Genomic DNA, 72089 nt, shown 5'->3' on the forward strand with positions numbered 1-72089 from the left:
AAACATCAGTTTCAGATAAACCACATTTTTTATACATTACAAAATAGCTGGTAAAAATGATTAAAAACAGTTGATGTAGTGTTGAACAGCTGCTCAAATTGAATAAAGCAAGTTAGTAATTAGTCATGTTATGACTAATTAACTAACTGTCTTTAATTATTCTAATTCTAATTATCATCTCTTTTTAATTATTTTTATCAGCTATTTTGTAATAAATAAAAAATGGGGTTTATCTGAATTGATTTTTTGTTTGAAAGCCGCCATTTTGTTCCTATAAATTCTAGAACGTTTTAATTTTCACAGAGTATTTTTAGAAGCATCGTTTAAAGGTCTGTAAAGTTTCAATAGAATCAGTGGGAAAATGGGCGAGTGATACTAAATCAAAAGCGAATACTTCTTCGTGGGACATTTTATATATATATTATATATGTTTAAAATACAACAATTTAATCACCAAACACAGTAACAGAAAAACTTTAAACAAAACTTACTTTGTTTTTTTAGGTTTTTTGGTTTCTGTTTAGTAATTAAGTTGTTTTTTGAATTAACACAGTGGTCAATATGTTGATGAATTATTTGAATTTTCAGCAAGTTATTGTATTTTATATATATATTGATATACACTTTAATATTTGCCTAATATGAACAAATTTTTCTGTTAACATCATGTTTTTAACATCAGTATTATAATATGCTTATTTTATGAAATAGAGCTATCTAGTACATTTTAAAGGTTAATATTTGAAAATATTTATTCGAATCCGTTTGTGTAGGTAGTATAAATATTTTACTCTCTGTTATAATGTTGAACAAATCTGTGCCTGAATGATAAATGTTACTAGCAGATTGTGTTGTACTTAATATAATATAAAACTGTTTTTTTAATGACGTTGCAAAACGTTTGTTAATTTTTTTTGTGGTAAATTATTAATACATTTTTTTTTTTTTCTGAATTTTTGTGGGCATTGACTGCTAAGGTCATTAGCCCACATCACATTCTTTAAAAGAAATTATTATCTCCATCAGGATCGTCATATGTAAGGGTGTAAAGGGCCCTTACATTTTATTTAAAAACACAAACTTCACAATAAACATTAAAACATAAAAGACAAGGACAATCACAAACACTTACGGGGTGTAAAGGGCCCCAATATTAAAATTTGAGATAAGGTTCTCAAAAGACCATGAAATTAAAATTTCAACTTATCAATATCATTTCTTTCTTTATATATATATATATATATATATACATATATATATATATATATATATATATATATATTTATATAACTACCGCTTAGAGATTCTTTTATCACAGCTTTAAACTTTCATTTTACAGACTTTTAAGAAGTTTACACTGGCGTGTAAAAATGCAACTACATTTTCTTCATTTCCATTATCCAGATCAGCACTAATATTATTTCTAAGACGGAACCTCTTTCTGAAGTCCGCATATATGATGCTTAATTATCAGTGTTTTATTACAAACACCGCACATTGGTCTTACTTCGCCGAAGTGTGACCGATTCTAAGTCTGGTCACCGCTACTTGTTCACGGCGAGTCAACTTAAAGTCGCTTTTTCATTTATAAGGAGAAGTTCTTACTGAGTTTAATTTTGTATTTAAACTCCTCCATTCAGCATTCCACTTTTTTTTTACTATGTTTGTTAGACGGTTTTTAACATCTGCCACTCTTACAGGAAATGCATCCAAATCATCGCAGACTGTTGCCTTTCTGGCAGCTTCGTCTGCGATTTCATTACCTGTAATACCAGCATGCCCCGGAGTCCATACAAATACACATCGCTGTCCTCATTGTTTTAGAATGTATAAAATGGACAGATGTTTGCAATTAGGACATCCTTAATGTTCTTGTTCCGAATTGCGACAAGTGCACTTAAAGAATCGGAACATATTAACACTCTCTCTTCGCAATAGTGTGTGTAGCAAAGAGCTTGCTGAATTCCAGTGAGTTCTGCCGTGTAGACACTGGCCACATCTGGCAGTTTCCAAAAGTGGGCTTCTCTATTTACATATATTGAGCATCCAACACCATGTTCGGTTTTAGAACCGTCAGTATAAATTCTGATATGTTCTTCGTAACTACTGACGGTTGCCAAAAATTCCTGTTGGATGATCACTGCTGGTTTCTTTTTTATTTCTCCTTGAGAGAGATCCAAACTTGTATTTACTGCTGGCAAGAGCCATGGCTGTATTTCTCTAGTAGAAATTGCTAGTGTCTCTGGTATAGCAATTTCGTATTTTCTTCTTAATTCGTGGTACCTAATTCCGGCTGGTCTGGAATAGGTAGCACGATGTTCATATACTGCAGCCATAGGGTGATTCGTAAACAATTTATTATTTATATGAGCAGGAAAAGCCCATACATTTGCTGCATATCTTAACAAAAGGATCTCTCTTCTATAATGTAGTGGCATTATTCCGGCTTCGGACATCAGACTAGCCGCCGGACTTGTGCGGAAAGCGCCTGTTGCATATCTTATTCCGCTATTATGAACTACGTCTAACTTTCTTAAGTGCGACTTTCTAGCGGATGAATATACGATGCATCCGTAGTCTAGTTTAGATTGATCCAATGCTTTATACAATCTCAATAATGTCTCTTTGTCTGAGCCCCAATTTAAGTTCGATAAACATTTTATAATGTTCAGGGCTCTTTTGCATCTATCACTCAAGTCCTGTATATGTAATCCCCATGTAAGGGATTTATCCAATACTAGTCCTAAATATCACGCTGTCTTTATATTGTATTGGATTATCATCAATTGTCAACGCAGGGCTTTGATGAGGAATTCTCTTCCTACAAAAGTGTACACAGCACGTTTTTTCTGGTGAGAATTGGAATCCGTTATTCCTTGCAACTTCATTTAGAGCATTGATCGCTCGTTGCAATTTGTACCTCACCATAGCAGTCTTGTTGCTGGCATACACAATTGCCAGATCATCAACGCTTTTGCAGATTTCTGCTGGAATGGCTAATATCAATTTATTAATGGCAATGGTAAACAAGGTACCGCTCAACGGCGAACGCTGCGGTATGCCATTTGCCAAGATTCTTTCACATGAATATTCATTGTTGACGCGTACTTGGAAGGTACGGTCATTCATATATTTGCTGAGCAGTATAGGCAGATTGCCACGAATGCTCCATGCTTCATGTATCTGGAGCATTATACCATGACGCCAGGTCATATCGAAAGCCTTCTGAAGATCAAAGAAGACTCCGACACAATGTTTCCTTGTAATGAAGCTGTTATATATAACGACCTCTAAGCTGATCATTTGATCAGTGGTAGAATGGTATTGCCGAAAACCTGCTTGATACGGTGATATCAGGTTTTCTTTTTCCAAAACCCAGACGAGTCGATTATCAATCATTTTTTCAAATATTTTTCCCATAGCGCACGTCAAGGAAATAGGACGATAGCTATTGGGGTCTGTTAAATTTTAATTTTTCTTTGGTATTGGAACAACATGAGCTTTTTTCCACTGCTGCGGGTACATTCCATCCCGCCATATTTTATTATAAAGTTCTAATAATCTACGCTTTGCAGTGGTATTCAGCTGCCTGATCATATTATAATGGATTTCATCCGGACCAGCAGCTGTGTTACCTGATTTTTCCAACGCTTTCGCGAATTCTTCCATTTTAAATGGTACATTATATGAGTAATTATACTCAGTTCTGAAGTTTAGTAGACCTTCAAGTTGTTCTTTTTTAGTACGAAAATCTTCTTCGTAGTTGGCCGTTCTGCTGGCCTTTTCGAAGTGATTGGATAACAGCTCTGCAATTTCATATGGAGGTCTTTTATTTCATCTTCATCTTGAAGGCTACTTATGGGAGCAAAATCATTACGCCCACAAATCGCCTTCACTTTCCTCCAAACATCTGCTGCAGTAGTAGTTTTGTCGATAGATGACACATATTGCTGCCAGGATCGTTTCTTTGAGTCTATCATAAGACGTTTTGCATATGCTCTGTATTTCTTAAAGGCAACAAGATTTTCTATGCTAGGACGCTTCTTAAAGCCGTTTTATACGCCCTTTTCTTTCTTTTTATAGCTTCACTTATTTCATCGTTCCACCATGGAACGGGTTTCTTCGTAAGTTTCCCAGATGTTTTGGGAATATATCTCGATGCCGACTCAAGTATTGCATTTGTTATGGTGTCGACATCGTCCCCGATTACTCCAGTTGTTTCTGGGAGCTCTAGCTGTGAAGCTCGTCCAGTCTGCCTTATCAAATAATCATCTTTTAGAGATGGGATATGTTTTTCTTGTAATATTAGTTACAATTTGCACCGGGAAATGATCGCTTCCATGCAAATCGTCTATGACATGGAAGCTGTACCTCGGTGCTATCGATCCGCTTATAAGTGCAAGATCTATACAGGACGTCGATCCATCTCTGGCATTGAAAAAGGTTCCTGATCTGTCTTTTAAAATAATAAGTTCTGAATTCATCAGGAACCCTTTCAGTTCTCTTCCACGGGGATCTACTCGATCTGATCCCCAAAAAGAATTATGAGCATTAAAGTCACCCACCAGTAAAACAGGTGGGGGAAGCTCGGAAATTAGTCTTCCTATGTCATCCTTATTCCAATCAAAATACGGCAAGTATATGCTGCAGACAGTGACCTGGAGCGGACGCTTCATTCTAATGGCGACCGCTTGTAGGTTTGTGTTTAGAACAACCGCTTCGGTGGTACCTCTAGTTGATGTTAATATGGCTACTCCACCTCTAACTCTTACATTTGGCGGTTGATCTCGCCGGAATATATTGAATCCTCTTAATTTAAATTTTTCATTTCGGCGGAAATGCGTTTCTTGCAGACATATACAAATCGGGTCTACATCATGTACCAAGCGTTGGAGCTCATGGATGTTTGAAAAACATCCATTGATGTTCCATTGTACTATCGACTCGCTGATTTTAAATTATATTATAGCCTAGGTTTTCCCTTCGGCCATCCTTTTTTTCTTTTCTTCTCAATCTTACGAACAGCATCGTGTTCGCGGAGAAGGTCGTCGCCCGTAAAGCTTCCGGTCTCCGAATCGGAGACCACCAAAGCCGCCGACGACGACAGGCATGGATCGGCACCGGTTACAGGCGCCGATTGTGGGGCGGCAACTTGGCCGACCCCAGACACGGGGGTCGCACCGGTCACCGCCTGTGGAAGGGGGGAAACTCGTCCCCCATGTGAAATGTTTTGTGGCCTCTGAGGCTTAGAGGCCACTTCAGTTACAGGAGGCTTGGGAGCCTCCATAACAGGCTCTGTAGCTGTCACTTTCTTCTCATCAACTAAAATCTCACTAAGACGGACTTGGATTTCAGGTTTAGTGTCCGTTTTCTTCTGTACTGGAGCGACTTTCTGTTTTGGAGATGTGTCTTCAGGAGGCTGTACAATTATTCTTGGCTTAACAGGTTCTTTAGTGCTGAGAGGCTTCATTTTATTTTCAATTATCCTCTCAATTAACCCAGCCAAGGTAGGTGCGAGTTTGTTGATGATTGCACTCTCATCAACAGAAACTGGAGCAGGAGCAGGAACAGCAGCCGCAGCCTGAGCATAGGTTGTTGTTGCTCTAGGTCTGCGGGCGTTTACGATCTTCTTATCTTCAAAGTAGCTGACCTTTTGCAGGGGTTTTACTTCCTGCACAGCCACTTTGTCTTTGTATGCAGGACAGTTCCTGGATCTACAGGAATGCTGTCCTCTGCAGTTTATACAGGTAGGAGGCTCCTTACACGGCTCTCCTTCATGAACTTCATCACCGCACACGCATATTTGCGCCCTCTCACACCTAACAGCGGTGTGCATTTAAAGCAAAGCGTTGGCATTTAAAGCATCGCATTGGTTGCGGGACAAATGCCCGCACATCCAACCGATGTATGCCCGCTCTTATCTTCTCCGGCAAAGTAGGCCGGTTAAATGTAAGAACATGGGATGCTGAAGGTAGGACTTCGCCATTCCTTCTCATGTTCAACCTCCGACATTCTAATACTCCCTGCGGCGCTAATTCTTCTACAATTTCCTGCTCCGTACAGTTAAGAAGATCCCAACAGACCACAACACCCCTTTAGGTGTTGAGCGTTCCGTGGGGATCAACACGTACAGCTAGTTCTCCAATTTTTTTAATACCTAGGATCTTCTGAGACTGTATATCATTTACAGTCTCTACATGAAGTCCCGTGAAAGTTTTCCTAATTTCCTTAACAGGGCCTCCAGCACATTTTGTTATTTCTCGAGCAATGAAGAATGGACTCACCTTCGAGAAATTACCGTCTTCTTTTGTAATAACTAAGTATTTTGGCTTTGGAACGTTGCTTTTGAAGAAAGCTTTTTGCAAGCTTTTCTTTCATTTATTACTGTTCACCACTAATATTTTAACTGCAAAATATTTTCATTAACATATATTCTCAATTATGTGCTAATACAATATACCTTTATGTTAATTTATAATCTTCTTATAATTTTTATTTTTATTATATCCTTTTTAATTGATATTTTATGCCAATTTTTACTTCCTTGTACGAAGTAAAGTGTTGTGATCGCAAAAAATTTCGGTTTTCAGATTTCAACAGAAATATCCATTTTGACCATCCCTGAATCCATTTTGACTAGGTCTGGCACGATGTCTGAACATAAATACGTACATAAGTATGTATCTTGCATAACTCAAAAACGATTAGCCATAGAATGTTGAAATTTTGGATTTAGTTGTGCACCTCTCCTTTTGAGTGCAATCGACTGGACCAAAAGTGTCTAAAAAAGCCCAAAATCCAAAAAATTTGGATTTTGGACATTTTCTTAACTGCTGTAATAAACCCTCATCGAGAGCTTTTCTATATGTTATCAGTGGTACTTATATTCACTGGTTCCAGAATTTTAGTCAAATAAAACTTTAATGAATGAAATAGTTGGATCTTACAAGGGGGAAGGCACTTCGGTTCGATTCCGACTTCATCTCTTTTGTTTTTTACTTTTAGTTTTAATTTAAATATATTGATTTATTAATAATTATTAACCTCTGATTATAAAAAAAGTTTTATGATAAATAATAATTCAATAATAAAAATACAAAAAATAATATGAAGAAATATTAAATTAATTTTTGTATATGTTTGTGTTAATATTGTGATGACCTCAGTGAAATTTCTGAAAAACATAATGAAACATTGTACTCCAAATACTACAAACAAAACATTTTAGTAATGAACAGCTTTCTTTACAAATAAATGAAAATCTGCAGATATTTATGAGCAATATTAGCTTTTACTCAATATGAAATTCATTCTTTTTTAAATATTTACCATTATAGAAGAAACTGATGATGGTAAATATTTTATTCTTGTCAAACAGGAATTACAATTCATAGCACCAAAACTTAATACTGAAGGTAGTAAACACAAATTAAATTACCGTAATGCTAGGGAGCTTTAAGTATGAGAATAATTGTTAGATACCGAAATCAAAATAAACAAAAACAATGAAATGGAAACATCAGTTTATACAAAGCTCACAATAAATAATATTACAATACGAGAGTACATTTCAAATTTAACCACCCATGGTATAAAAAAAAAAAATTTTTTTAATAAATCAAATAGCAGTACTTAATGATTCTGATGGTGAAATTATAGAAAAGATTTATAAAAAGCAGAATAAAACATACCACTAAAACTATACCAAAGTACAACAAAAAAATAATACAAAGATTAATAACTGCTTATACCTAAAATACAATTACACAAATAAAATAATCGAAAACACTTTTATATATGTGATAAAAATAAATATATAAGGGTCAATCAATAATTAAACAGACAAACATTTTAAATAAAGTAAACTCTTATTGCAGGCAATTGAAACTTTTGTAAATGTTAGTTGGCAACCATGCCAAGAGTATTAATCACCTGTTTGATTAATGTATGCGTAAACATAACCTCTAAAGTCATAGTTACGATGGTCTGTCCGCTTGAAGAATGTACTTTTGAAGAAGCGCTTTGTGGCCTGATTTTTTACCTTCAGAAAGTGTGCAACTGAAATGTTCTTTCGGATGAACAAACAATATGGCAGAAGTTGAATTGTGCAAGTTTTTATGCGTGAGTAAAAAAGTTTAAAATGGCAGAAAAAGCGTGACCGATTAAGATCAGATTGAGTTATTTTAATGAAATTTGCATGAACCCAACACTAACAACAAAATAAATAAGTTTAAAATCTTATCTTTGAAAATTACAAAATGGTAACCATTTAAATCATTAATACCTACATAAATATTAATTTTATCAAATTATGTTTTATTGGATATAATACTAAGCCTTTTATTGCAAATAAAATCAAACCATTTGTTCAAATTGGCTGATAAACAGCTAAGATATGACTAAAATAGGATCACAAAAATTACGCAGTTTGTCTATTTTCACTTCCTTCATTAACTGAAGTTAATAATAGTTTCTATTATTAATTAGTGAAAACACAGCAATAATAACAAAGAGCTTATATTGTAACAAGTGCTTTACATAGCATAAATTTACCACTACAGTATCTTAATAAAGGATAAGCCAATAAAAAGTATGATTTTAAAAAACTGATGTTTTATTTATACAAATTAATTATTAATTTAAATTATTTATAAAAAATAATTTTTAATATAAATTGGTAATTTATTTAATAACATTAACTGTTGAACCTTCTTAGTTCTGAATACTACACACTGAAGGTAACAGAGATAACATGATCTGGAAATATAATCAATTAATTGCATTCATTCATTACCTATATGTGTAGCAGATAGCCCAATCCTCTTAAAACCAAGTGTCTAGGTTTATCTCGGTTCTTCCACTATTTCAGGAGACAAAATCGTTCAGTCATTCAGATATATAGCTTTGATGTGAATAACAATATTTCCGCTTGAAAAGAAATACACCCTCAGAGAAATATGTATTACCAGCAGACCCGGCAATGATTTGCTATTGCTAGATTTGAGTATATATATATATATATATATATAGATTAAATGAACACAACTGAAAGTTTGATAAAACATTAAAAAACTGAACATTACAGAACTTTACAAAATTTAACCTTTCACTTTATAAAAAGTCACAATGTAAATAAATCCAGTTGGCAAAACACCAGCACTTGTAAAAATAAGTTACATTTAGTAACTTAATGACACCAATGACACCTACGTTGGTGAGAAATCAGATTATAATTTGTTGCTCAATGGTCCGTGGTACCTCCTGCACAGATATTCTTTCTCTTATCTGATGTGGGAACGTGACCACCAATGGGCGTGGCTGGCCAGTTGCTCCTCTCCACACATTTCCAACTAACTATCCACAGCATCTCACCACATTTATTGTTCTTTCACGTTGCAGGTCACAATATGGTCCTTTCTCTTACTTTTTTTCTGCTTTTTCTTTCCATGGTAAAATTCCAGTTTATAATTGAATAACCCTTATAAAAATTGCTGTTAAAATGATAACATAAGCTTTAAATTTGAGGCGTGAACAGTTTAAAGACAAAAATAATTAAGACAAAATTATTGATAATTTTTTTTTTTAGTTTTCGATCAGTTTTATGATAAAAACGCAAAATTTTTATCAGACATGAATAAATCTGCAGTATCTAAAACTCCCAAGATTCTAACCAACGTAACCCACACATTGTACTGTTAGGATCACTAGATGTTGGACCAGTCATTCCATATGCAAGAGGATTAAACAGATGAAAACTGAAAATAAAATAACAAATATAGTAATAAAAATCTCATAATATTCAATTGCATTACAAATACAAACAAATTTTACAATAAATAGTGATATAAAACTAACTCATTCACATACTGCTTTTTTTTCTTCTTAAATATTTACTCTTAAACCTATGCAATTTTACAGTTTTTTTTTTTTTTTTTAGAAATTTAAGACAGATTAACAATATTTTAAAAAAGAAACTTACAAATAGTTCCTAATGAATTTATTCAATTTTACTTTTCCATCTAGTGCTATAGCAGAGAAAGTAGAAGGGAAAGTATTGTAATCAGTCCAATTTGGGCATATGTAGTTTTCATCGGATCTTGACATTTTGACACCTAAGGAACCCAAAAAAAAACTGGATGGAAACTTTTCAGATGTTCGTATGTACGTGTGTGGGTTTGGTGTCGCACTCTACTGCAGATTTTGACTAAACTAAGCCAGATTACTTCACTATATAGGGGCATTGATGCAATTAAATTTTCAATTTACAATGTCAAGGAGGTGAGGTAATAGAGCAGTGTTACCCTCAGTATCTTGAGATTTTGCCTAATTAAGGTCTTATTTTTCTTAGGCACATTTGTTAACAACACTAGCATAGTACATAATGCAATAATGCAGTATAATGAATAGTTGTGTGTGTATGCGTGTGTAAGCTGCATGATGGGTAAGTCCTACACTGTGTTGTCAGCTCTTTTTTTATTTTATTGAAGTTGCATTAAATCTAAGAACATTAGCAACTATAGCGGGGGTTGGATTCTTATGCATTTTCTACCCAGAAATTAAACTGTTGGGCCTACGATGCAGCAGGCACATTTTTTTGTATTAGTTGCTTTAGAAGGCAATAAAATTTAAAAATTACCTAAAGTATAGAATTACAAAACTTTGTACAATATTTATATTTATTTCAATTTTATACACGTAGCCCTATATTTTCTGAACGATCGCTATCATTGTCAAACTCAGCATTATTATCTAACCTGATAATTCATTCAGTTCATTTGACATTCTTTCAGGTCTACCCATTTATAAATTATTTATTTTTAAATAAATATATACAATAAATATTCACAATAAAAATAAAGTATAATACAACACACTGTGTTGTCTTGGTCACTCTTTTGTCATTCAGCTGTGCTTGAATTTTATTTTTGACAATAAAAATATCAAACTATAAGTATCATAATGATAATTAATGAAAACAAAATAAAAAATGAGAAAAAACTTATATTTGTAAATAGGATTCAACACCACCTATTAAATAAAATACATGGATGCCAATCTCACATCTGTTCACAAAAATATTCGAACAATGCAGACATGTTTATGCAAATGGTCTCTTTAATAAACCTTCAAATAATATTAAGAAGCAGAAGTACTTGAAAAAGTATTAAAAATCTAACATTCTTTAAAACAATTTTATCTGTTTCAATTTTTATGCATATTGGTGTTTTAATTTTAAATACTTGCTGTTTCTTGTTTTTATATTATGCAATACAGTTGTCACATCTTTTTGTTTAACTATAACAGTTAATAGGTTGACATCCATGTAACTCCTCTAAGCTTATCATAATATTAACTTTTGAGAGGTTAATAAGTAATGTTTAAAATTGTAGAGTGAGCTACATGGCCATATAATAATGAGCAGGAGCTGAATTTTTTCACTTTTTTATGAAGTAAACTGACAGCAATGAGTATACAGTATACTCTTTGTGCAAGGTTTCTGCACAAACAAACTACCTCAATACATAAGGAGCTCTTGATACAGAAGTAGCTGTCAATTTTTATATGGAAGTTGTCATGTGAATTGTTTTAATTAATTTCATGTAACTGATATTTACTTCAGAAAATAATATAAGTTAATAATAATTAAGCAATTTAACAAATTATATTTTTCTAAACTAAATATTAATGGTTTTATTACAAATAAATAAAAATATTTATGTTTACATAAATAAAAAGTTATTGAAAACATTACGGTTCTAGAATAAAAGGTCATTTTTATGCATTATTACTTACTATACCAACATATTACTTTATTAAAATAAGCAAACATATTATTACTGTTCTTCACTGGCGGTATATATAAAAAATATTAGGTATGTTAATTATAAAATGTTAATACATGGAGTTCTGAATCAAAAGTATTTATTTTTATTAAATTATTACTGAATAAATAAAATTTGAATATCTGTACTAATTCCAAAGATTATTTACCTGTATAAATTAATTTCTAATTGTAATTTTAAAAGTATATTGGTAAATTTAATGTATTTGCAAAATGTTACTCTGTACTTTTAATTTTATACATTTTGTCGATAAAACCTTGATAAAATAGTTTTATTGAAATATCGGCAATTTGTAAATTGTGTTTACACAATCAAAATTGTACATAGTCTCCTGAGCAGTAAAAATACAAAAATGTTATATTTTTAATCTCATATAACTATACTAATGTTATCTAAAGTTTAGTTCTGGTCATTGAAGTATTGCTCTCTTTCTCTCACTCTTAATGAAATGATGGAAGGGTATTGGCTCTAGTCTTAGCAACAAATGTATATGTCATTCCATTGTCCAATAGAACTACCACACTCTCAGCAACCGTAATCATTGACTAGTTACTGTGCGTAGAGCGTTTGTGTTGTAAACTCTTGCATTTGTACAGAATTTTTTGTTAATAATATAAAACAGTACTTTTAAGTATTATTACTGCCAGAAATTACACTAGTCTGTACATACAACTGTACGTTTTCTACATGGAATTTTTATGTACTGTAGAATGTTTATATTTTTTCAAGAATCATTAGTTAATTATTGGTTTTAGTGATTTTTGTCATGCAATGACTTCAAAAAGAGGTAGGCCTAACACCCTGTTTGTGACAGGCAGTTTGTTTTTGGTTGGAACATAACGGTTCATAGCCAAGTGCGGGAAATGGTCTGCAGTGAGTTTTTTAAGAATGAATCAAAAAGTATTTTAGAAAAGAATGGATCTTCAATTCCTTTTCAAAAAGTCAGAGAACATACTCCTGCTGCTCTTAAAATTAATAAGAATACAATTTCCAATATTACAAAGAGAAGTTTTTAACTGTGAAGAAAGGTTCATCCAAATTATTAATAATGGGTAAACAATGATGAGTTACACAAGGTCTGTAAATAAAGTAATGAGACTGGTTCAGAAAAACTTTTTATTTACAATCCAATTATACATGGATTCTATCAACCTTCGAAATAGTTCCCTTGGGAAGCCACACAATGCTCAAACGGTTTTCCCACTCTTCATAGCAGTGATGAAACTCAGAAACCGGAATATCCTTCAGATGTTCGATTATATTTTTTTTTTAATGTTTTCCATTGTTCCAAAATGGAGTCCTTTGAGGTGTTTTTTTAAAAGTCAGGAACAGGAAAAGTCACAGGGACTGAAATCAGGTGAATAAGGTGGTTGAAGAACTACAGGAATGTTTTTCTTTGCCAAAAACTCAATAATTGAGAGTGCAGTGTAACAAAGTGCATTGCCATGATGCAGCATCCAGTTGTCTTTGATGGCTGGTTTCATGCAGGCAACTCTTTTCTTCAGTCTTTCAAGAATTTCTGAGTAAAATATTGATTTACAGTCTGACAGTCCGTCCTGTAAACCAAAAACTTAAAAGTCTGATTCGCTCAACACTGTCATCACTTTTTGGCATTAACAGTCTTCCAGAGTGTATTGTCCATAACTGATTCCCAGCTATCTGAAACTGCTTTAAACCACCTAAAAACTTGGGCTCATGACAGAACGTCATCTCTGCCCTTTTCAATTTTAAAAAAGTTTCAGTAGCATTCTCGCAGAGTTTAACAGAAAATTTGATTTGCAAAACTTTGTTCATAATTATTATCACTCATTTTTGTAACGCACAACAAAAACTCATGTCACGAAAAATTTGTTTACTTCTCATGTGGCAACAATAAACTAAAAATATTAATATCCAACATAAATCAGCTGTTCATATAAACATATGTTTACTAGTAACTTTACAGTGTTGCCACTTTGGCTGCTAAAAAGACTAGTCTCATTACTTTATTTACAGGCCTCATATATGAAGCCATGCAACGAAAAAATTCCCTTGAATGTAGACATACATAATTTAATTATAAATTTAAAAGAATCATCTGGTTTATCTTCCAGTTCAAACAGCAGCTCTGAAAATGATGAAATGGACAGAATTCAACCACTTTCTGATGAATAACGCCACAGTATTTATTTATAATAATTATTTTTACTGTATGGTAGTTGTTTTCTCCAATTTAAATAATATACTGTAATGATTATTATAATATACTGGACAATTCTTCTTCGCCAACGTAACATCTCCAGTTATCTAGATATTATGACACTTGATTTCTATCTTTAGGGGTTTGTTAAAGACAGGGTGTATGCAAAAAATGCTGTCAACTTTAATTAACTAAAAGGAAGAATCGATGGTGTAATTAATGAAATGAACTCCAATGTGGTATGAAATAGAATATTGTCTAGACATTTTATGCACCACAAAAGGTGCTCATGTGCAACCTGTTTGAAGTTAATAAGTGTTGTAAACAAAATTGTTTGAAATGCCCTGTTCAACAATAAAACATGCATGTAAGTAAGTACATTGCTTTGTAAGTACTTTGCTACACCTAAAATATGCTGAATAATGCTGGATGAAAGACTGAAACATTACTACTCTGCTACTAAAGTCACATGCTGATGAATGATAGGAACTCACTGACTACAATTTCAACAATAAAATTTTTATGTATATTGAGTTGGAAAAAATAAAACACAAAGGGAGATTATTGTTACAGATATTAGGTCCCTATAACTGCTGTAAAACAGAAGCAAATGAAGAATGCATATGTTTCATAATATCAATTATTATTACTCCTTACCTTAAATTTAATGGTGGTTGCAAATATCACTCCGTTAAACCAATGAGAAACAGTGCTTCCCCATTGTCCAGGCAGTATATAGGCAAGACTTTCCAAGAAATAAGTTAATATTGCACCTTCAAAAATATGACACAGAAGATATACATATATAAAATTCATCCAAAAAAAAAACTTAACCACAAGAGTTATACAAAATATTTAGGAGAAAGATTAGTAATAAAAGTTTTTTTAAACTTTAAATGTTGTTTAACAAATATTAATACATTACTGTTATTTACTGGAAGTGTATATAGGAGTTCTTAGTATACGTTAAGAATTTCTAAGAATTATGTAATAATATATTAAGAATGAAATAATTCTTTGAGTTTCAAATGATGCTTACTTAAATGGCACACTATGTTTGTAATAGGCTGCTAAAACAAACAGTACCGAAAAAAAACTGAAATCTACAAAAAAGAGTTTAAAAATTTACAATCTTAAAAACGGATTCTTTCAAAATATTAGACATTATTATTATTATCATCATCACCACCCATTCTTTACTTTGCTTTCTAATGTATTCTTGTAGTGTGCTAACAAAATTAAAAAAAAAATTCATTGTAGCTATGTAATACAATAAAATGAAATCTTGTTGTAAAATTTTCTTAAATCTTAAAAATCTTATTTTTATTTTACATGTTATCTTCTAAGTGGCAACTGAATCATACAATGTATCCAACCACTCAACACATTTAATCCAAGATTTTTTGGTCAAGCATTGAAGTAAGGTTAAGCCACCTTAGAGAACAATTTCATATTTACAAAAAAAAATTATATATTTATATTTAAATGCTCGGGTTAGTGGTATACTTTAGTTGCTAAAGTCCAACTATTAGCAGATTTTCTAAATGTAGCAGATGTTGTTGGCCTAAATCTTTATAACAAATTTTTTTAAGTTTCAACAGCTTTATAATGTTGTGAGACAACAACAAAATACAAATTTAATCTTGAGAATAATCAAATTGAATTAATACAATGAAATATTATTACTAAACGTACAGTACCTGTTATCATAGAACTGTATAATAATGCAGGAAAATAATGATGAAAATATAATACTCTTCCCATAGCCCAGAATGGCACATAATGAAGAGCCCAACCAACAAATAACCAAGCACAGCAGTTTGTCATTCTACTCTTCATATCTATTAAAGAAAAAAAAACAAATGAATTATAAAATAATGGATAAATACATAATTTTTTTAAATGGTAAACATACATTGGGTATAGTATTTAATCAAGTAAATGATGACATTTTCACATCGATTATAAATGTTTAGATATGTAGAGTGATAAAGAAAACAAAGGTTTTTATAAGATACAATTGCATTTAGTTCTAAAATTCTGAAACAACTATTGTAAATTAATAAGTTTAAACAATAAATCATCATTATCAACATTTTAATTGTCTATAAATAAACAGAATGTAATATGATATTTGGACACATATGAAATCATCTGGAGTTCTACTAACTCTGTAGGAGGTAATTCATCTATTAATTCTATAAGAGATAATAATCTTAAATCAATTTCTATAGAAACAAGTGCAAAACCATGAGCAACAAAATGTTAGGCATATCCAAAATATGCAATATGTTCAAGAGCAAATGCTAACTTAATTACACTATATATTAAAATTTATTTTTGATCATAAATATACATAGCAAATTTATAATACTATAATCAAAATAATTATAAGGGGAAAAATGTTAAATTAGATGTAAACATTAAATACCAATAAATTAAGATATGATAATTAATTATATTTAAAAAAATTAATGTTTACCTGAGGCATAAAAAATATAGATGAATGTTTATTTCTTATTTTATTCAAAACCAAAATGTAATGTTTTTATATTGAAAAAAAATTAATGCTACATACTGTTTTTAGGTTTCTTTATAATTTTGTCATCCATAACTGTAAATCATTAGGCCTTCATATTGCCTTAACTTACTTTTAGTGATGTGAACACTATACAGATACTGCATCGACTGTTCTTTGCTCATGCAAAATTCATAACTGATCCTTAAGTGGATCAAGTACAAATGTATGGGCTAACTTTTTTGTGAGCTACAGTTTTTGCAATATAACACATAAAATTCAGGAATATTGCCCGTATAACAAGAACAATTTTAATTATAATCCCATTCCTGAACTTTATTTTTAAGTGTACAGCTTACTGGATTTTTTTATAGTAAGGTTAATAATTTAAATCTAGTTACTGAGAAACTGCTAAGTAAATGTAACAATAATTTATAATTTTTTTATATTTCTTAAGACCCTTATTTTTATTTTAATGTTTAGTTTTTAAATGTTAATATAAACAAAAAACGTCCCACAGGACCTATTATGGAAAAAATTACAATTACATAATTTAATACATACAATATTTAATAATAAATGATTTAAAAAAATAAATAAATACAGTAATTAAAAATGATACAAGAAAAGACCCATGATAAGAAGAAAAATATATAAATTACCTCTCAAAGGTTCTGGATCAGTATAACCACGTTGATGTCGTACAGCATTAAATATGTAGGTGAAAAAAAATACAACAAGGAATACCAAATTACTCCACCAAATAACTGGATTACCAAGTAAATAAATACGATATGTATTGCCATCAAAAAATTGACCCTGAAAAATTTAAATTAAAAATAACATAAAAGAAAAATAGGTTCAAGAAAATTTGAATAAAACAATTTATTCATTTCTTAAGAGTAACTCAAGATATTATACGATTTTTTGTAGTAAATTTTATATATGTATTTATGTGATATGTTTACATTTTGAAGGTAAAGAAAGATTATTGTGGTCCTGATAATATATATATATACACACACGCACACACACTAAATTCTTCATAAATCTTTAAACCTACCAAACCATAAATTTATTCTGGAAAAAAACACTTTTATTTATTTAGTATTATCAGAAAGTAAAGTATTAACTTAATTATTTTTTTAAAACATTAACCTACATTTAACTTTTAAAACTATTTCAAGTTAAATTACCCTAAAATTTATAGGCCACTGCCACGGACGCGATGTAACTTCACCTTCTTTTGGTTTTAATCCAGCATTTCCTTGAAACATGACAGCATGTGACTCAATAAAGCGTTCTAAAAATCCAGGTGCATAGACTTCAAAACTGACATTAGGTACTGCAAAAAATTAAGTCAGTAAATTTAAATTCTTTGAGAAAAATTATCATAATAATAGTTATATATATTACTCTTAAATTTTATAGTGTAAAATTTAAAAGTATACAAATTTAAAAGACACCTTACCAAAATAAATATTTAGCTGTTACCACCTGAAATATAATAAAAGGTCAATTAGTTACAAGTAAGAATATAAGCCTTTAGAAGATAAAGACTTAGGCACTACACTGTTAGTTTTACAAATAATGAAGAAATAAAAAGAAAACTATTAAAAGTAAATAAAGAAAAAGGAAAAGCTTCTTACTCATAAAAACCTCCTCTTTTGATTCAAAAATATTAAAATTGAATAACTTTTTTTAAGTTTTGGTAGAAGATATAACTATCGATTTAATTTTTTTTTAAATCAATGAAATGCAAATATATAAAAATAATAATAATTATCATTTAAAAAAAATAATGATAAAGATGTACTGTTATTTAAAATTAAAAATAAATCACCAGAATACAATTTAAAATTTAATCCCTCTCAGAGTGTAAAGTTGAAAATTACTCTTACATCACATCTTTTTATTAAATTACATGTTACTTCTTTTTTTATGTAATGAGAAACAAAATTTGTAAACCCCGATTAAGATAATTTGTCTTAAGGTTCCATAAAATGTTCTCCAAAAGTCTCCCCTAATGAGAGAGCAAAAAACTCTTTCCACACTGATAATGCCTTATTTAGAAAAAATAATTTTAAATTAATAGTATTAAAAAAAACTTTAAAAATTAAGTCCCAATTTCAGGAGAGAGTTGTACTTCTTTAAAATTAATTTTTAATAATATTTTTGATATGCATTTTTTGGTAAGCTTTATAAGTAAAATTTTCATTAAATTCCAACCTTCTTCAAAATACAGCAGTATCTGTCTTCAATATTTCTCCTCTTTTCATCTATGTTTCCAATCTTTTAATAAGTTTAATTTCCTAACACACAAGCTACAATTACATAAAATTTTATAATTTAAGGTTAAATTAGCTGTACCTAAGATGAAATACAAAATAATAATAATAAAAAAAATATATAGCAGAAAAAATAAACAAACAGTTGCATATCCCTTGATGGATTTCAGACTATAGTTGGTATTTCTACAAGCTGGCAAAGGAATTTTTAATTATCTTCTACAACCAAATTTTTAAAAACTGTAAATGTTATTCTTTCTTGAAAATATACATTTCTATGACTGTATGATTTTGGAAATATTATATGGTTTCTATTCAACTTAATAGAAACTATTACATTATCCTAACACTGCTATATATATACTAAACAAAAAGCAATAACCTCCTTGCTGAGTTGTCAACAAGGTCCGATAGGTATGCAAGCTCCAACAGACAAACGAGTCCAAATATATGTCTGGAATATATATCAAGATATATCAGGGTATCTGTTCAATTCTTCCGACAGAGTGGCACACGAAATGATCTAACATTTGTTTTGGCAATAATTGTTTAGATTAATAAATTACTAATGTGTTTCATGCTGGCAGAAGTAACAACAGTTTATGAATACCAGTTTAACACGCTGTTTGTGTATCGTTCCAAGATGGCTGACAAAGCAAGAATGATTGTTGAACAGTGCATAATGACTGTGTTGTTTTTAATGAAACAAAATATGTGGTGCTTATACAAAGACTGTTTTTTGCACATTCTCAAACTCGGTGGTTGCCCTCATTTAAAACAATATGTAGACTTGATGAAAACTTTAACAGTGACAGTTCAATATTTGAGAATAAGAGTGAACAGCCTGCCAATGTTCATTTTCCACAGAATGTCGAAGCTGTCAGAGCAGCATTGCTGAGGAGCTCAAGCAAATCAACAAGAAAAGTAACAGCAAAACTTGGGATTTCTTAGCGATCTGTGCAGCGAATTTTAAAAACTAATTTGTATTTGTATCTGTATAAAATAGTGGTGTTCCTGAAATTTTTGAAAAATTGACAACAAACATCAAAGAATGGCATTCATTGAACAGGCTGTGAACTGAGATGTATTGTTGAACAATGTTTGGTTTTCAAATGAGGCACATTTTCAGCTAGACGGGGATTGTTAATAAACAAAATCTATGTTTTAGGACTTCTGAAAATCCACACATGCTTCATGAAAAGGTGCATCATACCCCAAGAATTACAGTACGGGCTACTATCTCAGGTCATGGGGTAATAGGGCCATTCTTTTATGAACAGACGGCGAACAGTGAACATTATCTAAACATACTGCATAAAAATTTTGTTCCTCAGCTTCTTGCAAAAGGGTTTTGATTAGAAAACAAGTGGTTCATGTAGGATGGAGCCAGACTACACATAGCTAATGTTGTTTTAGACTTTCTGCATGAAACTTTTAACACAAATGTCATTTCAAACCAATATCCTAATCATTTCGTGTGAGGACAGAACTCCCCCCCCCCCCCTGAACAGTCCTGATTTGAATCCGTGTGATTATTTTCCTTGAGGATTTCTAAAGGAATAGATTTGTCCTAAACATCCTTGTACAGTGATGGAACTGCGAGTGCTGATCATTGAGGCATGCTACAAAATAACTGAAGATATGTGTCGTTGAATTATTGACAATATAGCAGTTCATGTTGAAGAAGTTGCTAGACGTGACAGTACTCATATTGAACATGTGATAAGCAAAACATAATCTCCAGGTATACAGTAAACATGTTGTATTTTACTTTCCTGTATTGCGGTTCAAATAAATATTTCTTCACAAAACTAAATGTTGGATCATTTTGTGCACCACCCTATATCTGGAATTATAAATAATTTATTTTTTATTAGCTCAAAAATATATTTCCTTAAATATACTCATATATATTTAATTTTTATGAAAAATAAACCAGCAAAACACAGTAATTTTTCTTGCATCTTCAATTCATATTAAATTCTATAGCAACTACATTAAAAATATTCTTTTTATGATTTTTTCATTTTATTCAAAATTAAGTTTTCTATTGTCAAATTTTTAACAATATTATGAGAGTGTACATGTGATTTTGTTGTCTAGTACTAGAATAATTTAATCTTTAAAAAATAGTATTTTCCTTTGCACTATTGTCATTACTTTGCCAATTGTAAGATTGTATTTTTATTATGTTTTTACTTAAATCATCATCTTAGAATGTGATCTGGTGGTTCATCAGTTTATATTTATAAATGCAATATTCCTTGATTATATTCATTTTTTTTATAATTATTAAAAATCTCCAAAATATCTACACTATTTTTGCAATCTGTAATACTATGTTTGGTTTTGAAGTAGCTGCTGCTGAGCTACATCATTAGATACACCTCTTTTTTGTTTTTGAATGCTGTGTAATGTTCTGCAAATTTTTAAAAATGATCTACTGGTTTTACCAATATAAATATTATTAGATTCATTGCATTTAATTTTGTATAATTCTCTTAATTCCTCTACATTATTTTTATTATTATTATAATGTGATAATATTTTATAATGTGATTATTTGGTTAACATGCTTTTTTAAATTATTTTTATCATATATGTATGTTAATAATTTTTTTTAACATAAAGAGATTATTAATCTCTGTGTTATCTCTTAGCTGTTATATCTTGGTATTTTTTATTCTGCTTTTTATAAATTTTTCCTAAAATTTCATACTGAAACCATTAAATATTGCTATTTGTTTTATTTCATATATCTTTTTTGAGTTTAGTTTATTTTTTCATTGTTTAATAAATTGCTCTAAATATCATGCTTTTAAACGTATTAATTTTTTGACCGTGGGTGATTAAAATTTAAATGTATTGTAATATTATTTGTTGTGGGTTTTCTATAAACTGCTGTTTCTACATTATTGTTTTTGTTTATTTTGATTTCAATATCTAAAAAATGTATTTTTTTGTTATTATTTTATTTCACATGTAAGTTTTAAAACCTTATTGTAATTGTTAAGTTTATTTTAAATGAACAAATGTTCATTATTTATGCACCGGTGTTTTCTGGTCTTTCATTTGATCTATTTTTTATTATTAACTTTAACAGAATTTAAAATAATATTATAAACAATATATTATTTTAAACAAAAATAAAAAATGATGACCTACCAGATCACATTCGAAGATGATAATTTAATTAAAAACATAACAAAAATACAATCTAACAGTTGGCAATGATGACAACAGAACAAAGGAGAATGCTGTGTTTAAAGATTAAATTATTCCAGTACTGGGCAACATAATTACATGTACATTCATAATATCATTCAAAATTTCATAATAGAAAACATAATTTCCAATAAAATGAAATATCGTTAAAAGAACATAATAGATATAGAATTTTATACCAACTATAGAGATAAATATAAAATTTAATACAAAGTTATAGTGACTTTGGATCTGTGTAATGATTTTATCATGCAATGAAGGGCGATGGTTTTTATATAATATTAACAGAAATTTTGTTAACAAAATTTTATAAATGAAATCAGCTTCATCACTAATCAAAGCAAAAACACGTTGTGCTGCAGTCTTCTATATAGTTAAAAATGCACAGTGGGGAGTATATTTGTTTGTTTAATTCTATTTCATTATATTAATGTATTTCTATCTAAACAAGTGAGTGTAAAACCTTTTTAATATTTTTATTACTATTATTTTTAATATATGTATTTTATTTTAATAACATTGAAATTATTTTATATTTATAACAATGGATTTGATATAGTATTATCTTTAACATATTAAGATATTGGAACCAACATACTAAGGTGAATAAGAATAATAAAAAATAAGAGAAGCAATCATGGACTACTTGAAAAGGAATACAAATATAAAAATAAAAACATGTATCTTTTCAGTAACTAACTCGGTTAACAGTAAAAAAAATACAAGGATGCCAAGCCACCATTACTGTATGTACTAAGTACGACAATAAACTGCACTCATTAAAAGTGAATGTTTTAAAGGGTTAATTACATATATTACTTAGTTTTATTTATTTTCTACTGAATTATGGTATAGTAGTTTGCATTAATTATTCTTACAATCAAATGTGTTTTCTAAAAAAATAAAATTCATAATTACCATCAGATTATGAGCCAGGAAACTTTATAAACTAAGTTTTTAGCAACTTGGGCGGCTACCTCTACCACTATTTATGTATATAATTATGGAATGTATGTCAAAAATAAGTAATACTTTACTTATTAAGTAAATACTTTATGAAAATACACCGTTTTATTTGAGTATAAGATTACACAAAAAAATTTCTAGATAGCTGAAAAGTTATCTAATAAAAGGTTAACTGAAAAGATTCTATCAAACTCTGGAATTTAAAAAACTTCTATTTGATTTTTCGGTTGAAAATTGTAATTATTTTGTGTTTGACAGACTCTTCCTCTCAATCAACTTAGTTTGTCTTAGGAGATCGTTGAAGATGCTAATACCATTTAAAGGAATTTGTAAAGTTTATGATTAAGAAATAATTTATATGGCAACCAGAAAAGCCTTTGAAATATGTTGTTAAAGTAGTATGTTGAAAATTAAATGGGTTGATAAAATACAAAATGAAGAGGTCTTAATAAAAATAAAAGAGGAGAGAAATTTTTTCAGAATCTTGTGAAGAGCTGAATTAGGTTGATGGGCCATATATTAAGAAAATGTTCAAGTTTAATTTGTTTGCTAATAAAGAGATTGTGAAAAGAAAAAGTTGTAGAGAAACACAAAAATTGAACATATAAAACATTAAAATTAAACATATAATTTAGGACACAAGGGCAGAAAGGATGTAGTAGTTGTGTTGAAATTAAAAGATTAGCACAGAACGGAGGGAATGGAGATTAGCATCAACCTAGTCTACCTGGTTGATTAAAAAATGGTCGACTGATAAAATAAAAAAATAGAAGTATCTTTAACGTAATCTCATGGGAAAAATTTTCAAATGATATTTAAGGTGGTCTTAATGGCATTGCATTGTTACCATTACACTTATTAAAATAAAAATTGTTCCAGACACAATATTTTTTTTCCAGACACAATTGATGTGCTTCCCCACATAATGAATTGTGGTGAAATCTAGATAAAAATAAATAAAATGCAAAATATACATCAACATATATTTAAAAATGCTTATCCTAATATACACAAACTTTGTGCTTAAAATTTTTACTTTTTGAACTTTGAAATCGGTAAAATAATCGAGGGACCAAAAATCTGATGTAGGTCAATTTTTACCACAATACTTTCCCATATGAAAATACTGAACTAGGAAGGGAACAATAATAAAAGACAAAATTAGTTAAGGCTTACACTTTGGAAACATGTTGTCTTCAACATTCCATACAGCATTCTTATCTCTTAAATTAGGATTACAAGTCACTTCTTGCTGTTCATATGCCCTAAAGAAAAAAAAAACCTTTACAGTCTGAACAAAAAATTTCCAGATTTCCTGTAACTTATCAAGGAGATGATGCAATTTACATAAAAAGTAATTCATGATATTACTTATTATGAAGAGACAATCAAATAACTGATTAAAAATTACAAAACCACTCAATTTATGTAAATATTTGTCACCTCAAAGCCAATCTCATTTCTGAAATTCTACCATTATACAAAAAATAGGCAGTAATTAAGTAGGTATCAGCCACATTAAAAGATAGGGACTAGTTACTTTTGACCCGAACAGCATTATTATTTATTAAAATTTTATTTGAAGAACAACAAGAAAAGTCATTCTGAACTAACACTACTGCAATAACATCATATTTTAAATTGTTATTAACAGGCACATTGGCATGTTGGTAAAATAAAAATATACATTATAAAATATCCCTAAGATGTTTTTTCAGCAATTATTCAGACATATTTTAGAGGTATATGGCTCATGATAATAATATACTCATAGCTAATTCATTAAATTATTTTCAGAAACAGCTTAAACGTAAATCCAAAAAGCTGACCTACAATTCAAGCAATAAAAATTTAACCCAAAGTTTTGAAAAATAAATCTTGAAGTATATTTTCTTCTTCAATAATAAATACTTAATTTTTGAGATTAGAGATCACATTTTATTTTTTAATTTACTGCTTACTGTTACATATAAATAGGCTAATACAACAAGCAAACATAAACTGTTGGATCACAATTTAAATTTGAAAAAATATGAAGGTTGTTTGATAATTAAAAGGACAAATGACTTTAAATTATAAATTAACAAATAGTTTATTTAAAAAATATAAAAATACCAATTTCAAAAACCCAAGACATTAATAAAATAAAGTAAAACATTAAAAATAATAAAAAAATAAAATTTAAGATTTTAAAAGTTTATATGACATTTATGGCTCAAAACCTTTAGGGGAACATGACAAATATTACCTATGAAAGAACTAAGTTGACAGCTGCAATAGGTACTGAGAGAACTGTGAACATACATTGCAAAGGTGAAATACACCTTATTTTGTTTCACTACGATCAGGGGTTAATGATAAAAACTAAGGCTATTTTCAACATAATCCCTCGCTACATTTAGGCACTTGTCACATCTTTCTATGAGTTTTATCCCAGTAGTAAAGAGAATTTTACTCCTTGGTGTCTGAACCATGAAATCAGAATTGAAATTACTTCCGAACCCAACTTTTTAATAGTTTTTAATGTATTTTGGGCAGCGTAGAGGCAGGCTTTTAAATTTACACACAATACTTGAGTTATTAATACACTAAAACTATTTTTAAGCACTTTCATTTATTGAAATTTTAGATGATGTCTGGTTTGAACCAAAGTATATTCAGATTCATATATATGATCTGTAACAATTTATCCAAGTGGTTCAAAGCTTTCAAAAAATTGATCAACGCTCACTTAATTTAGCAATTTACATTTATTCATATTACTAATAATTACACTAGATATCATTGCAGGGAAGAATACTTTGTTTTCAAAGAAGAAAGTGAAACTCTCCTCATCAGACACATAGTATGAGGAAAGGATTGCCAATAACAGTTCTTGAGGGAATATTGGAGAAAGGAATTGTTGAAGGGAGCAGAAGTCACAGCTTGCAACTACGCAAAGAGAAATGTATCAAGAGAAGAAAATCTGAATTTGGAACACAAATAAATGGAAAGAATAGTGATGCCTAGGACCTACCACATGATATGAGAAGAGAAAAATTAGAATAAATCATTTTTTGAATTTTTATGTAAAAAATTACATTACAAAACATGAAGGAAAAGAATTTTAGTTTTAAAACAATAAAACCATTTAGCGCTGCAACAGTATATTATAATTTAGCTTATTCATCAAAGGAAAGCAATTGCATTTAAGTAATAGAAAAACAGATTACTTTCACAGTTATCCTTTAGTTTTTTGCGATATTCACAATACAAAAAATAAATTTTCATCAAATACCAAGATTATTCCAATACGTTCATTTATTTCACTCAGTCCTTCATGAATTTTTCTCCAGCTATTTTCAATTGTAATTTAGAAAGAGCATAGAGTTACTGATTAATCATCAGCCACTGAAAATGGTTCACATGTACTCAATTTAAATCTCAAACCGGAATTAGCCAATTCTGAAATCCACCAGTACATAAGGGTTTAATAATATATGAATTTATTTATAGCAACTTGAACTTTATACTCTCGCTATAATTTAATATAAATAAAAAATTAAAAAAAGACTTTTAAAAACATGTTTTTCTTCAAAAAATATAAAAAATAACAAAAACAAAGCATTTGTAAAAAATAATTAAAGATCTGTAAAACATTTTCTATTTATGTTTGACTGAAAAGAAAAGCATGTGGCATGCTCTCATATACAACCAATTTATAAATGAGCGTGTCTCACACTTTTCTTCTTAATCATACATAAATAAAAAATTTTTTTAAACGTAATCTTCATAAAAACAGATTACTTTTTAGTATGAATTTTCTGTTTTTGTTATTTACATACATATTTTTTTAAGGAAAGCTTGTTTGTAAAAATACTTTTTTTTATTTTCTGCTTTAGTCATAATTAATGGTTACTATTGGTTCTGTGATTCTAAACCAATGCTTAGTTGTTGAGTTGGACATTGTAACATCACAAAATAGTGGATTGTTTTTAATCATCCAACATAACACATAGAACACCCGTCTGCGAGATATTGAAAACTCCCACGTTATATTTAAGTTTTCATGAAATTCCATAACAACCACAATCACAATTTCTGCATCTACTGTTGACCCAGGTAGCATACATGATACTTTCTTGCTAATTTCAAAGATGTTCTCGGTGAAAAGAATTGCTTATATTTGAATCCATACTGCCAGTATAAACAATTAAATTTGATGACCTTGATGAATGGAATTATGTGTGACAGTAATTGTTCTGATTGTGAGGAAATTTGAATCACATTTGGTATTGGTCCTAGTTGAAAACGGTTCCTATTAGCCTCAGGTGGTGCTGTCGTTTTTCAATGTATATGAATATCTCAGTGATGAAAAAGTAACAATTCATTTTTTTTTTTTTTAATTCATTTGACAGATATGTTGAAACCTGGTTAGGTTATTGAACAAATCTTATAGATGCTATCACAAAATGTGCTCTCATATGCTGTAAGATCAGCACTCCATTCATGATGTCACTGAACCTCTGCCTATGATCTAAACTAATTTCATGTTCTTGTGGAGTCTCTAATCTACATTCTAAACAGCGCTGGCGTTGACTTTCCAAGCAAGCTTCATAGTCTTGAGATATCTCTGTTGCAAGATATTGCAATTTGCACTGGTATCGAAGTGCCAATAGAACTTCATACTGTTCTGATGTTTATTTACCTTCATTAGCTTTTTTCTAGGTATTTTTTATGCGTTTTCTCTAACTGTTTCTTTCATCATTGTTGTAGAATTTTGTTTGTTGCAGAGAATCGACATGCTTGCTGAGAATCAATGTCTTTTGACACTTCTTTTAGAATTATCTCCGAGGAAATATATTATTCCATTTTTTATTGCCTCCACAGAACTGACTTTGTTAAAATTATATTTGAACAAATTAAATTCCCATAACTTATACAATCTCTTTGTAAAGTGTTAATTTTACCAACATATATATATATATATATATATATATATATATATATATATTTAAATACATATTTAAATACATATTTAAATACATATACAGTAATATAATATATATATATATATATATATATATATATATATATATATTTTATATTACTGTATATGTATTTAAACTAACAAAATAAAGTAAAAACATTTATGTGCAGTTTTATTCTATATTATAATCTACTTAATTAGTTTCATTATTATAAATGATACCAGTTATTTATAATTAAATCAGATAATTAGTGTAATTAAATTTTAGTAGGTATTTAAACTAGTTATATTAAAATCTGCTTCAACATCACCTGATCTGCCCATACTGAATCGACAGTCAAATACAATCAGATCTATAGCTATATCTTATTAACTCAGCTCCCTTCCTAAAGATATAAATATATATATATAGAAATATATGAAATTAATAACGGAATATTATATTGTTACCTGACTTACATTACTATCATGAAATTTCACGATTGTATGATGTTGGGAAATTAAGTAAGATTAAATTAAGATTGCAAGATTTGAGAACATGGTTGAACAAAATAAGTTAAAGTAAAGCATGCAAAAATATGAAATTAATTGCACATTTTTACTAGGGTTCATTAAAATATTAATTACCACTGGAACAAGTATCATTAACCTCATTAGTGGCCTCACTAGTGGATATTGAAAAAAGTGTCAAATTAATTTATTTCCCATGTATAATAATTTTAAGATAAATGTTTTTTGTTCAATCTTACCAAAAATTACTAGTGAAAGGCCTACTAAAAATACATGAACAAATACAATGCTGAAGCCTGATGGCTGGGGTACTCCTCAAAATCTTAAACTACCAAATCCGTATTTTTTTAAACCAGGTCATATAGATATTCTCTTAGGTGCAGAATTATACTTTCATATTTAAAAAAATAATAAATTGACAAAGCCAGGAGAATATCCTGTGCTTTTTGATATAGACTTAGTACAATATTATCACAGAAAATCAAAAAAACAGAAACAACTAAGTTTCCTGCTGAATTATATTTTATTCGGGCAGAAGATGATCTTCAACAAAGACTAACCAAATTATTGGATAGAAGAGATTTCTACAGTTCCAGTAACAAAGGAGGAAAAAGATTGTAAAAAACATTTTCTGAAGACTGCAATTAGAGATGAGACTGGATGGTTTATGACCAGGCTTCCATTCAAAACTGAATATATAAAATTAGTAGATTCAAAATTGTGGTCACAGTTTCAGAGTTTTATAGTCCAAAATGTCCCAGAAGAACATCATTCAGTATTCGGCTCGGCTTAGTTAGTTTAATTAATCTAATGGTTGAAGATTTTATAAATTTATAAGAGTTTGTGCTTATTGTCATAGATTTATTTATAATAGTCAACATACTGCGTAAAGGGTAAGAGTATTAACTGTTAGATTACTGAAACACTTAATTTGTGTGTGTGTATATATATATATATACACCCACCCTACAGAATGGAAATTAATTTATAAAAATAATAAATAAAATTGGACCCAATATTGATCCCTACGAAACAACTTAGCACATACTACAGATTTCACCAGACACTTTAACTTGAAAAATTCTATCAGTCAAATAAAAATGGATCCATCTTGCATTTATTTTTACCATTTTCTTCTAGCTAATGTAACAGGATTCCATGATGGACAGTATCAAAAGCTTTCCTAAAATTGAAGTAGATGGCATCAACCTGTTTTTGATATCTGGTGCAAGAGATTTCATTTAGGTTTGTAGTCATAGGTCCCTTGATCGCAAAAACCATTCTGCCAGAATCACAGAGGTGGCCATGAACAATTCTTTCAAAAATTTTGTTGAATACGTTTACAAGAGAGATAGGTCTATAATTAAAAATTATATGAACATCACCTTTCTTGGGAATTGGTGTAACTAGTTTCCTTTTAGAACAATCAGGAAATTTACCAGAAACAAGAATTATGTTAAAACTCCATGCTGAAATAGTTGAGGTCAGCTCTTCAGCACCTTTAATGAATGAAAGAAAAGATGTTATCACTACCATCTACAGATCGCACTCATAACCTCACAATTCACTCTAAGACATTTCCCTCGGTAACATGAAGAATACTTTTGTAATAAATAGTGATCAAAATATTTAAATGTATGTCTATTATCTGCAGATTGATAGACTGACTGGAAATATTTTCCAAATTCACTAAGTTGTTTGATATCTGTAATAATTTTGAATTTTAATTAGATGTGTCCTCCTCTATGGATCATGAGACCTTGCCGTTGGTGAGGGGGCTTGAGTGCTCAGGGATACAGAGTAGCTGGACCGAAGGTGCAACCATATCGGAGAGGTATCTGTTGAGAGCCAGACTAAGGAATGATTCCTGAAAGAGGGCAGCAGCTCTTTCAGTAGTTGTTAGGGGCGTGAGTCAGGACGACTTAAACGGCCGTATCAACATCACTCAGTCCTCTGAATACTGCGCAGCTGAAAGCAATGGAAAACTACAGCTGTTTTTTTTTTTTTCCAAGAAAATGTGGCTCTGCATTTTCAAAAACAATAATGGAGGCGCCTTCCTTGGTAAAATATTCCGGAGGTAAAATAGTCCCCCGTTCGGATCTCCGGGTGGGGACTACTAAGGAAGGGGTCACCAGAAAAGTAAAAAATAACATTCTACGAGTTGGAGCGTGGAATGTTAGAAGCTTAAAAAAGGTTGGTAGGCTAGAGAATTTAAAAAGGGAAATGGATAGGGTAAACGTGGATATAGTAGGAATTAGTGAGGTTCGGTGGGAAGAGGAAGGCGACTTTTGGTCGGGTAACTTTAGAGTAATTAACTCAGCGTCAAATAACGGGCAGGCAGGAGTAGGTTTCGTGATGAACAAGAAAATAGGGAGGAGAGTGGAGTATTTCAAGACGCATAGCGATAGAGTCATTGTAATAAGGATAAATTCAAAACCTAAACCGACAACGATTGTTAACGTCTATATGCCTACAAGCGCCCATGATGATGATGAGGTAGAATGTGTATACGAAGAGATTGATGAAGCAATTAAACACGTAAAAGGAGATGAAAATTTAATAATAGTTGGAGATTGGAATGCAAGCATTGGAAAAGGCAAGGAAGGAAATATAGTGGGTGAATACGGGCTGGGCAAAAGGAATGAAAGAGGGGACCGACTTATAGAGTTTTGCACGAAGTATAATTTAGTAATTGCCAACACCCAATTTAAAAATCATAATAGAAGAATATACACTTGGAAAAAGCCAGGCGATACTGCAAGGTATCAGATAGATTATATCATGGTTAAGCAAAGATTTAGAAATCAACTCGTGGACTGCAAAACTTACCCTGGAGCAGACATTGATAGCGACCATAATTTGGTGATAATGAAATGTAGATTGGGGTTTAAAAACCTGAAGAAAAGGTGTCAGATGAATCGGTGGAATTTAGAGAGGCTTGAGGAAGAGGAGGTAAAGAAGATTTTTGAGGAGGACATCGCTAGAGGTCTGAGTAAAAAAGATAAGATAGAAAATGTAGAAGAAGAATGGGAGAATGTTAAAAAGGAAATTCTTAAATCAGCAGAAGCGAACTTAGGCGGAATAAAGAGAACTGGTAGAAAACCTTGGGTTTCAGACGATATATTGCAGCTGATGGATGAACGTAGAAAATATAAGAATGCTAGTGATGAAGAAAGTAAAAGGAACTATCGGCAATTAAGAAATGCTATAAACAGGAAGTGCAAACTGGCGAAAGAAGAGTGGATTAAAGAAAAGTGTTCAGAAGTGGAAAGAGAAATGAACATTGGTAAAATAGACGGAGCATACAGGAAAGTTAAGGAAAATTTTGGGGTACATAAATTAAAATCTAATAATGTGTTAAACAAAGATGGTACACCTATATATAATACGAAAGGTAAAGTCGATAGATGGGTGGAATATATTGAAGAGTTATACGGAGGAAATGAATTAGAAAATGGTGTTATAGAGGAAGAAGAGGAAGTTGAGGAGGATGAAATGGGAGAAACAATATTGAGATCTGAATTTAAGAGAGCATTAAAAGATTTAAATGGCAGAAAGGCTCCTGGAATAGACGGAATACCTGTAGAATTACTGCGCAGTGCAGGGGAGGAGGCGATTGATAGATTATACAAACTGGTGTGTAATATTTATGAAAAAGGGGAATTTCCGTCAGACTTCAAAAAAAGTGTTATAGTAATGATACCAAAGAAATCAGGGGCAGATAAGTGTGAAGAATACAGAACAATTAGTTTAACTAGTCATGCATCAAAAATCTTAACTAGAATTCTATACAGAAGAATTGAGAGGAGAGTGGAGGAAGTGTTAGGAGAAGACCAATTTGGTTTCAGGAAAAGTATAGGGACAAGGGAAGCAATTTTAGGCCTCAGATTAATAGTAGAAGGAAGATTAAAGAAAAACAAACCGACATACTTGGCGTTTATAGACCTAGAAAAGGCATTCGATAACGTAGACTGGAATAAAATGTTCAGCATTTTAAAAAAATTAGGGTTCAAATACAGAGATAGAAGAACAATTGCTAACATGTACAGGAACCAAACAGCAACAGTAGCAATTGAAGAACATAAGAAAGAAGCCATAATAAGAAAGGGAGTCCGACAAGGATGTTCTCTATCTCCGTTACTTTTTAATCTTTACATGGAACTAGCAGTTAATGATGTTAAAGAACAATTTAGATTCGGAGTAACAGTACAAGGTGAAAAGATAAAGATGCTACGATTTGCTGATGATATAGTAATTCTAGCCGAGAATAAAAAGGATTTAGAAGAAACAATGAACGGCATAGATGAAGTCCTACGCAAGAACTATCGCATGAAAATAAACAAGAACAAAACAAAAGTAATGAAATGTAGTAGAAATAACAAAGATGGACCACTGAATGTGAAAATAGGAGGAGAAAAGATTATGGAGGTAGAAGAATTTTGTTATTTGGGAAGTAGAATTACTAAAGATGGACGAAGCAGGAGCGATATAAAATGCCGAATAGCACAAGCTAAACGAGCCTTCAGTAAGAAATATAAGTTGTTTACATCAAAAATTAATTTAAATGTCAGGAAAAGATTTTTGAAAGTGTATGTTTGGAGTGTCGCTTTATATGGAAGTGAAACTTGGACAATCGGAGTATCTGAGAAGAAAAGGTTAGAAGCTTTTGAAATGTGGTGCTATAGGAGAATGTTAAAAATCAGATGGGTGGATAAAGTGACAAATGAGGAGGTATTGCGGCAAATAGATGAAGAAAGAAGCATTTGGAAAAATATAGTTAAAAGAAGAGACAGACTTATAGGCCACATACTAAGGCATCCTGGAATAGTCGCTTTAATTTTGGAAGGACAGGTAGAAGGGAAAAATTGTGTAGGCAGGCCACGTTTGGAATATGTAAAACAAATTGTTAGGGATGTAGGATGTAGAGGGTATACTGAAATGAAACGACTAGCACTAGATAGGGAATCTTGGAGAGCTGCATCAAACCAGTCAAATGACTGAAGACAAAAAAAAAAAAAAATTAGATGTACTCAACTAGCTTCATTTGTAAAGTATTTCACATATTTAAATGGGTTTGCAAGCTTTACTTCTAGCTCTTTCTCTATCTCTCTGCTTCTCGGAATTGTATTCCTCCTTAGCAAATCCTTACTCTTTTTTCTTAAGAGTTAATACACACCTAACCTGTTCTCTTAAAGTTTTGATGCCACTTTCTTATGCTTAAGATACTTAATGAGCATCCTGGAAAACCAGCCAAGAAAAGAATTTGACCTTGTTCGTCTCACAGAAATATAATCACAAATTTTGGTAAATAAAATATCATAAAAAAGAAAAGGCAGCATCACTAATGTTTGAGAATGAATAGACTACATTCCAGTCTGTCTTTTGTTCCAATTAACTCCTGGGACATTGAAGTCACCCGCCATCTCAGGTCTGAAATTACGGTTACCAACTAGTAGGTTATCATCACTTATTCATACCTCAGCCCAAAAACATTATGTATTAAGCTCTAATCATTCCTGAAAAAAAATCTTTTTATCAACCACAACAAGGGAATCTCCTCCATGAGTTTTATCCAGTTCTATGTAATTCCTATTGGCTCTGAAAGCTATCCAACTATCAAGAAATTAATTTACTTTTAAAGTGGGGTCAAGAAAAGATGTCTCTGTAACGGCTGTATTGTGTTGTACTGCAGCCATAGTTTGACATACAACATGGTAAGAGTTAGGACGTGTTTTTGACTGCTCCTTCCATACAAGTTTCTTGTATAGAATTATTATATTTCATTTGTGAGTTTTGTTAATATTTAGGGAGTTATTCTAGCGTAATTATTTTCATTTATTTATAGCTTGGATAGTCTAGGCTATTGAATTTCACCTTATTTGGTGGGTTTTCCTTAGTGACTGCTTTATTAAGTGTTCAATTTTTAGTTAGCGTTGTTTATTTGTTATTTATTGGTAATTAATACAATTACGAATACTTGTTTATCAATTAAGAGCATAATTTGTTTACAATAGCAACGGTTACCATCTTGCTTCATTGTGATTACTGTTTTTGTCACGGTCACATTGCCTTGTCTTGATTGGCTTGTTACTTTGTTTACGTGTGTACTGATTGGACATTTGTCTGTTGGTTATGGACAACTACTACTTTATTTACTTCATTATTTATTGTTTATATTTTCTTTATTAGGTGAGTTGAAAGTATTATGTCAGGAAAGGAGAAGCAGATTAGGCTTTGGCAGGGTAAACAACCCACTCATGTTGGTGAGGTATTGACTGAGGTATGAATTGATGATTTGTCTGCCTCTTCAAGAAAGGAGGATCCTAGTGCTGGTATGTCTACCCCAGCCAAAAGTATGAACTTACTTGGGAGTTTCATAAGGTTCTTGGATGTGAAGGAAGTTCAGCTTCGCATTTGCGAGAGTTCAACGAATGGTATGATAAGGTTATGCAATTTTTAGAGAGTTCTAAAAGTAGTTCAGAAGGTTCACAAAAGGTAGTTTCCTCTAGACTGAATGATCTTAAATCATTATTTGTAGCACTGATCTCTGGAAACGCTACATTGCAGAAGGCAGGTTGTTTGTTTTCTTTTCTTCTTGTAAGATCAAGAATTATTTAGATATCCAGTCTTGTTTTGAGAGGTACAAGCATGATGAGTCTCCCAAGAAGTCAGAGGGTCCTACTTGTGCAAATAAGGATTCCAATCGCTCTGTGAGTAGTAAGAATTGTGTGTTAAATTTGGTCAGTTAAACGCACAGAGTGCTTATGTTGTACAGATTGAGATAAGTGGGGTTGCTCTTCATAGAGGTTTGGATGTTGTTCTTCATCGACATCCACATGTTGCGTCTAGTGATCTGCCAGGTTTTTCTAATTGGAAACGATTCTATTGTGGTTTTGAGAGTATGTCTGCTGTTGTCTGCAGAAGGGAACTAGATTGTTTCTTCTTACGGCAGCTCTCATATATTCATCATGTTGTTGTTCATGTAGATGTTGAGAACTTGCATCTGTATACTGCAAGTTCATATTTTCAGTACAGAAATCCTGCTGATCATAATCTTAAGGTCTGGGACAAAATTCTTAGATTCTTTGGTCAAAGTCCAGTCCTTATTTGTGCGGATGTTAATGCTAAGTCACAGTTGGGCATAGTAGGTTCACCGATGATGGCAATGAATTAATTGAGGGCTTTTTAGCTTACAGGTATTTAATATGCCTGGTGTGTTGCCCATCTGCACGGGTAACATAGATGGCATCAGTTGTTTGGTGGAACAAACATCATAGGTAGGTTTATTCCTGCCGATGTTAATGGCTGGAAGGTGGTTGATGATTGCTTAAGTGATCTTCAATTGATTGTTTATGATATTGGTAGTGGCTTGAGTGAGCGCTACCAACATAACGTTCCAGTGTAGCAGGGTCATTTTCTGCACAGGCATTGAACTGGAGGAAGTTTGTTGATTTTCTGTCAGCCAGGCTTTGTGTTCTTGATTGGAGTTTGGAGACATTGGGTTTAGAGGACCTGGCAGATAGGTTATCAGTGACTTTCATTGATGCTGCTAAACATTAGATTCCTCATGGTTCTGATTTAGAGAGGCTCGTACCACGGTGGAATAGGGAATTAACAGGTCTGAAACAGACTGTCTATCATTTATGGAGAGTGACTAGGTGTAAGGGTGATCCAGAATGGCAGGTTAGCCCTAGTTGCAAAGTATAGAGATTGAAAATTTCATTATTTCCATAAGGTCCGCACAGCTAAGAGGGATTCTTTGCATTCCTTTGTTAGTGAACAGGGAAACAAGGATCCCTGGGGTATTTTGTATAGGATTTTAAGACACAAATGTAGAAAGAATGTTCTTCTGTCTGCTTTCTCGATCCGGCATGGCGTAATATCAGATGTATCTGAAATTTTACACCATTACTTAATGATTTACTCCCTACCATTACTTAATGATTTACTCCCTGATGACAATGAAGCTGGGGAGACCGCATGCCATCTGCAAGTGAGACATGAGGTCACTCTGTTTTGTGGAGATTGCTAAGGCCAAAGTGCATCAGGTTATTTGTAATTTAGGCAGGGATAAGGCCCTCAGCTTTGATAGAATAACGGCTGAGTTCCTTGTTTGCTTGATAAGGGTAAGTGTGAGAACTACCATACAAGTGTTCAATAAATTGTTGTTTGCTGGAAAAAAGGGATTGTTAAATTGCTGTTTGAAGGAGGCAACAAGGATTCCACTGTTAGTCTTACGGGCCTCTGATGCTGCTGTCGGTTATTGATAAAGTCTTTGAGAAGGTTCTATATCATCATATAAATGAAAGGCTGACCATGCGTAGGTTACTGATGGAAAACCAGTATGGGTTTCATCCTGGAAAAGGTACTGAGGATGCCATATTCCGTGTGATGAGTGTGGTATCGACGAGTGCAGCAGAATATGTCTTTGGAATTTTCCTGGACATTTCCGGTGCTTTTAATAACCTGTGGTGGCCTTTGCTATTTACCAATTGCAGAAAAGAGCATGTACTGATAGTGAATTGCAATTATTGCAAAGATATTTCAGTCATTGCAATGTGTTGCTCCATGAGAGTAACAATGAGGTTGGCAAGACACTGTCTAAGGGTTATCCCCAAGACAGTGTGTTTGGTCCTGTTGTGGATTGAGTTTGATTCTCTTCTAAAGCTGAGGTCACCCACTGGCTGTCGCATAGTGGCTTATGCCGACAATGGACTCCTGCTGGTCGAAGGATGCTCGTGGAATGAGGTTGAACTCAGGGCTACTTGTGCGTGCACAAGAGATTAAAACATTATATGCATAATCTTTTCCCTGATATTAGATGCTTGCAGCTTGCTTCCTGGACTTCCCCGAATAAGTATGTTACACAGTTTCTTCCAGGACACAGTGCTTTTAGGGATAAGCTGGTGTAATTCTGCCTGGTGGATGCGAATTTTTGCCTGCAGTGCACAGTTCTGGATGATCGCTTTTCATGTATTGTACGAGTGCACAAAATACGATGAGAAGTGTACAGAGGTGATTTATCATCTTGGCATTCTTGGGTTGGGAGTAGATATACAGAAGATTTGGAGTAACCAGACCGAATGGTCAATAATGAGGAATTTATGATTTATTTTGCAAAAAAAAGGATAGCAGAGGGGGGGTGTCGATTCCTGACTGGACTTTCCTTATTTCTGTTATTTTCTCATTTCTTTGTTATTTTGTATCTGTCGGTTTTTATGTTATTGTTATATTGTGGTCTTGTCTAATGTTTTACTTTCATGTTTTTCACTTGTTGATTGGTTTGAGTTGTGTGTCGAATTCACTTTTATTTCCTCAGGTAGGTGATTTCAGTTTCTTCATTCAATATTTAGGAATTCAGTCTTGTTTAAGACTACATTTCAGATGTGTTTTGTTACGAGTTCATTTTTTTGGTAGTATACTGATGGGAATGTCACTTGTGGCATTCATATCGGTGACAAACTAGCCAAGGCGAGACTGTAATATGTCAACCACCAAATTTTCTGAAGATGATCTACAGTAAAGCTCATCAGTGCTACATACGGAAGAGTTGTTGTGGTAACTAGAAACATCACGTGGCAAATGTCTTCCGCTATGGGGCCAGGATGTACTGCAGCCATCAATACAAAAAATTCAACAGCTTTTGTTCGAAGGCCTCTCTAACGTTTTGATATGAAATATGAAGTTAATTTCAATCTGTTACTGAATTTAGTTTACGCCCTCCTCCAAGATCATCTTCTGATTATTAGGTGCTTTATATATTTGATTGTCCTTCAGTAATCCATAAAATGGTAAGAACAAAATTCTCTTAGGCCAGAGCTCAGGGACAACAGCTTTCTCATAATCCTATGCAGACATCAATCTTATAGTAACATGAAAGAGCTTATCCTTTTCTATTTGTTTGAGTGCAGTGAAAACATTTCTATATCAGAAACTTGAGTAGTCTTCAAACTGTGTCACAAATAGTGCTTTCTTTCTAGATTTAACAAAATGATACACTACTGCTCACAATAGGTTTCCTCTTTTCACTAATTTCCTTAATTATCCCATATTTCTTCAACTCCTTACAGGGTTTCACCACTTTCTAGTCATTAAGTCCTATCCTTGAAATTCTTTTTATCAACAGCTGTAAACCAAAGTTATATTTATTGCCTAGGGGACAATCTGTTCTGTCCATTTTTAGATTTTTATGTTCATAAAAACCCCACCTAATAAATGAACAAACTACAATGATAGTAAATGAATAAAAACTATAATTTAATAAATCAACTGTAATGAGCAACATTAATGGCATTGAGGAACAAATAGCAATGTTTGAAATTATAAGAATTCTACAAAATATTACTTATGCTTGCTGATTGGTAAACAACTATTGATGAATTTCATCAATTTTTTGTATGTATGAGGCAACAGACATTCTTGAAATCATTAAATTAAAATTTATTTCCAACATACATCTTTCCTTCAACAACCTTTTTGTCAAATGTGAGAACTTACCTACAAAAACTGTGTATTCCTAAACTGAATTTGAAGTCTTCTAAAAATGTCAGAAGGATTAAACCATTCAATTAACAGAAGAGATTTTTTTATAATACTACTTAACACTTTTTTCTTAAGTATGGAAACAGTGGCTGAGAAGTAAAGTTTAAGGAGGTTTTGATTTGTAAGTTTAATCATGTCTGAACATGCACAACAAGCATGCCACTACAGATGTATTATAATAGTAAGCAAGGAAATAAAAGTTTCTTTTAAATACGAATTACCTTCTTCGTATTGACAACTTTGTATGAAATACTTGTCAATCAAAAAGGCAAACATCAGGACTTCAAAAAGTAGATTTTAACTTGGAAGTTTCTATATTGCAGTTATTATTGCTATATTACGCAAACTATTCCTCACACCTTTCAATTCAACAACCAGCTTGTTACATATTTTTAACCTAAAAGTCCTGATTTGTCTGAATTATTATTAGTACTCCTAAAAATATTTTCCTGGTATTTTTACTTATTTTTTTACAATCCTATTATATGTATAAATTAACTGCACTTGAACTGACGTAAATGTATTATTATTTTGTTATATGAATAATAACAAATGAATCTATTCCTTATCTGCAAGAAAAAGGTCACTAGAAATAAAACCATTACACATTCAGTAACAACATTTTATATGAATGAAGTTCTAACTACATATATTTTTCTATGAAAAATACTACTAAAGTAAATTTCAACCATTTGTAAATTCAACTACATTGTCTTGCAGGATGATCTTTACTTACTTTTTAAAGAAATTAAAACTGAAGGCTCATCAGCAGTACTGTTTGGAAGAAATATAGATTCAGAAAAAGAATGTAACAAATTCAGTGGATATGTAAACGCAACAGTTGAACCCCTGGTAAAAAATGTTACTGATGTTGAAAAAACACAGTGAAATGAAAAATTAGATATAAAGTACAGAATTATAGTTTTAATCATTAAATAGTAATATCAACTATTTAATACATGTAAACACTGAAGTCAATTTTTGTAGCACAGTGTTCTCAGAAAGAAGCTGGCAAAAAATATCATTACACATCCCTAGCGTTTACCCTGAACTAAAATTACAATCTTTCTCCTGTGATGAAACTGAAAATTATTGATATAACCCTTATTTACTTTTTTATTATTTTATTAAAAGAAAAGCATTTGTAGAATGAACTGTTAACTGATAAGAATGTTCAAAAATTTGTACAAATTCAATCCCACACCAAGATACTCTGTCTAACCGTATTGTAAAATACACCTAAAATACCTTTAACAATACTTTAAGCTGTTTAAACAAAAATGAGATTTATTAAAAATTCTATAATATACTTTAACCTTTATGGAAAATTTGTAAATTACTTCAATTACCCAATTTTCATGTGGTGGGAGTTATCCCTTTCCATCTACACTCATTGTACATATCACAGCATGGTTTTAGCATTTCTGCCTTTCCTGCATTTGACATCATATGAAAAAAAAGATGCAATCTTGAAGTCACTGGCGTGAAATAAATACCAAACTTCATGAATGATTTTAAACTGTTCTAAAAGCCAAATACTCTTGCATATGTCCATGTGCAAATACACACACAGAATTTTACATAACATAAAGTAATGTTTATTTTTTATTTCAATCACATTTTTACTCTGTTATGAGTTTTAAAACTCATTGTCTTACTCTACCTTCAGGCATCCAATAAGTTAGATTAAATACTATATAAAACATATATTAAATAATATATTAAACATTTAAATGTTTTATATATAAAGTTTTATCTTTTACCTTAAACTGCACATAAAAATGAGTTAACTTATACAAATATTGAAATGTGTACGTTACATAAACTGCAATCAAACCAATAAAATAATTTTAAAAACAAGGCTAAAGTATGATTTAGCTGACTGATGAGTTCACTAGGGTACTGTACTATACACTGAAAACCAAAATACTAATAAAATGTTTTGTAATGATTAATAATGGCTATCAGACCACAAGCACAAAAAGCTGATTCTATGCTCAAATACAAATTGTACTGGCATCTGTCCAAATCTAATAATAAATTTCATTACTTAAGTAATGAATTATTCTCCAATTCAGTTGAATGTATTGTTTTTTTACAATGATTTTAGTTGAGTACAGAATTTTTTAACAAAGAAAGATTTTATTATTTTTTGACCAGAAGTCTAGACAAAAAATCCAGAGGTGTCAGGTTTAACTGATACTCTGTTTTGTGATGTCTGAAAGAAATACGGTTTAGTAAAGATAAAAGTGAATAATAAATTTAATTTAACCAACATTTTCTTGGTTTTACTGATATGTAAACTAACACATTTCCTCATGACTAATAATATTTTTCATGAACTAAGAATAACTTAATTATATGTATACAACTATAAGTTAAATAATGTAGAGAGAAGTTCTTCCATTTCCCACATTATTTTGCAGTAGACAAAGTTTAACCTCTCTAACAATATTAAATAGCAACAACCCGATTGGTCATTGTGAATTAGAGATGAGAATATCCATAAGTTGTAACATTTGTTTTATTCCTAGCATTATCTGTCCAACAAAATTTGCAGCCTAACAACTCGACCTGGAATTTTAAAATATGGTATGCAAATAGAAATAAATGATAATTATTTTTAGAGAATACCTTTCACCAGTATCTACCAGTTATAGCCCAGACTCTGGTAAAAATTCTACTCACAAACAGAATGTTGAGCTAATTAATAATAACAATAGTAATAACAATAGTAATAGTAATAGTAACAATAGTAATAACAATAGTAATAGTAATAAGATATTGAATATGTTCTTTTAGAATTTAAACATACTGGATTCTGCTAATGATTTATATAATTTCATTAAGACTGGCTCTTATAAAATTATATGTTGCTGAATGTTGGAAATTATTTACTCTGCAACAATATTTCCATGAGAACAATGAGCACTGAAGTGTTATGATTTGTACAAGAAATTGTTTTTGTTTTATTGCAAATGTTTTAAAATTAATCTGATTTTTATTTCTGTCTTAGATCTTCTCTTTAAAAAACAAATAAGTTTTTTAATGAATATCACCTTAAGCAGGATGTCAGTGACCTATTTTTTATTTTATGTTATAACTTTTATTTACTAAGTGATGATTAATATAAGTATTGATTATAATATGCACCTCCATACTGCAAATGGTAGCGTCTCTGCCTTTCATCCGGAAGTCCTGGGTTTGAATCCTAATCAGTCACGACATTTTTCATACAGTAAGTACATTTCCATATCCCACACACAAGCTTTAAGATTGTGGCGATATCATCAAGCAAAAGAAAAAAAAACAATCTAAATCAAGTATGTAAAAATTGGCCTACTTATTTTTTTACAAGTCTAATCATTCAAAACATTTTTCCCAATATAAGACATCAGAATGAAGGAAAACCTTAACATGCACAACTACTATATAAAGACTTTAAGAGAACCTAAAGAAACATTGATAATTACATCCTTCCTTTGCAGATTTCAAACCTTTATTTGCTTTAGGGAATAATTTTGGGTAATTTCATCAAGTAGTTGCCGATTTTTAAACTTCACCAACATTGGTCCTAACTTCGTAGCCAATCTCATAACTGGCTTGCTCCCAAAACATGTACAAAATTTTACTGCTCAACAATTTTCTGTAAGCCTAAATACAGTATAGTATAATATAGTAATATATGTAACACTGTTCTGTAATTTTAAAGATGTGCACAATTAAAAACAGCAATCAATTTCATTGAACGTTATGATTTTAGAATAAAAAGATTTAATCAGACCTAATGTAAAAATTATCTGATGACATACCTCATAATTTGCTACCATGTCAAGACTACATTACATGTATTTGTTATTGAAGATAAGTAAAATGAGCTAACATTGTAGCTACATGTTCGCACAACAAACCCCATTATTCATTATTGCTTGAAAGTACATAAAGTATCTCTCAGTCAATAGCATGAGTTTAAAAAAAATACATTTTTTTTTAATTTCACATGTGATATCAAAACAAAAAAAAAATTGGTGTATATGTTACAAAATGTATCATCATTAAAAGCTAGTTTTCCAGTTTGGTATGCTCCAGCAGAAAGTAAACAAAAAATATTTTACTCCTGTCAGTTAGTGTTTTTTAAACACCTGTTATAATGTTATGTTTTTATTCATTATGTTGTGCTGAAGAACTCTTGTGAACCTATAAACCTTAACCAGCAAGAATATATCTCTGGAAAATTTAATTTAAGTTTTAGAATCTAACAGCAACATTTGTAAGTACAGATATCTAAATTCATCTTACTTGTTACTCGTTCAGATCTATTCATAAGATACAGAGTGTATCACAAAGTTCTCCTGGGACTTTCATAAAATATTCTACTCATGAAAATATTGGAAAAAGTTTGTACTATGTATATGTAAAACAAATTCAAACCTTTATTTGCTTTAGGGAATAATTTTGGGTAATTTCATCAAGTAGTTGCCGATTTTTAAACTTCACCAACATTGGTCCTAACTTCGTAGCCAATCTCATAACTGGCTTGCTCCCAAAACATGTACAAAATTTTACTGCTCAACAATTTTCTGTAAGCCTAAATACAGTATAGTATAATATAGTAATATATGTAACACTGTTCTGTAATTTTAAAGATGTGCACAATTAAAAACAGCAATCAATTTCATTGAACGTTATGATTTTAGAATAAAAAGATTTAATCAGACCTAATGTAAAAATTATCTGATGACATACCTCATAATTTGCTACCATGTCAAGACTACATTACATGTATTTGTTATTGAAGATAAGTAAAATGAGCTAACATTGTAGCTACATGGTCGCACAACAAACCCCATTATTCATTATTGCTTGAAAGTACATAAAGTATCTCTCAGTCAATAGCATGAGTTTAAAAAAAATACATTTTTTTTTAATTTCACATGTGATATCAAAACAAAAAAAAAATTGGTGTATATGTTACAAAATGTATCATCATTAAAAGCTAGTTTTCCAGTTTGGTATGCTCCAGCAGAAAGTAAACAAAAAATATTTTACTCCTGTCAGTTAGTGTTTTTTAAACACCTGTTATAATGTTATGTTTTTATTCATTATGTTGTGCTGAAGAACTCTTGTGAACCTATAAACCTTAACCAGCAAGAATATATCTCTGGAAAATTTAATTTAAGTTTTAGAATCTAACAGCAACATTTGTAAGTACAGATATCTAAATTCATCTTACTTGTTACTCGTTCAGATCTATTCATAAGATACAGAGTGTATCACAAAGTTCTCCTGGGACTTTCATAAAATATTCTACTCATGAAAATATTGGAAAAAGTTTGTACTATGTATATGTAAAACAAATTCAAACCTTTATTTGCTTTAGGGAATAATTTTGGGTAATTTCATCAAGTAGTTGCCGATTTTTAAACTTCACCAACATTGGTCCTAACTTCGTAGCCAATCTCATAACTGGCTTGCTCCCAAAACATGTACAAAATTTTACTGCTCAACAATTTTCTGTAAGCCTAAATACAGTATAGTATAATATAGTAATATATGTAACACTGTTCTGTAATTTTAAAGATGTGCACAATTAAAAACAGCAATCAATTTCATTGAACGTTATGATTTTAGAATAAAAAGATTTAATCAGACCTAATGTAAAAATTATCTGATGACATACCTCATAATTTGCTACCATGTCAAGACTACATTACATGTATTTGTTATTGAAGATAAGTAAAATGAGCTAACATTGTAGCTACATGGTCGCACAACAAACCCCATTATTCATTATTGCTTGAAAGTACATAAAGTATCTCTCAGTCAATAGCATGAGTTTAAAAAAAATACATTTTTTTTTAATTTCACATGTGATATCAAAACAAAAAAAAAATTGGTGTATATGTTACAAAATGTATCATCATTAAAAGCTAGTTTTCCAGTTTGGTATGCTCCAGCAGAAAGTAAACAAAAAATATTTTACTCCTGTCAGTTAGTGTTTTTTAAACACCTGTTATAATGTTATGTTTTTATTCATTATGTTGTGCTGAAGAACTCTTGTGAACCTATAAACCTTAACCAGCAAGAATATATCTCTGGAAAATTTAATTTAAGTTTTAGAATCTAACAGCAACATTTGTAAGTACAGATATCTAAATTCATCTTACTTGTTACTCGTTCAGATCTATTCATAAGATACAGAGTGTATCACAAAGTTCTCCTGGGACTTTCATAAAATATTCTACTCATGAAAATATTGGAAAAAGTTTGTACTATGTATATGTAAAACATATTTCCTAAAATGTTTTGTTTCTGTTACACTAGTGAAAGATTTCACTTGGATTTCAGCAATCCTGGTGAAATGAGGTTGTACTGAAGTGGTTTGTACAAACTGAGTGGTTTGACCTAGGAAGAGAAGATGATAAGTGTGCAGTCTCCTCCTACATCTTTTTGTATAAAATGTATATTGAAAGTAAAATTAAAAATGATCTAGAAGTATATGACACAATCTATAGAAGGCAAGGAAAATACAATGCATATAAGGTGGCATGACTTTTGAGAACATAATATTATTTGGTTTTTAGACAGAATATTCAATAGATCATTCCAAAATTTGGGATGTAAATGAACATGAATAAAAAATGTTGGGAAAATAACGATGAAAAAAGTAATATACTGCATACATAGAATAAATGAAAGATTAAACAAATTTAATTGATTTACTATAAAAAATTGACAAATCTGTCAAAGAAAAATATTAATCAGCTTCCTGATATGTAAATGTGAGCACTGAAAAATTTATATTATTTGAGTAAGACAATACTGGGTAGCACTACTGTATGTACATACGAGGGCTATTTTTTTTTCAAGGTTCGATCGGTCACAAAATTAAAACCACAGTGAAAATAAAAAATTTTTTATTTGTAACAAGTACTTACATATTTACGCTATTTCTCTACATAGTCGCCACTCTGATTTAGACATTTGTCGTAGCGTGGTACCAACTTTCCAATACCCTCGTCATAGAAAGGAGCCACCTGTGTTTTCAGCCATGTTTCTACGCCGGTCTGCAGCTCGATGTCTGTGCCAAAATGTTGTCCTCCTAGCCAGCGTTTCATGTGAGCAAAGAGGTGAAAATCGGATAGAGCCACGTCCGGGCTGTATGGTGGGTGATCAAACACTTCCCAACGAAAACTCTGCAGGAGCTTCTTTGTTACAGCTGCAGTGTGTGATCGAGCATTGTCATGGAGAAAGACAATGCCTGATGACAACATTCCTCTCCCCTTATTCTGAATTGCCCTTCGTAGACGTTGAAGAGTCACGCAGTATGAGGCTGCAGTGATGGTCGTGCCACATTCCATAAATTCCACCAAGAGAACTACATTCCGGTCCCAGAACACAGTAGCCATACACTTTCTGTTGGAGAAGGTTCGCTTGAACTTCTTTGGTTTACTGGGAGAATGAGAATGCATCTGCTGTTTGGATTGTTCTTTTGTTTCTTCAGTTTCGAAATGGACCCATGTCTCGTCCACTGTGACAATTTTGTTCAAAAAATCTTCTCCTTCATTGTAGTAGCGCTGGAGAAACGTTTGGGAGGCGTCCATTCTCATTGTTTTGTGATAGTCGGCCAGCATCTTGGGAACCCATCTCGCACACAGCTTGCGATACTGAAGTCTCTCACTCACAATGGTGTAGAGAGCTGACCTTGAAATTTTCTGGAAAAATCACTCAATACAGAAATTGTGAACCGACAATTTTCTCGAATCGCCTCATCCACTCGCTCAATGAGATCATCGGTTGACACTTGCTTCCTTCCCTGACCGCCTGCATCATGAACATCTGCACGTCCTGCATCATTGTCACACTTTGCTGTCACTCATTGAAGTTTCACCGTACACATTACTTATTCGTCAATGAATTTCAGATGCATTACACCCCTCAGTCTGAAGAAATCGAATTACTGCACGCACTTCACACTTGGCGGGAGATGCTATTGTTGTAGACATGTTTACGTGCTAGCTGCATGTTCAGAACTAAACAAAGTAACGCGGTGTGATTGCCACACTAGAGATGCTGTGCAACACATATATGTAAAGGTTCATCCGATTTTTGCTTGGGTTTTTATTTTGATCGGACCTTGAAAAAAAAATAACCCTCATAGTACATATATTGTATTTTTCCTACACAATGAAGTAAGATTCAATATAAATAACTGAGGAAGATGTACAAGAGTTCATGTCAATTGCAGGAATTGTGTTAGGGATGTAAACCCCTCACCATATTGAAAAACAAGTATTACTCGAACTACAATATGCACTTACCCTCTTATCTGGATTTTATTTTTTTTAACATACACAGTATATAAAAATTTATAGCTTAAAAATCGGATTGAATACATGCACATGTTGCTGTAAAAAAATCAATAACTCATGCAAGTTTTTATATTAATTTTTTTCAATAATTTAAACTTCCTTGTTTAGCATTATTTTGTTCATATAGAAGGCAACTTCATATAGAAGTTGCCTTCATATAGGCTCCAACTGTTGTAATTTTGTCATTTGTTTTTCATTTCTATTACTTTTATTTCCTACCTTTTATATTTTATTCTATGATTTACTCTATATAACTATCTTAAGGTACTCAGTGTTAACAGGTTCACCAGTTCCTCAAACTACTTGGTGCTTCTATTATGTGACAATGATTTTCAACCTTTATTTTCTTTTGCTTACCTTCAATTTGTATAATAGAAGGATAATATTGAATTATAGTTTTATTGATTCAAGCACTTAGTAGCCCACTGCGTACTTGTATTCTTCCATATATTACATTTTCATGAAATATACAAATTCAGGTAAATGGCATTCCTATTACTATTTTTTATTACATAATAATTCATTTTTTTATCTTATTCAGCATTATTTTTTGATAAAGTAAATTAATTTACTGTATGCACGACTATTCACAAGCATTTGGAAACATATATGTGGGGCAATGAAAAAGCACTTCATTCTCAAAATAATGAATGCTCAGACAGCTACTTCTTCCACCAGCAAAAGTTCCAAAAAATATGAATCAAGTTGAGAAATGCTGATGAATGATCGTCGAATAACCATTAGAGATCTTGAAGAATTATATTAGACTCGGTGAAACAGATTTTAACGAAAGATCTGGTATGCAGCATGTAGCAGCAAAATTTGTCCCACAACTTGTCATTCATGATCAAAAGGAAAACCACCTGAAAGTTATGCAAAACATGCATGAATGTGCTACTAGTGATCCCGATTTAATGAAAAACAAATAAAATAAAATAACCGGAGATGTAACATGGGTCTATGACAATGATCCTATGACAAAGACTGGTCACAGTCTTTTGTCATGATGAAATCCATCATTTCATTGGAAAACTCCAGGTTCTCTGTAGCAAAAGAAAGGCAGGAATCACAAAGCAATTTGAAGGTCATGTTGAAATTTTTTTTACATCAAGGCACAGCTCATCACAAGTGTGCTCCTCTAGAACAAACTGTCAATGAAGAGTACTATTACTATTACATAACTGTTCTTCGTAGGCTAAGAATTGCTGTTCGATGCAAGAAACTACAGCTTTGGGAAAATTCATCACGACAATATTCCAGCCCTTGCATCACAACTTACCCAGAGATTCTTGCCAAAACACAAGATCAAACTACTTCAGCAGACTCCTTAATCACCAGACATGGCTCCCTGTGATTTTTGGCTATGCACCTTCCTATGTTTAAAATTCTGCTTAGAGGAAAGAAGTCTTGAAGACAGAGAAGAGATCAAAAGAAATGCAGCAAAATGACTTATGGGTTCACTTAAAATGACTTTGGAAAAAGCTTCCAACAATAAAAACATTGCTGGGATAAAACTGTTACATCAAAAGGAGTCTAATTTGAAGGGAAAAAAGTCACTGAACTATGTTACTATTTTTGTTTTTGGAGCCAAGATTGGATATTTTTTGTTTACACCTTGTATTTTACTTCATCTGAATATAAATCTGAAGCAAGTCTAATTTTACGTTTGTTAGTATCTTTGGATATCATTCCTTTAGTCTAGTATCTTACCAGTCAGTGGTTATCAGATGATTATTTTACAACCTAAAGAATTACAAATTTACACAACACTAAATTAATGGCCACTAATTATGGCTAATGAAAAGTTTTTTACAAATAAAATAAGCAAGCAATGAATAATAAAATTGTTTTTATTTGTTGTTGATTAGGGCTTAATGAATACAAGTGCCCATGTGTTACTTATAGCATGTACAAGGGATAAAATAATTTCTCACACATAAGATATCACATGAGAACAGAACCGATTGAACTGATGATGATCTAAACTGATAAATAATTTTTTTATAAAATCAAAATTATTTTCATAATCCTGTTAAGAATTCAAATCATTAATAATTTTAATCGTATAAAAACAATCTTTAGAAGTTTGAAAACATTTGAACTTAGGTATAAAAAACTGCATAAATAATAAAACTTATTAGAAAAAGGTTTATTTGTTTATTTAAGTTGGTTCATTAAATTTACACAAACAAGGTTGTAAAATAAATAAAATGAATTTTAAATTTAGTCATCTGAAATTAACTTCCATGTATTTAGACTTTAAAAATTATGTTAAGAATATATTTAAAATTAACCGAAGTAAAATATTCCAACTGAGTAACTGGTTGGTGAAACTGGAATTTAATTAATGGCCATACCTGTAAAAGAAAAAAAAAATATATATATATATATATATAACTGATTAATAATTATATAAAAAACATATTTCAGTAAAAATGCTATTGAAAAACTAGCTTTTCTTCTTTTATACAGTCAATTCAGATGCTATACATGTAAAAAGATGATGCAAGGTTATATAAAGCATGGTAATAACAACAAAGAATTGAATGATCCAAAAGTGAATGATGATTTTTAACAAAACAACCACAAATTGTAAAACTTTTTAACAGTATTTTGCTGTAGTTGAAGAAAGTGGAAAAAATTGAAAGATATATATGAGGGCCTTGCAGGCATAAGTCTTATTATGTTGCCGCATACTTTGTTCATGTTGGCAAGTGCAGCAGTAGCCAGTTCAATGTCAATGTCAAAAACACATGGCTACCCCCGCATCCACCAATCTGGCCTTCCCCACCAAGCACTGGCAGCTATGTAAACAGCAATGCAGGAAGGTGAAAGCATTTACAAATTTAACCAATGTCACATCACCTGTTACAATGAGGTCAAGGATTTCATCCTTCTCGTTACAGCAACGGTGAAGGAAGATTAGTGGGTGACCTCATCCTCTTTTTTGTGCGTTAGTCAGAAAGAAGCTTAAGCACCTAGCAAAGCACAAAATTTGTAAAGCCTAACATATCAGTTACAATTTTACAGCACATTTGCAATATGCAAGGAAAAAATTCAGATAACTCTGTTATTGATGATTTTCTCAAATTTTCACATTGACAATAATAATTGCAGGTGCTTACAACAAGTGCAGAGTTAATCAGTTCTTTCATTGTCTTGAATGTTTCTTCAACCTTTTCAAAACATATAGCACCACTGTCTTACTTCACTGTCACTCATGATATTCTTCCATATACTGCAGAAAATTCACGATGAATTTCAACATCTGACAAGTTTTTTGCATGAAGGAAATGGATGAGGTCCACACACACTTCACAATCAATGAGATTTTCTAAACAGCAGCCATTTTGAATGATAGTTTTACAAGAACAAACAAGAGAGCGATATTTCCAGTAACACTACTATAAAAACTCACTGAATTGGGTTATTCAACTGTACAACGATAGAATCACTATCCCCATTCCTTCACTCAATACCAAGGACCAGAAGTTAATTTCTGAATAGCCCTCCCAGTTCAGCGAGATGAGATGAGGAATTATTTTTTTCTCTGTGAAATCTAATTTCTCATTGCACTTGGTGATATCAAGCAAAATCTCTTTCCAAGATTTTAGCATTGTGTTCAGTTTGACTTTGCCAGTCATACAATTACATCCTAAAGTTGGTGTATTAAATGGTAAAACTTTTTTTTAAATTTATCTAATGTAGGATTTTAGTAGAAGCTCACTTAGATGTAACACTGCATTATCTAACAAAAGAACTATGCATTTAAGCAAACCTCCAGATCTAAGATTATCACCAACTTGAGGCACAAGGTGCTTCATAAACATTTTATGAAAATAAGATAATTCATCCATGCATCTTTTTGTGAATAATAATACACTAGTAAATTTTTCACTGTGAAACCTTTTATTCTTCCTTTCTTTTAAGAACATCTGAGAAATATAATATGCAAATGAATACAAATTGTTGTAGTCTATAAGAACCTTTAATATAATTTGAACAGTTATAGAGCAAATAAACTAAACAGTTTTGAAAAATGTAATACTAAAAATAACAGAATTGAAGTAGAGCAAAAATGAAGCAAACGCACTAAATATTATACACTGCTTTTTAAGTGCTTGGTTTATGCGCAGTAGTTCATTTTGTTTCTCTTTGGGTATGTGAACAGATGCAGTAAGAGTGCATAGGATGGGGAGGGAAATGAAGTTTCAGACGCAAGACAATGTGTCTTCAGTCACTTTACAGAGTCTATTGCCTGACTTCCATTGCCTGCAGAAAGACATATACACTTAGTACAACAGTACACACTTAGGCAAGCACACACGTGTCTTGCTCTACTCGTGCTGCAAAAGTACAGGCCCTCAACCATGACTAAAATATTCCTTTCAACCTGTACAAAAAGTACAATTGCAGACTTATTGCATACTGTGTTCTAGAGAAGGTGACTTAAAAATTACTGTTTGATTACACAAAAAGTTTGGTTTCTGAAAAATCCATTAATAAGACTGCATTTTTACTTACTCCTGTTTCTTCAAGACATCCAATATACCTCTTCACCATGCTGTGTCACAGCATGGCTTTTAGTAAGTTACAGAACATTGAAGACATTTGTGCATAACAAAAGTATTTTAAGTGGCAAAATGCCTTGTCTGAATCTGTACTATTCTGATCTAATGGAGATTTCAAGAAACCACACTTTGAATATGGTGAATCACAGACACACACTGTGTCTGTGATTCACCATACTTTACATCAGTTTGCACAAAACATTCATAAGATATACAGCAACATAAAGCTCTGCTGCAAGCTGGTCACTGTACTGAAGCCTTAACGACAATTGTTACACAAAAGTTTAGTTACGAAAAATATGTTGCTGTATAAATTTAATAAATTCAAGATAGAATTTGGAACATGATGTGGCATAGATAAGCAAATGTTATTGTTACTAGGGGCAGTGTCACATTTTTAACAATTGAAATGGTTATTTAGCACTGGATTTTAAGTAAAGGTTTTTCCAAACATTTTTTCTAATAACCACTTAGTATAGCTCTTTTTTCATACTTCCTAATTAATAATAGATATTAATAAACTTACTTTTGGAATTCCCATTCTCTATTATCCAATGGGCATACTTGACAAGTCTTAAGCCAGCGAGAAATGCAGTGGAAATGAAAAGCATGCTAAAATTAAAATTAATAATTACATACAAACAATATTATTAAATAAATCATGCAACATTAGTAAAATTCTATTATAACATAAATCACAAAAAATATATATATATATATTAAAGTAAGTAAATTTTTTTACAATAAAATGTAAAAATTAAGCATCTGAATACTTAAAAAGCTGAAAATTTAATCTAATCTTTACTTTCCATATTTTCTGGTTTCTAAAAGACAGTATATTCTGTGATAAAGATTTATTTTGACTAAACTCTCAATTTTTATGACTGCTGTTAGTAGTTTTAAACAACTACTAATTATTAATCTTACAGATTAAACAAGAACTTAATAAAACAGGTTACCTCATAGTTAGATACTAAATATAGAGGCAACTGAAAAATAACTCTAATATTTAAGTGAACATTAAAAAGTGGAAAAACTAAATCATGGAACATCTGCTGAACTGCTGTTAGTCACTTAAGTAATATACACTCCTCATGTAAATTTTTTTTATATTTAATATTAAAACAGCAGCAGATGATATGAAATACAATTTCTTGGCTGATTTAATGCTCCGATACGTGATATATCACAGTAATATTTTTCATTGGCTTACCACAAAGAATTGCTCAAGTGCAACATAAATTTTTAATGTTTTAATTTTAAGGAAAAAAATTTATGAATTTATTTTTAAATTATAAAACAGATCAAATTCAATTAAAATACAATGAATAGTTCAAGCGATAAAACTGTGTAGTAAAAAAAGTGATATTTCAGTGGGTTACAGCATTTCTGGAGTAGAGAAAAATCTAAGAGAGTGCTATATGAATGAAACCAGAGTTGTATAGTAGGCAGTTACACAGTTAACCAATTACAAATAAACATCACTGAATTTCTAACCTAAATAAATCGTATCTGATCAGACATCTGAAAAATCAAATACACTTGCAACAATTAAAATAAAAGGTATACCTGGTCTAATTATCTATGAGGTATAATATCATACATTAGCTTTACAGTATTGAGCCTAATGATGAGTCTTCAGATATAAAATAAATCAGCAAAAGAAAAAAGAGCAATAATAATTCAGAAAATACATTGTTATAAAATAAAGGTTTATGGGTAAAATGAATTATATTTTAAGGTTTTAAAAAATGCAACTGTATCACAAGAATGTAATAAATGGCCAATTTTTGGCAAATCACTACTGTACCGGTCACGTCAATAAGAATTAATAAATAAAAACAATTAATATTTAATCGAATTAAACAAAAAGTGGAGGACATGAAAACGGGTACAGAATTACATCAATTTTCTGCCATAATTTGACTATTTGTTAACAGATTTAAAAAAGTAAAATGTCACTTTGTTCAAAATAAAAGGCTTAATATTTTAGCAAATAACATAAATTTTGATAAAACTAATTAATATTTACAGAGATATAACAGACTGAAAAATAAATATGGCCGCCACTTTCTAATTTATAAAGGTATTTAATTCCTGATTTTTTGCTAATTTTAAAACTTTATTGCCAAGACGCTTACCAAATATTAATGTGATTTGTCTATCTAAACTTGAGATATAAATGTTTATATAAAAATAACAAGATGGTGGTCAGTGGTGGTGGTTATGGTGGGGGGGGGGGGTTGAATGAAGGAGAAATCATCATTTTTAGGATATTTCTTGTTTAGTTTTACAAGTAGAATCTGAAAAAGTATAGCCAGCCCACCATTTTAGAAAAACTCTGTACAAATCTGTGTCATCCTATCTAATTTGATTTTATTCTGTACTTGGTGGCAAGTTATTTATTTATAAATATATATCCATATTTATATTTTATCTATATATATCCATTTTTCTCTCATCTTTTTTCTAGTATATATATATATTCTAGAAAAAAGATGAGAAAAATGGACAACTGAATTGAATAAAAAAATAACAGATAAAATGAGAAAAAAGATAATATATATAATTTCTTATATACATATTCAAAAATAAATGTTTATTTGTTTGTCCCACATGCATTCCTACACCATTCATCTGATTGTAATGAAACTTTGGCTCAAAAAAAAAGTGTTCATAATCACACCAACTCCAAAATTCTGTTTTAAATTAATATTTAATCTGCAAACATGACAATGACATAATTAAATGAGGTACAAAAAAACAATATTCATTAAAATAGTAAAATTGCAAAAATAATCTGTTTAAAACTTTATAATCATTAATTTCCTACTATCAAAATTGACTAATACTGGATGCTACAAAATATGAGTTGAGTTGTCTCAACAAACACTCTGGCCATTCCTGATACCACGTTAGTAAGCCAGGTGGTTTTTTATAGAAACCTCATGTGATGGCAATTTTATCTGTCAGACTGTCATTGTATTCTGTTCACATGACTGTCCAGAGGGTGCCTAAAAGCTAAATTAATGGTGGAGATGCCATTAATGAAACAAGTAAAAAAAAAAAATATTGTTGCAAATGCCCATAAAGCAAAGCTAAAAAAATAACTTATATTTATACGGGTTTGTTGATCAAGTACAAGTACGGCTTTTACAAGAGGTATGTGAGAATAACCTCTCCCCCCACAAAAAAAGTATGGATTATTAACCCAGCTGTGTACATAATAATAAAACAGTTAAAAGAAATTAGTAGTTTAACTTATTCCACCCACTTGGAAAAACCAAAACCTGCTACCAACATGAAAAAATTCATTAGACATTTGGTATTGCAGACATAAATTAATGACTATTTAACCCATATTTCAGAAAGCCACCCTTGAACATGACGTAAAGGTTTTCCAGTTTACAAAGTTCTTAAAAATAAAAAATTCCTATTAAGCTAATTCTTGTACAAGAACTTCTGGAAGATGATTTTGATCACCAGGTAATGGACAGTGAATTTCCTATAACTCAAATATTCAAGGGAAAATAATTCAACTTATGGAAATTTTGAGAATGTACAGCACTATTTAAGAAAATATTGCATTTTTTCCATATACAGTTTTATTACATGATTATGTACTACTGGTTAGTACATACATGATGATTTACATCAGGGATTACCCCAAACAGTGCTGGTTTTTTTTTGGTGCTACCAGGGTTGCAAAAATGCCCAGGGTTTGAGAATTTTATGACTGGCAAGGATTTTTTTCATTTTAGACCTATATGTTCAACATCATGTTTTTTTAAACAGGCCATGCATCTCTCAGCCGACCTTGGACCAAATGCTGACATCGATTTTGACGGAGGTGTGGCTACTGGTCTCGCCACAACTTTTTACTTAGTCATTTGACAACACAACAGGGACAATCATGTATGTAATAACTTGTCTACATGTTTTTGATCATTTTATCTCTATTCGTTTTTTGTCTTACCAATAAATAATGTTTAGTAAAATGTTCAATAATAAAATATGTTTAGCAATGGGCAAAAGAAAATGTGTGTTTAATGTTAATCTGCAACAGGAATACAAATTTTTGAAATTGTGTAATGACAGTAACAATGAACGTGTTTATTGCACACTATGTACTGGAGAATTTTCTGTTGCACATAAAGGAAAGGGTGATATTGAAGACCATGTGAAAACAGCTAACCATAGGAGTGCTATTAATGGTACTGCTTCAGCAAACATGAGATTTTTTTTAAACCCAAAAATGGGAATAACAATAAGAGTGATCTAGTGTGCTGTTAAAGAAGCTATAATTTCATACCACACTGCTAGACACAAACTCGGTTTCAAAACATCAAACTGCACATCTAAACCGGTTAAAAAGTTGACTCAAAATTTTCATCTGCTAGAACCAAAACCGAGGCAATTATTGTTTCGCCATTTATTTGATATGTTGAGTTCTTTGGAAATTCATTAATTATGTAACAGTAATGATGGATAGCTCAAACAGAAGTGAAATAAAATTTGTTCCAATTTTGTACGATATTTCAGTCTGGAGGAGGTAATCAAGTTAAACTTTTAAATTTTGATGAAGTGTCAGGTGAAACTGCTCAAATTTAGACTCTGTATCTTTTGCAGTGTGTGAAAAAATACAAACTTGGAGAAAGGTTGATTTGTTATACTGCTGATAACACTAATAGTAATTTTGGTGGTGTGAGGAGAAGGAATGTGAAGAAAATGTGTACAGAAAAGTTCAAAGTGATTTAGATAGACCTATTTTAGGAATTGGTTATTCAGCCCACATTGTACACAATTCAATACAAACACTCTTGGACGTAGAAGTTATTGTAATAAAAATTTATAAATATTTTCACATATATGCACTATAACTTATATTTTCACATATAACTTAAAGAATTCTGTGAATTTTTGGAAACAGATTACAAAAAGTACTATCTCATGGCAGTACGAGGTTCCTTAGTTTGATATCTGCAATAGAAAGAATTCTTTCCATTTTTGATGGCCTAAAATCATACTTATCTTGTCACAAATGCCCAAAATTATTTGATTTTTTTGGAAATCTAGACAGTGAACTGCTTTTGAAATTTTTATATGGTACTCTACAATCGTTTAATAATATATTTCTGAAATTAAAAGCTAATTCTATCACAGCAACAGAAGCATTTCACATATATTCTGAATTAATTTGTCAACTTCAGGAAAGAAAAACCCACAGATTTATACCATCTTCTGCCAAAGAATTGCTATGCACTCTAAAAGAAAATGATGTTCAGGAACAAAAACAAAAATTCTTCTCAACCTTAGACAATTTTTATAATTCTGATATCGAATGCCTAGAGTTGTGGAAAGCCAGTTTTGACAAAGTTAATAAGTTTCAGTGGATAAAGTTACGAACTGAAATTGCCTGGTCTGATTTAGAAGAGTACACAGGTTGTTAATGGAATTATAAAAGATTTTGTAACTATTGATGATCTATTTGATGAACTTACATTGTTGAACCAGGTAATTCAAAACCAAAGGGTAGGTTGTGGTTCAAGTTCTGAAAAAGTACCAGATACTACTGAAAAGAAGTGGAAAGCAATTTTTAAGGTGTTTCAAAAGACTGATATTTCATGTTACAACATTTCTAAAATGGTGAGTTTATGATGTCTTTGCCTGGGACATCTGCTCCAGTTGAGAGAGTTTTTTCAATTACGGGGAATGTTTGGTCTGCAGAAAGGGGTAGACTTTCAGTATCTACTGTTAAACATCTGCTAAATGTTAAAATTAATTTAGAATTTTCTTATTATGAATTTTATGATGTAATTAAAATAAACAAACCATTTTTGAAAAAAGTCATGTCTAATGAAAAATACAACTGAATAAAAATAGTTTAATGTTTCAGTAAACTGTTAAAACTTTTTATGTCCTGGGTTGGACCCAAAAAAATATAAGCCTATTTATACTTAATACTCTCATATACTATCATATGACAGTATATAAGATTATAAAGATTTCTCTTATTGCTATAGAAAGACACAGATTTTGTCCAGTATTACTGTACTGTACCTGTGAAAAACTCTGCAGTATTTTATAGCATAATCCTTTCAAAGTTCATAGATTGATAGCAATCGTACATATCACCTCCCTATGCTTCAAACTTCATCCTTTGGTAGTACCCCTTCTAATATATATTAATAATATGATTAATATATATTTTGAGAAAACCACAGATCCACTACACTTGCTATCCATTAAATTTTGTGATTAGATTCTTTATGGTCAGACATTCTGTTTTCATTCTTGGTTTTTCAACCAAGATGAAAACATTGTAACACCTTCAACTGTCTGAATTCATGGGGAAAAATAAAATATCATAGCATGTGAATTGTTCTTCAAGAAATGTTCTATTTTCAGAAAAAATTAAAAATCATAATAGGTCTAATATATTTGGGTCCCCTTGCTCCTCCATGGGACTCTTGCAAGAGTCCCTAATCCCTTTAATTAAAAAACTCTAGTGCCCTTAAATACCAAGAATTAAAATATTTGATGTTTGAATCATTCTCTTTGAAAATAATTTCTCTCAAAAAATATTTTAAAAAAAGCCGGGAAAAGTTTGCATATCCCAGGCTAACACTTTACAGGATATTTAAATATTTAGAGTACTACTGTGAAAAGGGTCAAAATGCTCATTAAAAAAATTTTGATTTACTTGATCAACTGATGTTTTTACATTAAAAATTATGCAGTGTTAAATGCATAAATTTTTAGTAAAAAATTTCCATCCCAGTAGATTCCCTTAACCAAATCATCAAAATTAATTTGATTTTATCATCAAAATTATTTTTATTTTAGAGTATAATTGCCAAAAAATATTTGGGTTCCATTTGACCCCCATCAGTCAACAGCTATTTCATAAAATATTTTGAATAATAGCCTGCAATTTGAAATCATCTCTGCTAAAAAGAATAGTCACAGATTCATAAATAATAACAATATTTACCTCTATCAAATCAGAAACAAAATGTTTTCATGTAATACAGTACAATACTTGGGCTTACAAGAAATAATGGTTGCATTGCCATTTTTAGTAAATTACTGGACCATTTAAAAACATTTCCCATCCATTTATTTAAAATATAATTAAAAAATGTTCTTTTACAGAAATAGTATTACTCTTGTTTGATGGATTTTTAAATAATAATTAATGAAAAATGAAAAAAAACCTGAATTTTCTGCATCTCTGTTCAACATATACATAAATGTAGGCTCATATAATTTTCATCACCTTTTGAATTGTGTTTATACGTAAATATTATTTCTAGTGTTTATAATTTTAAAAATACTGGCAAAGTATAATATGACTTTCCTGGCTATTAATAATAAAAATTAAAATAGTTAAGAGCCAAAAAAAAAACATTATATATCTTTTAGAGTTGGGAATAAAATTTAAGGAAAGGTTTTCTAAAATTATTCATATATAGGGTTAAGCTTAACAAAATTTACTTAAATAAAGTTTTCTCTAAATCTAACTAACACCTTTTAATAACTCCTATAATAAGAAAAAACATTTTTTCAAAAAGACTTTTCTGCATTTTAGATCCAGGGTCTAATTTATAAAAAAAAATTATAGACATTTCTTGATGATCCTGTGTATGATATATAAGTTTTAAAGATTTTTTGAAAACTGAAGGAAGTTGGAGCAAAAGAACAAAAACGTTCAATTTTAATTTACACAAAATCTCAATTTTAAGAGGTGGGGGTTGATTTTTAAAAAAGATCTTTTGGATTACTCATATATGCATTGTAGGTAATAAATTTACTTTAATACATTTTTCTCTAAAATGCCTTTGAAAAAAATCAAAATTGTTTTTATTGCAACCCCCTTAATGAAATTAAAATCAGTATATATAGAAGAAATATTTGACCTGATTTGAAGATCCATTTGATCAGTCCTGAGAAGTAAGGTCAAAAGCGCATAAGTAGATTTTTTTTTGGTTTAGATCAACTAGTTGGATCCTAAAAATGTAAAAATTCACAAAAAATCCTAAAAATGTAAAAATTTGCTTCATTTTCGACATGATCGCCATACTTTCTCTTTTAATAAAGTAATATAAACTTTATGATTTCTTTATTTTTATTTTTAACTTAATTAAATTAGTTTTAATTAAAAAGACTTGAATCGCATTTTTTATTTTATGATTAATTGTTAATTTTTGAATAATCCTCTGTTTAAGGCTTTATCATGGATTCCCTCGATCCATTCAGGCAAATGCTGGCGCTATTTATATTTTTTTCTCTGTAGAATAGCTTATCTACCCATTGACACTCCAATCTGTAACTAAAATTCAAATGAATTGCTTCCTGAAATCTGTGATAGTATTTTGGTCCCGTTGTTGCAGGTACATTTCGCAGATATAAAGTGAATAAGAATATTGTTGGGTATGATATTCTCCTACAGAGAATTGCAGTTAATTCAGTTTTTCATAACTAATGACAGATAACTATCTTTCATTTATATGGCTTATGTTAGGATATTGAATTAGTAAATTATTACAGTACTCTTTCGGAATCAAAATGAAAGTAATTTTACCATTACTTGGACTTGAATGCTGCCCATAATATTGTGTAACAGCTGATCAGCAACAACACTGACGAAAAATGAAAAAACCTGAATTTTCTGCATCTCTGTTCAACATATAAATAAATGTAGGCGCATATAATTTTCATCACCTTTTGAATTGTGTTTATACGTAAATATTATTTCATGTGTTTATAATTTTAAAAATACTGGCAAAGTATAACATTACTTTCCTTGCTGTTAATAATAAAAATTAAAACAGTTATAGCCAAAAAAAAAAAAAACATTATATATCTTGTATCCGCATTAGTTAATCCTGTATCAGCAAGACAAAACTGTTTTGTTTGATAACAATTGGAAGTCTTGGGGTTTTTGATAAACTCCAGTACAGTTGTCAAATATAAATTTTTTTTCAGAATGTAATAAAAAAAACTATAATCATGATACAACTCTGTGCTCTTCAATAGGAATATCATTAAAGTTAATTTCTGTTTTATATTTATTCTTGCATGGAAGGTTGTGTACATAACTCTCTGTCTGCCGGTCTTTCTGAGTGTGATTTTAGTGCAAAGGAACAAGCAGTAAGAATGGCTAAACCGTTTTTAACTGCTTGCTTGTACTATGTTAGTCTCTAAATTAAATCGGCTAGACTTAATTAATTTTTTGAGTTCTAAAGCAGATTTTTTTTAATGTGCTGCATGTATATAACTTAATCTATTATTAATTGGCCTCAGAATAGTAATCTTTCCCTGCCTAATTTAATTGAGAATGTAGAATCAGGTTAGATAATGTAAAAGGCCTGATGTGAACTTGTAAAAAGATATTACTGTTAAGCGATAGATAAAACTTCTTATTTGAGAAGTAATAATGGTTATCTTTTCTTTTTTATAATGCATAAAATTTTAATTTAAGTTGGATTTACATAAAGAAAACTTGTACGTACATGTCTGTGTATGTTTTTTTTTATATTTCAGGTCTATTACGTACATGTATTTTCAGGATGTGTAATTAATAAGTGTACACACATATGATTAAGTTGCATATTATTTTTTAGTTACACTTAAATAGTACTTAAGCAGTTATTTGCATAGTTTTTAGATATGGTACATATTAATTGAATAGCTAGTTAAATAAATCAACATCACTATAAAATTTAAATAAGATATTTTTTGAGTTATCAGTTTACATTTAATTATCATTTTTAAACAGGCCATCTATTCGTTAACTAAGCCATACTTATTTTTTATTTCATAAATGTAAAATTTGTAATTATTTCAGCTGTTTATGCTCATGAGATGTTTCTAAAACTTTCAAGTTATTTTTGAAATTTACATTTGATGATTTATTTTTAATGAAATATTTTATAACATTTTCAATTTTTTCTGTTTATTTTTAAATTTATTCATTTATCAAAAAATCTTCCCTTCACATGGTCTTATGGATCTAATCGCAATAAATAGTACTTGTTCCAAGTTAAAATATTTCCTTCATCATTTAAAGTAGAGATTACCTTGTTCAAGTTGAGACCTCTGTTAATATTAAACAGTAAAAATATATTTTTTATTTTAAGACTAGTAAAAGGTTTTGAGAGTATAATGTTTACACGTGCCTGCTTCTTAAGTTCTTTTATTCTAATAATATGTATTGTAGTATTACTAAAAGTGATTTGTAATTTTTAAAAATAGAAAAGTTAAGACAAAAGATTACATGATCGTATATTATAATAATATTACTATTACGATAATTAAAGTATTACTAGTAAAGTATGTAATGTTCAGATATGTTTGAACAATAAGAAATTTAACTAATTGCTAAGTAAACTTAATAATTAAATACTTTATTTACTTATGTAGTTAAAGTTCTGAATGACTTCAGACATGAAATGTTTATAATAATTAATTAGCAGCGATGCTAACAACTTGTCTATTTCATGGATTAAGTTATAACTAATTAGTGATGTTGCAGGATGCACATCCAAATTCAGTTTGTATCCAGTTTAATGTATCATTACTTTTCTATATTCATGTTACCAGTGTTCTTGAACTGTCACGATTCAATTAATTGCTTTACATAACAAATGTCAAATTTAAAAAAATAAAATTGTAGTTATATGAGCTAAGTAATTTATATTTCTTTAATATTAATATAGTATAAGGATTCATTTATTTAGCTCATATTATGTGAAATAATTACTATTGATTATAGTCATATGGCATATAGTTAGAGTAGATCTATCTATTGCACAGATACTGGAGATGATTCACACCATCGCTTTTGGTGATGGAAATAATATATTGCTTTCAATCTTAATGTAAATTAGTAATAAATTAAAGATTTGCAGGCTGGAAATTGTTTTATTAATAAAGCAATGTTAAAAAAAAGAGTTAAATCTTTATTATTGTAATATTCTAGAATTACATTTATCATATAGTAGTAAGTAATGTGAAGATAACGAGCATTCTCATTTATATCAACCATTCCTACCCTATTCGGCTTCAAATTGAGAAAAAGCTTTTTAAGATCTTCACAGTTTCAGAAACCTCCATGCCTGCATCTGAATAGAGGCAGTATTGACCTCAGGATGTTCCCTAGAAACAAATTAGGAATTTCCTGTTCTCCAGAAAATAAATGATTTAATGTATGTAATTCTGCAGTATTTGCAGTTCAATACTCCCAAGTAAGATGTTGTCAGGGAATACGAGTTATTTTACACTTGGTGACCTTCATGTAACAAACCACTGCATTATCCTCAACTGAATACACTGTGGATACTGAAAGATTCATATTTCCTTATGTATTAATAAAGCAAGAGTACTTTAACACTTAGTGCTGGGGGTATCAAAATGTGCCTGTTTGTAGAATGGTAGCCATTTTTGCTTATATTTGTAACTTCGTAAATTTAGAACTAAAAATAATATAAAATTTGTACTTAAAACAACATATAAAACCTCAACTCTTCTAGTTTCAAATGATATATAATATATACTTCTACCATTTATGAATAAAAAGATATAGCAGATTTTTGAAAGCCTGTTTTTAAATAAAAAATTTTTTTTTACATTCGGTTCACGCTTAAACTATCACCAACACTAATATTTATTAAAATTACAGTAGGCCTACACCAAAATAGTTTTACTTTTTAAAAAATTTAATTTTTAGGTAATTTTTTTTTAATGAAAAGTTTTAAAACAAGGATCTTTACATAAAGCGATTTTGCATTCACAACATAGAAATGATGTATCCTTTCTTGTCACTTTCCTATTTTCATTCAATCTTCATCATCACTTTGTAAATAAAAAAAAAACATCGACTGCATCATTATACGAATTGTTAGATGCCATTATAACTATAAAACGCGAACGTAAACAAACACGTAATTTCAACGATTGTAACTGCACGATACCAAATCGATTTTATAATAATCGATATTACCAAAAGCGCACTCTCTGCCTTATTTAGGTACTAAAATGTATACGAAAGTAGTGGGGTTAAATCCAATCTTTTTTTTTTTTGAAATATTTTCACGTGGCTTGCTAGCGATAACAAGATGGCTGCATGTTGTGAGGAAACTTGTCTTTCTAAAATGATTTTAAATTCAGTCAGATTGAATCCTAATTGACTTACTTATAAATAAAGTATTATTTTAATAAAGCTGTAGTTTTACTATAACATTTAACGTATATTAAAGTATTACGGGCCGTATACTCGTCCGTTTGACTTTGATGAGATTCGGCGTCCAGGTTCATCGCTCGGCTCTACCCTGCGTATTTGTTTTTACATTAGACTTGTTATTGTGGGTGAGTACGTTACGTTAATTGTACATAATTGTTTTAATTAGTTATTAAATAAGTGATTTTATTGCATCATATAAAAGAATTGTAAAGAACAAATATGGCTGATGCAATACATTCGTAGTTTTGATCAATCAATCACGGTTCATGAAAAGCAGAAAAACAATGATATTTATGATGAGATGTTGAAGAATGGTGTTCAAAACTAGCATTTTTTACTTTTTATTGGTTAGAGAATGACAAGAAATTTACGAGGATATCATATGTTGAATCAACACCAGATGACACTAGTAAAGCATATCAGCTTGTTCTCTTTGAAGAACAAAAGTCGTTTAAGAATTCAAAAGCAGAATATAAACTGTACACCAGAGTGCAAGTGTAAGGAAAGGATGGCAAATGTAATGGAGATTTACATGTAATGTAAATGCGGTCTTTGGAGGTATTACTGTAATATTTTGTTGAACTAAACTGAAATTAAAACTAGAAGTATTTTGGACAAGATGAAACAGCAACATATATTAAAGAGACAAGAAGAGGAAAATATGTTGAACAGTGTGACAGGTATTGAGGTCAGTATCAAAAGAAGGGACAAAATCTGCGAGTAAGGGAATGTAAGGACATTCTCAGAGAGCTGGCATCTCTCTGAGATTTATCCATTTACTTACATTATTAAGAATGCGTTCACATATCAGAACATCACAAACAATCAAAATCCGTTCTCATTATTGGCATTGAAAGTTTTCACCAAAATCAAATTATAAGTGTTAAAACATTATTTAAATTTATTATAGTTCGTAAACCGAACAATCACTACTTTTACTAACAATAATGACTAATTGTCATATTAAAAAATATATCAACACTTTAATACTCTTATTTTAAGACTTTCGAAAAACAAAAAATTCTCAATTTGATGTGCTCATAATTTGTTACCAGATATCAAGCTAAAATTTCTTGCAAGGCTCTCAAAATGATTTAAAGAAATATGTAATATTCATTTGACCTAATTCCATTTAAATTTACAGTGACCACATTTACGATAACATTAACTGTGGAATAGCTTGGAAATTCTTTAAAATCAAATAATACTTCACATGTTATTTAAAACAACTAAAACGCTCAGTCCATAAAATGGGTATTTTGTAGTCGCACAAACTGGTAACTTGGAAGCTCCAAACAACCAGTAATACTAAGATAAAGTAACTAAAAATAAAACAGCTAGTTTTTAATTACAGTATTTTATTTTACACAGTTTATTATTTAATTTAGGTTTTAGTAAAACTTTTAACTTTAGCCTGACTGACTAAAAAAAATCTAAAACTGGAAGAAAAATTGTCTAAAGAACAAATGATATTAAACGAACAGGCACACTTTCTCTTGACACATTGCTGCTTTTGGGTGGCAGTATCTGAGAGCTAACTTCACAGTCATGTGAATGATGCACGCTCAAGTTATTGGTTAAAGATTTTTTCTTGGTAAACCCCAAACCAAATTACAAAATTAATAGATAATTCATAGGTGATTTCCAAAATCTTGTCCACATTTTCCAGTATTTTACTGGTAGTTTCGCTATACTTATTCTTAATTCCTTTCAAACTTTTAAAAATAGTTTTAATTTTTTCAAACTGTACTTAAATTTAAGTATAACTGTATTTAAATTTAGTTTTTATTTGGTTAATTAACTTTTCATTTTTATTAGTTAAATTATATATATTGTAGACAAAATAAAGTGTTCTATGATTTAACTCTGTAAAATAACTCTGACGGTTAATAATGGTGTAAATGCACATGATTTATGCATATTTTGAAAATTCATTAACTCTGTTCAGAATCAAATATTGAAATTTTTACTGTAGATGCATCATATTACGTGGTAAAATTAAATTTTTGTCCCAAGCCCCCACCAGAGATAAAAAACCTCAAACTTTCAATAGATTTAAAAGTTTGAATTTAAAAAAAATAATAAAAAAAAGAAGGGAACACTTATCAATGTTTTTATTCTAGCTATGGTGAGTATGACAGCTAATATAATAAAAAAAATCAATTCGATATTTCACAACCTTCATTGCGAATTTAAACTGTAAAACAGGATTTATTATTATTTGATATCAAATTTTGGTGGTCATTTTTACTTAAGGGGTTTTAATATAAAGGACCCAAATTAAAGAGGAGAAATTGATGAAAAAGAAATGTTTATATGTTGCAATGTTTTGGCATAATCCAGTCTAAAAACATTAGTTTATGCTAATGTCTGCACAGCCAAAAACAAGTATATATGGATAAACAAGTATGGCCACTGCTCACAAGCAGTGGCCAATATATTAGAGAATAACTTATAAAAGAAATAAAATAAAAAATGATGAAGCAACCAAAAATATTTTGGCCGAATTACTTCATATGAATTGATTCTTCATCTTAACAGTATTTCTGACTGAAAATACTACTTGCTTCTGCATCAACTGGTTCTTCAAAACTAACAACTCATTTTTATTGTTACAATATCCTGAAAGAGTAATACCTGCAAAGTCAGCAATAACAAAACTACAGGCTTTATATAAAAAAAAAGATTATAGAGATTTTTTTATAGCAATTTAATATTTTTTTAGTAATATTTAACATAAACTCGTTTTTTTTCTCAGTTGACTCCCTAAAGCCTGCATTAAGAAGCATTGCTTCGAAAAATTATTTTTGATAAAATAATAAGCACTGAAATAACAAGCTAAATCATTTTACATAAATAATGTATCTAAATTATTAGTCTGTAATATATGTTATAACATTCAGTAATACTGAAAAGATATCAAAAAACTGTTTACTCTTTATGTTACAACCATGAAATATTTATAATGAACTTACCTTTTTAAAAGTATTATAAATGGTAATTTTGATTTTTGAAGAGAAAAAAGTGTATGTGTGTGTGTGGTGTACATGAAAGACAAAAATATAGTTAACAGAGACCACTGTAAAGTATGATTGCCAGGATGGTCTTCATCCTCCGGAATAGTTTTTCGGTTCAATATGTTGGTGACCGATCACTGAAGGGATTTTTATCATCTGCTATCAAACCAAAACAGCTTTTTAATGACTATGTTAAAACACCAAGCTGACCCCCCAGCTATAATTTTTTCAACTCTGGTAAACTGTAGACAAAAACCTTTACGTGTAAAACCTTCAGTGTTAAAGGAAGGTGCAGCGATTGTGCTTCTGCGAATCAGTTAATTATTCTGCAAATCTGATAGCTGTTGAAAATATCTGCCGAGGCATTTCAAACGATGGCATCCTGACAGAAACCGAACTGATGACTGTTGTGTTATCAAGCTAGAGGGTCTAAAAGACAACCTCCAGTAAAGCCCATCATGGCTATGAATAGAGGGCGGTATGGCAACCAAAATCACCACAAGACAGGTAGGTGTCTTCCCCTATGGGGGTCAGAATATAGACAAAATGACTTTTGAGAGCCAACTTATTAAAGTAGATCCCGATCTGTGCCTCCTCAGCCCCTATTACTAATTTTTATTTTGTTTTTACTTGTGAGAATATTGTGTAAAGGTGCAGCCGATTGAATATAATTAAGGTATCCAGAATAAGGTAACCTGATACCAGATGGAGATGTAATAGATACCCGATGTGGGAATTCCTAGATAATAAATCTCCTAAAACAGTTTTTTAACAGATAAATTTTTCTTATTTGTTATATCTTCTTACTAACATTATACAGAATTTTGTTTTACAAACTCAAATTAAACTCTATTAATATAAAAATCAAGTAGCCATTTTACCATAATTTTATCATCAAAGTACTTTCACAGAATTCCGTATCCTCAGTCATGATGAATCTATTTAATTAAACTGCATATTAAATAAAGATATACTATAATATTATAATGAAAATTGCATATTAATCTATTACATGGGTGCTGTGCTGCTTCATTGTTTTTATAAGAGTATAAAGTAATATTTTTCTAATAATTAATTTTATGTCATCTTTACTAATTTCTAATATTTCAAAATTTGTATTTATATCAGAAATATTATGTTTATTGTTTATCAGATGGTTTGCCATATTATAAAAAACTAATTTTTTTATTTCTATAATGTTAAAGAAATTAGTTTTAAAGGCTCTATTGTTTTTCCTTTATGAATATCACAATCATTTACATTTAATTTTATAAATCCCACACAAATTGTTTTTGATTTTATTATTATTATTATTTTGGGTTTCTTTAATATCTAATTATACGGTTTATTAGGTTTGCGTGCTTTTTTTCTTTTTCCTGTTTAGCCTCTGGTAACTACCGTTTAGATAATACTTCAGAGGATGAATGACAATGATATGTATGAGTGTAAATGAAGTGTAGTCTTGTACATTCTCAGTTCAAACATTCCTGAGATGTGTGGTTAATTGAATCCCGACCACCAAAGAAGACCGGTATCTACAATCTAGTATTCAAATCCGTGTAAAAATAACTGACTACTAAGACCTGAACGCTGTAACTCTCAACTTCCAAATCAGCTGATTTGGGAAGACATTCACCACTAGACCACCAACCCCGTGGGTTCAGGTTTGCGTGCTGGTTTAAATATTTCTTTACTGTAAGTTTTAGTAGTTTTCAATGATATAATTAATGTATAAATACTTTATGTATATGATTTCACTTTATTGTATCGTCTTATGTATTGTTTATAAGGTAGTTTTACAAAGTATCATAGGTAAAGTAGTATCATATTCATTTTCAACCGCTATATGTTTTATGTTTACTTTGTTACTTAACATTTCTTTGTTATTACATGTGTATTGGATCGCTGTATTAATTGTATCTGTACAAGTGTTAATTTTATGAGACCAACGATAATTTGATTTTTTATTAATTATTATATTATTAGATGTAGGTTTTCAATTAGAATGATGTTTCAATCTGGCTGTCCTTGTTTATTTCAATATTGACACCTAAATAATTTAACATTCTATTATATTATCCAATTCAATAGGGAATTTAAAATTTAATTTATTTAATAATATTATATGTGCATTATTTATTATCGGGTTATATATATTTTACATCCAAAAAAGATACTTTACCCATGAGATTTCCACTATCAGAAATATACTTACAGGATTTTGAAAGTAAATCAGTGTATGGCATTACTTTGTGTCAAACACAAAGTGACTGACTGAGGATAGAGAATCCTATGAAAGTACTTTCATGATAAAATTAAGGTACGCAACTCTATATTCTGTACTAGGTGCTTTTTATGTTATTAGAATTTTAGATAAAATGTAACTGTATAGAAAAATAATATGAATCTTAATATGAAATGTATAAAGCCATTTACCAACAACAGTACAAAATTCGATAATGCTTCTTACCTTATGCTTATTTTTTTCCTAATAGCACTTTCGTGATTTTCCCTCATCGGTTAAACCTTTTCTCCAAATCTGTAATTACAAGAACTGACAGCATAGTGAACTCCATTATTTTCAAAAAAAGCAAGTCTGTATGCTACTTCTGATAAATCTGGTGCTTAACGGTTCAACAGAGCCAGAATAGAAAGCTGAAACAGATAGCCTGATATAATAAAAAAAATTTGATATAACAATACAGTAAGTTTTGTTGTAAAACAATCAATTTTGTACACAGTTTAAAATCAGTGTGGCTACAGCACATGTAAACTAGCATTCGCATTTAATTTTTATAATGATACAGACAGAATCCTGTTTTTCACAGTACAGGAGGGATTTTATCTAAAATAAAGAATGACACTAAACCGAATAAGAAAGTACTTTTGGAAAATGTGTCATCGGTATTATGAGATAAAAGTTTCAGGACATTTGCTTAGCACCTGTAAATAATTTTCACAGATTACAAAAAGGAAATTGAAAATTATCTCTTAAAATATTACAATTAAAAAATTATTTTTTAAAAATAAATACATTTACGGTTGGTTAAATGGAATATTACATCTTTACGTATATTTTTAAGACTACATTCAAAATCTTACTGATTAAAGATACTTTTTACTTTAAAATTAAAAAATGAAGTACTACAAATTAAAATTAAAGTACTCAGACAATTTTATTCAGCCTCTTACAAGAATAGAAAGATACAAGAATAGAAAGTAACAAAAGTCGAGTTATAAAAGGAACCTCACCTAAATGAAAAGATAATTAGGTACTTACGTATTAACACCACTGCAGCTACAGCTTTTTTATTGTATTTTGGTGGAAAATGGGCCAATATAGAGTTTAACATGGATTCATCAAAACAGTCTTTATTAATTTTAATAAATGGTCATTTATATTTATTTTATAAATATAATTTAAAACTTAACCTACGCTCGCTAACCTTGACTAATTAACAGGAGTGTTTTGATTATTTAAATAATTAATTGCAATAATTACTGAATTTATTAAATAAATACTCAAATTACGGTGTTAATTAGTCAAGGTTAGCGAGCGAAGTGAGCGTAGGTTAAGTTTGGTAAAATTATATTTATAAAATAAATATAAATAACTATTTATTATATAATTAATATAAGAGACTGTTCATTTTCCACCAAAATCCGATTGACTACTTTGTTTTTAAATAAATTTGTAGCTGCGGTAGCGTTAATACACAAGTACCAATAATTAAAATAGATGTAAAAGATCACTTATGGAACTGTTAAAAAATGGTAAAATTAAAAAATAAATAATATGTGCAGCATATTTGTAAATACTTGATATCAAGTTTTTATGGCATGTTAAGTCTAAAACATCAAAATACTAAATTCATGGTCATCAGTAAATATCAGGTGTGCGGAATCATTTTACAAGCAAGTGTGAAGCTATACAGGATGAAAATTCTGAAGAAAAATATAAAGTATTATCTGTACTACCAAAAATACATAACCTGATATGCCTATGCGACCTTTAATTAATTTCACAACTGCCCCTTCTTACATCTCTAAAATAGATAAAATACTTAGAATCAAAATGAATTTAAATTTTCTTTGTATCCATTCTTTATATTACATTTACAAACTTGTAAATAAATTAAAAGATTTAAAAATTGGGGATAACACCAGGAAGACATAAGTTAACATGTACCATAGCATACCCATAGATGAAACAATCAACATAATAAATAAATTAATACAAAATCATGAAGACCATTTATTTATTGATAATATTATTGTTATTATTCATTATATAAAATGAACATTTAATAATTTTGAACAAGTTAAATTCTTACCATAATGAATTGAAATTTACTTTTGAATTGATAAAAATAGGAGAATAAATCACTTAAGACGACTGTATCGAAATAGATAATAGGAATAAAAATAATCGATTCATAACTTCAGTACATAGGAAACTCACAACCAACCAACAAACATAAATATGCAAATCATCTGTGGTCACAAAAATTAATACTTATATGAACATGGTTATATAAAAGCAATCAATTACACAAGTATAATGGAAATAATAAATAAAATAAATAAATAGATATTATAAAACAAATTGCTAAATATAATGGTTATAATGAATGTTTAGTAGATAATATATACAAAAAGCAATGTCAAAAATTAACAATTATACATATTTATTACAGATAAACACACAGAAAATGACAATGTATATTTAAAATATACTGATAATATTGTTGAAAACATAAGGGTTTACAATAAAAATCTGGTTAAACCTGCATATCAGACAAAAAACCATTTAATAAAACATTTAAAAAATAATACACGTATTGC

At 30.4% G+C, this 72089-nt stretch overlaps 1 protein-coding gene and 1 long non-coding RNA gene across 2 annotated transcripts in view; both read right to left on the reverse strand.

The window, feature by feature from the left end:
* Positions 1-9620: 9620 nt before the first annotated feature.
* LOC142325524 (protein O-mannosyl-transferase 2-like) lies at positions 9621-41008 on the reverse strand. The gene is made up of 7 exons (XM_075367392.1): positions 40804-41008; positions 24196-24284; positions 17737-17885; positions 17203-17359; positions 15723-15863; positions 14680-14795; positions 9621-9755 (listed from the first exon to the last, which is right to left on the reverse strand). The coding sequence occupies exons 1-7, from the start codon at positions 40815-40817 to the stop codon at positions 9741-9743; spliced, it is 681 nt and encodes a 226-aa protein (XP_075223507.1). The 5' UTR covers positions 40818-41008; the 3' UTR covers positions 9621-9740.
* An 8550-nt stretch (positions 41009-49558) lies between these two features.
* The window catches only part of LOC142325526 (uncharacterized), a 30528-nt gene continuing 7997 nt past the window's right edge, over positions 49559-72089 (reverse strand). The window contains exons 2-4 of the long non-coding RNA XR_012756559.1: positions 69715-69899; positions 52510-52595; positions 49559-49769 (exon numbers count right to left, since the gene is read on the reverse strand). This is a non-coding gene — a long non-coding RNA (uncharacterized LOC142325526). The remainder of the gene's footprint in view (positions 49770-52509; positions 52596-69714; positions 69900-72089) is intronic.

This window comes from Lycorma delicatula, chromosome 5 (assembly GCF_047948215.1).
Source record: "Lycorma delicatula isolate Av1 chromosome 5, ASM4794821v1, whole genome shotgun sequence".
Taxonomy (NCBI): domain Eukaryota; kingdom Metazoa; phylum Arthropoda; class Insecta; order Hemiptera; family Fulgoridae; genus Lycorma; species Lycorma delicatula.

Bases quoted from the DNA above. Each gene is read 5' to 3' on its own strand.
- LOC142325524 (XM_075367392.1), bottom strand. The intron at 17,360-17,736 runs GTAATTTAACTT...TAAATTTTTCAG, and splicing joins AGTGGCCTATAAATTTTAGG to GGTCAATTTTTTGATGGCAA. The intron at 15,864-17,202 runs GTAATTTATATA...TTTCTTTAATAG, and splicing joins TGATCCAGAACCTTTGAGAG to ATATGAAGAGTAGAATGACA.